Source organism: Trachypithecus francoisi, unplaced genomic scaffold (assembly GCF_009764315.1).
Source record: "Trachypithecus francoisi isolate TF-2019V2 unplaced genomic scaffold, Tfra_2.0 Lachesis_group6, whole genome shotgun sequence".
Taxonomy (NCBI): Eukaryota; Metazoa; Chordata; class Mammalia; order Primates; family Cercopithecidae; genus Trachypithecus; species Trachypithecus francoisi.
The window spans coordinates 121,984,887-122,049,409 of NW_022681471.1; the positions used below are offsets into that span (position 1 = coordinate 121,984,887).

At 41.1% G+C, this 64,523-nt stretch overlaps 1 long non-coding RNA gene across 1 annotated transcript; it reads left to right on the plus strand.

The window, feature by feature from the left end:
• Positions 1-8,523: 8,523 nt before the first annotated feature.
• LOC117077993 lies at positions 8,524-54,040 on the plus strand. Its single transcript, XR_004434888.1, has 3 exons — positions 8,524-8,624; positions 15,365-15,501; positions 53,705-54,040. It is a non-coding gene; the product is annotated as an uncharacterized LOC117077993 (long non-coding RNA).
• Positions 54,041-64,523: the final 10,483 nt, after the last annotated feature.

Below are 64,523 nucleotides of genomic sequence, written 5' to 3' on the forward strand. Positions count from 1 at the left end.
TTAATAGCCAATTATGCTTATTTAGGAGTTAGTTTAAATTGTGCTGTCTCTGGAATGAAATCTTAGGGTCAGGCTTTAAAGTAACACTTGTTTTTTTAGTTCACACTTAGAATAGATTGCCAAGTGCTATATAATGTCAAGTGTAGTTTTCAAAAAAGTTAAAAACATGGTCTCATATGGATATTTAATAATATGTGTCAAAGATGTATTTAATTCACTAGTGAGGGAACCAACAGGTTCAAGGGTTCAAGGACAAAAGGAAATGGTAAGTGAATAAATGAATGACTACATATCTTCATCTAAAACAGAACACTGGAATAAGATTGCAAATTAAGATACAAAATTGATTAATTAACCAATTCCTACAGGGGAATAAAACTGAAACCTTGGGGTTATCATTTCTACCCAATAGAAATCATATTTGCTTTTTGTCCATCTTCTAAAAATTAATATCTAACTTTACAAAATCTTTGGACCGGTTAAGGGGTAATTTTTTGAAGGTAAAACCATAAGTTTTGAACAAATACAAAATAAACTCATTAATTAGTGAGGGAATAAGTTAGATGTCATAAGAATTTCAAAGGAGAATTTAAAGAACACAAAGATATATTGGCAACCAGGAATACTGAGATGAATATATAAACAGATGCAAAACAGATCAATATCCATAAGGCAATGATCGGTTAAATTGCCTGGACAATTTTATTTGCATTTCCATGAACAAGCATAATTTGGATTATTATCAGTTTTCTGCAATGCACAGAGTTGTAAAATAGTTCAAAGACAATGAAAGGCACATATAGCCTGGAAGAATAAGCTAGTACATCCAGAAACCTTTCTTTGTCCGTTTCAAAGTCTTTCACCATTTTTCCTGACAGATTCTAATTAATAGTAAGTAGTATGTCAACCAAAAAGCTACCTCTCCCTAGAGCATCAGCTGATCCTAAGGGGGAACTTATCAGACAATGCTCTAGTATGACTTTGTAAAGGCATGCAATAGACAATCTGCTTTTTTCCCATTTGGGATAATTCTTCTTAGCAATAGTTTGTACCATAAATCTTTTCCTTTTAAGACAGCAGGTCACTACACCTTGCAAGGCTGGCAAATATCCATAGTGTAGGAGGAAGGCCGCTGATAAGAAATTGGAGAGTGTAGTTGCTCTTCCAGTGTCACTGCCAGAAAGGGGTGCCTATTTCCCAGGGTACTGACTATAGAGGGGACCAGTCAGAGGGGACAGATTGCCTTTCTCCTGGTGGCAACCTGTTACTCTGTTGTACCTTTCACAGGACTACAGATTCCCATTTGTTTTTTTCTTTTTAAAGAAAGCATGCTTTGATTTGCCTTTTATTTTATTTTTTATTTGTATACATGTCTGGGACACAAGGGGCAAATTTGTTACATGCATAGATTGCACAGTGGCTACGTCAGGTGGATGTTAGGGTATCTATCACCGGAATAATGTAGATTGTACCAATTAAGTAATTTCTCATCATCTACCAACTCCCATCCCCTCACCCTTCTGAGTCTCCAAAGTCTACGATTCCACTCTCTATGTTCATGTGTACACATTTTTAAACTCCCACTTATGAGTGAGAATATGCAATATTTTTCTGTGTCTGACTTGTTTCACTTAAGATAATGGCCTCCAATTCCATTTATGTTGCTGCAAAAGACATGATTTTACTCCTTTTTAAATGGCTGAATAGTATACCATTGTGTATATATATCACATTTTCTTTATCCAATCATCTGTTAATGGACACAGGCTGGTTCTGTACCTTTTGTATTGTGAATGACACGTGTTTTTTCTGACATGGAAATCTGGTTACGCACCTTAGAATATCCACGTTTTCCCTGGCACCTGAAGCAGCACCTAGGAGGCTCTGTAACTCTTTCCTCTTCATCAGGTCACTATTTCATACGTGGTAGAACCATCAAAGATGCCACTGGTGATCAGAAAGAGTTAATGTTTATAAACACCTGATTTACCCCCTGGGAGAAGCTTAGTTAGATCCAGGCCCCACAAGGTAGCATCTGCTTTACAGGAGGCCTCACAAGGTTATTTGGTTTCTTGAATGTCTAATTCTCTGCTATGGTAACGTATGTAGTAAAAATGGTGTGTGTATTTGTATATGCATGATAGAGATGCAACACACAAAGACAGAACTAAGGAAATCTAGGAAGACAAATAATGAGTCTTTGCTTTGCTTAAGAACAATTGTGCACTTACACACTGTCCTTCAGAGTTTTGGCTGATGAAGACTAACATAACTGCATATTACTGCCTCATAGACATCGTGTCTTTGAACTACTCCTCCCCCTGCCCTATTTTAACCACAAAGCATCCCTAACAACCTGGGGAAAGATCAAGGGCAGATTTGGGCCCTCCAGTTTTGTGTTTGTGGGGGTAGATGTTGGGTTTGGGGGGGTTTTGATTTTTGAAGGTTCACAGATTGCTGCAAGGCACCTCCCTCCAGCACAGCACAAAGAAGGAAGGGAGGACACCCAAGTTGAGGGCACACACAGTGTCCCACAGAGGACAGCTCGCCTTCACAAATTCCTTCTGAACAAGTCATGGTGCACTTTCCCTGTGGTGGGAGACAAATGGAGCCTCAGCTCTCAACACCATAATCAGGGGCTGCTGCCGCCTCTCTTCTGTACCTCTATTTACAAACTTGGGAAGAAGCTGGACTTTCTTTTCCAGATTCCAACCATCTCTTCTGAACATCTACTCTAGAGTCCTGAGGCGAGTTGTCTGCACCATGCTCTCTGCCTCCTTTGTTCCTGCTGCCATAGTTCACAATATTGTCATTTTTTTACATTTCTTCCTCATGTTCTCCATTCATGAACTTTTTAAGGATTGGAAACAGTGTTATTAGCAACTAGCTTTAATAGCAAATGCTCATTTAGTATTTCCTAAGTGACAGCACTGTTTGGTTATGCACCTTAGAATATACACGTTTTCCCTGGCACGGGGATCAAGTATATATATTTATATATATGGTTGCCAAGGCCTCTGTTGGAAACTTTCAGGGCTGCATGCACTCAGACAGCAGGATTTAGGGGATTTTTGAACGATAATATGGTGCCTATGCCTATTACCAAACACCACTGGCAGGATCAGGTGCAACACCATAGAGTCCAACACATTAATATTTCTCTAGTTTCATGCATGAATTTTCACACTAAGTAAGAAAAATAAAAATAGTAAATAGCCTCCCATCAGTTCACATCAGGTGTTGTCACCAAAGGAGTGATGAGAAAGCTTTTGGCTTCTATAACCTTTTGATTTCAGAAGGGCAGATAGAAGCAGTGAACCCATAACGGTAATTCCGAATCATGGCTGCATTAGAGTGGTCCCTAAGTCCTGAGAAACTTCATTGGAACAACAGCCAGTAAATACAGAAAGTCTTGAGAATAAAAAAAAACCACATGATGTGACTTATTCCTTTACCTTTTCTCAGTTAGAGTGTTAAGATGCGTTTTTGTTCTTGTTCTATTGCAGGGTGCAAATTCAAGTGTCTCCATGGCAAGAAAGTGGCATAAATGAGTGAAGCTCTACCTATTGTTGCTTTGATGGAGCGTCTGCCTATTGTGACAGCTTCTGATTACTCAAAAGAATCCAGAAATCTGTATTTTTATTGAAAGACTTCTAATTTTTCAATGTTAGCTCTTTTTAAAATAATTACATTGTAATAAAACACAACATTTAGCCATACTTTAATGGTCTACAGTTTGAGACCTAAGGGACTGAGATCTGTTAGACTTGGGGACTGATGTCTTACAGTTTGGGACTTCTGGTTCTTGGTTCTGTTTTCAGCACCATCTGATGTTCAGGCTGTCTCATATGTGAACGTGAGGAAAATTAACCAAAGTTTAGAGTTAGAACCATCTGGTAAACATTTTACTGAGTTAATTGATGTGTGGGGAGGGAAGGGATGAGTTAAAAGAAAGCGACCTCCCCCCCATGCCAAACCACTCATTTAGAATAGTTTGTCTTAGAGCAGCTCTTTTCAAGTGACTGCTATTGGCAAACGTCAGTTAGCAAGCACAATCTGAAATTCATATGTGATTATCTAATCTAGCTCTCTTGTTGGAGAATAATAAAGTAATTGGAAAAAAATGGCTTGATTTGATATGAGACAATCACAGATGATTGAAGTGATTTTATCTGAGGTATATATAGATGTTTTTCACATCCAGTATCCCCTTTCCTCTCCAGTTTCAATAATTTCCCCTTCATCAGTGAATTTAGTGCTTGATTGTTTTTCCATAAAAGAAAATGAAGTATATTATTCCACCTTTCCTTGAATGAAGGCATTATTTGGTTTCTTGAATTTCTAGCAGTCTGCTATAGTAACTTACGTAGTAAAAATCGTGTGTGGTGTGTGTATTTGTGTATGTATGATGCACACACACAAAGAGAAAAAGGGATAGAGAGAGACACAGAAAGAACTGAAAGACAGAAGCATACAATTGTGTTGGAGCAGTGAAGGTGATTTCCATTTCTTCTGTAGGAGGGCTGGCTGCTGCTGGCTTAGGTTTAAGTGGCTTAGGCCTTGCCTTGTCAGGTTACAGAAGTAGCATCATCATTTTTTTGCAATATACAAACTGAAGATACCATGGATCTTTTCATTTAAAAAAAATCTGTTGGCCGGGCACGGTGGCTCACACCTGTAATCCCAGCACTTTGGGTGGCCAAGGTGGGCGGATCACGAGGTCAGGAATTCTAGACCAGCCTGGCCAACACGGTGAAACCGCATCTCTACTAAACCAAAATACGAAAATTAGCTGGGCATGGTGGTGGGCACCTGTAATCCCAGCTACTCAGGAGGCTGAGGCAGGAGAATCACTTGAAATCAGAAGGCAGAGGTTGCAGTGAGCCAAGACTGCACCATTGCACTCCAGCCTGGGCAACAAGAGTGAAACTCCATCTCAAAAAAAAAAAAAAAATCTATCTGTAGAATTCAGTTCTTGAACTCAGAGAACTTGTGTTTCTGCTCCTGTTTTGTAACATGCATCTGCTACGTTTTGAATGTGTCCCTCAAAGTTCGTGTATTGGAAACTTAATCCTCAATGCAAGTGTTGTGAGGTGGGGCCTAATAAGATGTGATTAGGTCATGAGGGCTCTGCCCTTGTGAATGAATTAATGTCATCATCATGGGAGTGGTTTAGTTATCTTGAGAGTTGGTTTGTTATTAAAGTGAGTTTGGCCCCCTCTTGCTCTGTGGCTCTTGTTCTCCCTTGCTCTTCCGCCTTCTCCCATGGGATGATGCAGCACAAAGTCCCTTGCCAAATGCTGATGCCATGCTCTTGGACTTCCCAGCTTCCTGAACCAAACCATGAGCCAAATAAATTTCTATTCATTATAAATTACCCTGTCTATGGTATTCTGTTATAGCAACACAAAACAGACTAAGAAAATGTCTTTTAATCCTCAAGTTTTCTCATTCTTGGAGGTATCTAGTGGTGTGCCATTAAATGTTTAGGAACTGGTACTCAAGAAATAAACAACACAAACAACAAAGTAAATAAATGAACTATGTAGACTTTGCCAATTCTCATGGTATAAATGCTCACACCATGGATGATTTCAAACTACTAACGTAATGTGACTGCTGAGCTGTGCAGAGACGCACAATTGGCTCTCATGAGTGGGTAGGATCTGGCTCCATCACACTGGGTGTAGCCAAAAGAACACTAAACAGAATTAAGAAGACCTGGGACAGTGTCTCATCTGTAAAATGTGCATAAAATAACAGCTCAGATTACCTCATGGGTATATGTAGTCATTTTCAAGTGGAAATACTAAAGAAAAACTGTAAAGAACTTTGAAAATATTTATACAAATATAAATATCATCATTACCATCCTTGGAGAGCCCCAAATTGCTCAATACCCAAAAGTTTTTTAAAAAAGAAATGACTTGGACTGCATTAGTTACTGCTTTTAAAAATGTGTTTTGTATCTTCTGGTCATAAAAGATTCAAACTATGTGAAAAGAGCCAACAGCCCATTTGAATTTAAGTTAAGAACAATGAACTCATCAGAGTTATTTTTACATGTACTGTAGTTTGGCCTAGAGCCACTGGTCACAAGAAAGCATGAGTGTGTTCTGGGCAGCATTTCTGCCTTAAGCACCTTCAAGGCAACACCTCCAAGACAAGGAGGTTCGCTTTGCAAATCTTTTCCCGGTTGACAGAATTTTAACTAATTCATGTTTACCTTGGTTTTGTAAACAATATTACACAAAGAGAAACCCTCTCAATAGGGACATCCTCTCTAGAAGTGTCTTTTTAGAAGAGTGCTGTCCAATGAAATATACTGTGAGCCCTGCGTGTAATTTTTCTTTTAAGACAATCTGACTCTGTTGCCCAGGCTGGAGTGCAGTGGCACAATCTCGGCTCACTGCAGCCTCTGCCCCCTGGGTTCAAGTGCTTATCCTGCCTCAGCCTCCCAAGTAGCTGGGATTACAGGTGTGCACCACCACGCCTGGCTAATTTTTGTATTTTTGGTAGAGACAGGGTTTCACTGCGTTGACCAGGCTGGTCTCAAACTCCTCACCTCAGGCAATCTACCCACCTTGGCCTCCCAAAGTACTAGGATTACAGGCGTGAGTCACAGCACCTAGCCATGCATGTAATTTTATTTGTTTAATAGCCACATTAAAAAAAGTAAAAGACATGGGTAAAATTAATGTTAATAATATCTTTCATTTAACCCAATATATCTAGATATTTCATTTAGCCCAATATATCTGGAATATTATTTCAACATGTAATCAGCAGCAGACATCCCTTACCTGGCCACCCCCACCCTTTCCCTCAAACTGCCTTTGAAAAATCTCTACTAAAAATACAAAAAATTAGCCGGATGTGGTGGTGGGCGCCTGTAGTCTCAGCTACTTGGGAGGCTGAGGCAGGAGAATGGCATGAACCCAGGAGGCAGAGCTTGCAGTGAACCGAGATCACACCACTGCACTCCAGCCTGGGCGACAGAGCAAGACTCTGACTCAAAAAAAAAGGAAGAAAGAAAGAAAGAAGAAAGAAAGAAGAAAGAAAGAAGGAAGGAAGGAAGGAAGGAAGGAGAGAAGGAGAGAAGGAGAGAAGGAGAGAAGGAGAGAAGGAGAGAAGGAGAGAAGGAAAGAAGGAAAGAAGGAAAGAAGGAAGATCCCTAACCTACAAGCTTTGGAAAAGAGTGATTTGAGTACTAACTCTGTATCCCACGTGGTGTGCCCAGCTTTGTGTCTATTAAACTCTCTACTACACGCCATGGTCTTTCTTATTGCAGTGGGTAAGAAGAACCCCTTGGGTAGTTACAATAATCTCTTGATTCCAAGAAAACCCATTGTTTAAGGAAACTCTCTTATTCTGACTACAGGAGCTTTTATTGTGGGAATTGACTATGCAGGGAAAACTCTCTCTAACTTTTCCTTTTCCATTATCCATTAATTGGGTTGTCAGGGCAATCTAGATTGAGTGTACCTATAGTTTGTAGGATGACCAGCCATATGGATTTGCTCAGGACTGAGGGTTGTCCCTGTACATGGACTTTGGTGCTAAAACTGGGAGAGTCCCAAGCAAACTGGGACGAACTCATCACCGTAAATTTAGAGAAAATGTTTTAAGCACTGCTGGGAGAGCCTACGTGGTGTGTCCTTACAGCAAATATTTGGGTAACAATCTCAAGATTGCTTAAACTCTCCATGCCTCAGTTTCCTTCCTGGCCTCAGTTCCATATTGGTAAATAAGGATCATAAATATAACCTATCTCATAGGGTTACTGTGAAGATTTGAAGTATATTTAAGGTGTCTAGAGAAATGTAAGTTGCTTTAAACAGACTTGGCAGATAGTCAGTGCTCAGTTCATGTTTATTATTAGATTTTTAATTTCTTTCTTGAGGTCAGGATGCACATCTAATATCTCGGCATCACCCCTTCCCCAAAACGCTTAATACGCTGCCGTAAGTAGAATAAACACTCATCAAATATTCATTGATGGCTGAGCCCAGCAATCCCAGTTGTCCTGGCTCTGATCTGGATGTGGAAGCCAGTCTCTGAGGCCTCCCAAATATGATCAATGTGGTGCCTCCCGGTTCAGAACAGGCACTGACTGCTTCAGGTCCTGGTTTCTGGCCTGTCTGTCATCCTGCTGTGAAATATGACATCATTAGATGGTGTCATTTCTGGCCAGAACCTGAGTACTATCTCAAATTGTTTTCCCATGATTATCTTTGCAAAGCCATTGGGTTCTGGCTTTTCCAAACAGCACAGCCAAAAAGAAGGCTTCAACATGGGATTTAAGCTATATAGCATCAAGACTGGTTGCCTTCCCACTGCCAGCATCCTTCTGCTCTTTTGTTTCCAGCAGAACCTGCCTCCCATGCTGGAGACAGATAATGCCAGAGACTCACTTTCCCAGCTTCCCCTGTGTCTAGAGCAGGTGACCCATTCCTGGCCAATGGGACCAAAGAGAATACCTGCTAAGGGATTCTGGGACAAAGTTCCTCCCTCCTTTTCTGATATTTGCTACTTGGAGCTGAGGGAGCCATTGCAAGACCATGACAGAGAATCAAGAGAACTACAAAGAAGATGGAATTGGATGGAACATAAAGAACGAATATGTGAGTCACTGCTGCTTTGAAGTCATTTAACTGCTGAATTAACCAAGTCTGGAACCTCCTGCCTCCAGACCTCTTATTATGTGAGATTTATCAGTAGACCCCTGTTATTTAAGTCATTTTTAGTTGGATATTTAGTTTCTGCCCTGGAAAATATTCTAACTGACACAAATGAGTTCTTTGATGGCCCTAGGAAGAATTAGTCCTTAATTAGGCATAATCCCATGTTCTTTCTTCAAGACCCCTGCTGCCAAAAGTCAAGGGTAATCTGTCACTTCTAGAACTTCTCTGGCCAGCCCCTGCAGACAGTATAGTTTGATGGTTATGAGCACAAATCCAGGAGTCAGATCTTGGCAAGTGTGAGCTTTGGCAAGTTACTTAAACTCTCAGTATCTTAATTTTCTTCATCTGTGACCTGGGACTGATGATAATAATGCATCTAACTCGTAGAGTTTTGTGTTAAACGAATAAACACACAAAAAGTACTTGCCTGGCTCATAATATGCACCATAGGTGAGAGCTGTTTCGCTTATTTACTATTCATTTTATGTAACCTTGTGCTGTTATAGATTTACACACACATACACAACACACACTTCTTCCATTGCTCTTTCATGTCTCAATGGTTATACTTACCATCCGTAAAGAGAAATTCCATTTTCTAAAACAGCACTTTTCTAGGAGCCAGGGAATATGCTTTTTCACTCACTAGCTGTGCCATGAGCACTTCACTTATTTTCTCAGTATCTAGGTTTCTTCATTTGAAAAAGAAAGCTGGCCAGGTACAGTGGCTCATGCCTGTAATCCCACCACTTTGGGAGGCCGAGGTGGGTGGATCGCTGGAGTCCAAGGTGGAAGGATTGCTTGAGGTCAGGAGTTCAAGATCAGCCTGGGCAACGTAGTGATACCTCATCTCTACTAAAAATCAGAAAAATGAGCCAGGCATGGTGACATGCACCTGTAGTCCCAGCCACTCGGGAGGCTGAGGCTGGAGAATCACTAGATTTAGGGAGGCCAAGTGTGCTGTGCAGTGAGCTATGATTGTATCACTGCACTCCAGCCTGGGTGACACCGTGAGACCCTATTTAAAAAAAAAAAAAGGAAGAAGAAAGAAAAAGGAAGGTATTGTCTTTATTTCAGTTTCCCCCAAAAAAGACCCTGATAAAGTGATAGTCATTTACTTGGGAGGTGATTCAAGGAAACTCCAGTAATGGAGTGAGAAGGTGAGCCTGGAAAGGAAGGAAAGGCAGGGAAGCCATTAAAAGGTACATTATCAAGCTACTTCCTGCTATGGACAAAGGACAACAGGGCTCATCCCACGAAGAGCTCTCAGCATAGACCACCCCATGCCTCAGAGGTACGCCCCCAAAAGAAGAGCCTGCTGGCTATTGAAGCACCATCTCCCTTCACGCATGGGTTGAGAGCTGCCGGGGATGGTGCTGCATTCAATCTCAGGCTCTCCTCCCTCTGTGGGTGGGCTGAGCAGGCCCAGCCTTGAGAGGAAATTGGCAGTCAGTTGAAAGTGGGGCAGCACATACCACAATGGGAAGGTCTGAGGGGGGGCCTCTCTAGGCTAAAGTGGTGATTGATTCAACTCAGTAAATATGTTTTTGCGGGGGAGAGAGGGAAGTGGCAGAAGCTATTCTGTCCAAAGAACTTTGCTAGCTAAGCAACAGGATATGAAGATGAGTAAGAAATGGTTCCAGACTTTAAGGGTGTCACAATTCAGTGGCAGAGACAGGCATGTTAACAAATATTATGTTAACAATCTTTACCGTGTGAGGAGTCCAAGACTAGAAGTTTGTTTATTTTTACCTAACAGATTGGTAAATAGTGAAGCTATGGGAAAACAGACACTCTCATGTATGGTTGCTAAGAGGAACGATTTGCCAATGTTTTTCAAAAATACAAATGTGTTTGTTTACCCTTTGACCCAGCAATCCATCTTCCGGGAATTTATCCTATAGATCTGCCTGTACATGAACAAAATGATGAATGTACAAGGTGATTCACTGCAGCATCACTGTAATAACAAAAGACTAGAAATAATCCAAGCGACCATCAGGAGGGACTGGTTAAATACAGTGGAGTAATTTGCAGCTGTATAAAAGAGTGAAGGAGTCTTCCCCAGAATATATTGTTAAGTTAAAAAAATCAAAATGGAAAGGCAGAGTATATATAGTGAGATAGAGGATTCAGAACTGATCAAGGGAAGGACATGACCACAAAATGGCAGTAGCACAAATGAACTTTGTTTGGGTGGTGCTTGGTTGGGATACATGAGTGAAGTTCTTCACAGAAGGAGAGCATGGAGCATGGAGTTCTTCCAGAAAGAGCAGCATGGAGCCACCACCCAGAAGAGGAAGAGAACAAGGGCATTCCAGGGGAGAGGGAAATTGGAGAAGTGGCTCCTGCAGGTAGATGATGTTACCCAGTAACAAGGTGGGGAGTCTTTGGGTCAAAAGCTTGAATGGGCAGCAGAGGCTTGGTGTCTTTCGTATCCCCAAGGTTCATCTTATCTATGGCTTGCAGATGTTGGGTACAGCTTCATGGGATGTGCAGGGCAGGCAGGCTTTAAATAGCTAAAAATATGGTTATTTGGGCTACATTTAAGGCAACCAGATGTATATGAATTTGAGTTTAGTGCCAGAGGGCTTTGAGCTAATTGTCCTAGCCTGCTGTGAAGAAGTAAACAACATGGGGACCAATATCCAGGGTCCCCCACTTTTAGCCCATTTATATAACAGCATGTAACATGTTAACTCTATGTAAGAATGAGGAGAAATCAGAACATATATGTGTTTGTACATAGTTCCATAAAGAAACATTGGAAGCATATGCAAGAAACTAATAAAAGGAATGAGGCAAAAGGATGGAGGACAGACCAGCTTATGGACGCCAGTAAGATTTCTAAATATATTTTTCTACCATTTGATTTTTGAACCACGTTTAGGTCTCACTTTAAAAAACAAGTAAAATTAAAGCAAACAAAGAAGAGAGTTGTCCAAAGCTCACAAGCATCATGGAGGCAGGTGGTAACACTGTTGGAAGGATGGGAGATTACGGTTTTAATGCAATCACATCATTCAGGTATTTATTTACTGTCCACCTTGTCCTAAAACTTTAGTTCTGGCACATAGTAGGCACATGGCAAATATCTTTTTGAATTAACAAGTAAGCAATGCAGAATTTGAGAAGCTAGTTTTCTTCATCTTTCTTTCTGTTTTTTCTTTTTTTTTTTGGAGAGACAAGTTTGCTATCTTGTCTAGGCTGGAGTGCAGTGGTGTGATTATAGCTCACTGCAACCTTGAACTCCTGGGCTCAAGTGATCCTCCCACTTCAGCCTTCCAAGTAGCTGAGACTGCAGGCATGCCACCATGCCCAGCCAATTTTTAAAAATTTTATAGAGAAAGGGTCTCGCTATGTTGCCCAGGCTGATTTTGAACTCCTGGCCTCAAGCAATCCTCCTGCCTCAGCCTCCCAAAGTGCTGGGACTATAGGCATGAACCACCACACCTGGCCAAGAAGCTAGTTTTCAAGTTCAAATGAAATTTCTAGGGGCATTTTATAAATTGTAAGTTGCTATTCAAAGAAAATAATTGTTTTTATGTTTCTTATATTCCCTACAGAGCTTAACAAAAGTATCCTACACTTCTTAGACCCTAAGATATTATTGAACAAATGATTTAATTAAGAAATAATTTCCAGATTTCTGCTGTGATGGTACTTTTCCACTTAGGAGGCTTAGTTTTAAGTAAATTTCAGTTTCAAAAAGCACTTTTTTTCATTATTAGTTTATTCAACAAATATGTGTTCAACACTTACTATGACCATGACTGAATAGCCACCAAATACATGATTAAATCTCAGTCTCTTATCACACATCAGATTTTCATATCATTTATGGCATATGTAGGTATGTCGGGCAGTAAAGAAAACCTGTAGAATTTATTTTATTTTATTTGAGATGGGGTCTGTTATGTTGCCCAGGCTAGAGTGCAGTGGTGCGATCTGGGCTCACTGCAAGCTCTACCTCCCGGGTTCACGCCATTCTCCTGCCTCAGCCTCCCGAGTAGCTGGGACTACAGGTGCCCGCCACCACCCCCGGCTAATTTTTTGTATTTTTAGTAGAGATGGGGTTTCACCATGTTAGCCAGGATGGTCTTGATCTCCTGACCTCATGATCTGCCTGCCTCGGCCTACCAAAGTGCTGGGATTACAGGCATGAGCCACCATGCCCGGCCAGAATTTATTCTATCCTTATGAACAGTGCTTGCTCAAACGTAGTCCTGAAGTTTTTTTGTTTTATTTTTGTTTTTTTTTCTTTACTGAGTACAAAAGAACATTCATTTCTGGAAGAAGATATTTGCAATACATATATCCAAAAAGGATTTATAACCAGAATATATACAAAATTTCTCCAGATCAATAAAAGAGGACAAAAAACAATTTAAAAATGGGCAAAAGATTTAAACAGGCACTTTATAAAATAGGATATCCAAATGGCCAATGAGCATGTAAATATAGTGTTCACCATAACTGTTAATAGAAAAATGTAAAGTAATACCACAGCAAGATATCACTACATACATGAGAACGGGTAAAATTTTAAAATCTGACAATGTCAAGTGTTGGTGAGGATATGGAGCAACTGGAATTCATATACTGCTGGTGGGAATTTAACATGGTACAGCTCCGTGGAAAAATGTTTGGCAGTTTCTAATAAAATTACCACTTGACCCAGCTATTTTAAATGAAAACATATCTGCAAAAAGATTCATATATGAAGGGCAACAAAGGCCTGGTCCAAATGTCCCTCCCTCCTCTGGGCTCTTTGTGGGCGTTTGTTTCATACCACTTTCACCAATACACTTGATTGGGTGTCTGTTTCTTAGCTGGATTATGAATTTTCATAGAGCATAAATGTGATGTGTGTTAGCTACTGCAGCTACCAGGCATTCTTTTTAAAAAGTCCCCAGAGTGTGGCCGGGTGCGGTGGCTCAAGCCTGTAATCCCAGCACTTTGGGAGGCCAAGACGGGTGGATCACGAGGTCAGGAGATCGAGACCATCCTGGCTAATACGGTGAAACCCTGTCTCTACTAAAAAAAAAAAAATACAAAAACCTACCCGGGCGAGGTGGTGGGCCCCTGTAGTCCCAGCTACTTGGGAGACTGAGGCAGGAGAATGGCGTAAACTCGGGAGGTGGAGCTTGCAGTGAGCTGAGATCCGGCCACCGCACTCCAGCCTGGGCGACAGTGAGACTCCATCTCAAGAAAAAAAAAAAAATCCCCAGAGTTTAACTTATGGCCTGCTGCCTAGTAGGCACTCAATAAACGTTGAATTAATGAATCACCTCCATTTCGAACTAGTCATTTAAAAAAAGAGCCAGTGCCATGTTTTTACCCTCTGCTAGCATTGCATGTAGTGCCCCTTTAGGCTAGTCTGTACAGGATGGGAGCATTTTCATTGAACTATATAGGTTTAAATAACCACATGCACGATGCAGAAATTAGAACTTGAAAGTGATAAACAGTGTTTGATTCAATACAGAGTAGCCTAAATGTAAGCCAGTCATGGTGAGTTATGCCCTGTCATATACATACGTAAATATACATATACATATGTATATAAAACGAAGCAGAATCAGTAGTTCTTATGGGCAACTAAATGTGCTTAGCAGCTGCCAAAAATTCACTGGAAACCCCTGAGCGGTCAGACTCGTGGTGCCTGGAAAGCAATCCGAAGTAAATTAACTAGTGATCATACAATATTCTTATTCTCCCGGATCATCTGTTTGCTGGCATGAAGAGTGGGTGGGAGGAATTGTAAAAGAGAGAAAAATAAAGCATCAGAAAAAGCTGTAGAATGCAGCAAGAATATCTTTCCCGGAAGGTCTCTGGGCCCCATATCCTAATTATTTTGTTCCATCCTCCCCACTGAATACAGAATTTCTGAAATAATGCGGGAGTTCAGTTGGTGCAGCTTAGTCCAGCCTGAATTGAGAATAACTCTTTGTTCTTAAAAGACTCTACAGTGTACCAAGAACAAGGAAACACTTTGGAAATAACAATTCTGTGATGCCTCCCAGGAATAGATGATAATCCTAAAAGCATATTTCCATTTCTAACTCCAAGGGCACTTTAATAATGGAAGTCATGTAAGTAGCTAACCTTGGAACATTTAAAATCTGAGTACAATGTCTATGGCATATTCATATTTTAACAATCATTTTTAAACACTCAAGATTCTACCAAGGTCTATTTTTCTTTCTCCACGATAGATAACATTGGATCGTCACATCACGCTTCATTTATTTCACATACGTGTGAGATAAAATTAAACTCAGAATGATTTTCTGCTATTTATTGTTTTGACATACTATTTTTACATTTAATACTGAATGTGAAAAAAAAAACTCTAATGCCATTTTCTTTAAGAAACATCACACAGTCTTGCTGAAATGTTCATTAATATTGGGTTAATGGAGCTTTGGATTAGGATCCTAAAAATTTCGCTGTTTTAAATTTTCAAAATGCAAACAAAGACCTTTCCCCTTTGAGTGTTTTCAAGAGATAGCTATGAATTAATTAGTCATTTTTATAAACATGAATGTTCTTCTCTAATTTGTAAGCCAAAGAAAAGTTACTTTTTTTTTTTTTTTTAACAAGTTCCAATCAACCACATGACTTCATACAGTTTTAAATTCGGGGCCCTAAATCTGATTCTCAAATTCTTGTTCCAGGGTATGTGACAGAGCTCCCTCCTGGTGATTTTTAAAGATACCGGAAAGAGTGGTGGAGACATGGAGGCCTTAGAAGAAACCCTTGCAGTGTTGTCTTGTGCTTTCCTGGGGACTGTTGGAATCCGCTGCAGGGATGAGTGATAATTAGACTGTGTCTCCTCTGAGCTGTTTGACTGAGCTGTCATACATTTTGCCTCGTTTCCAAATCCTCCTCTGTGTGGTGCATGATGTGTGCTTCCTGCTGCTTGGCCTGCCTGCCTGAAAACCACCACACCATCACAAACTACCAGTTTTAATAAAATTACAGAATTCAAGTGACAAGCACAACTGGCCTACACAGCCGTGGGAACAAGTACAACTGATTTGAAGTAAGCGTACAGCCCAACTGGTGAGAGAGAAATGCTCAGGGTTGACAGAGAGAGTGGCCTATTGGCTATAGGTGTTCAGTGTTCTCTACCAGTGTGCAGAAGAGGGAATGGAGGCTGGTGAATCCCTGGTTTTGGTTTGGCAAAGTATCATACCAGAGCTTCTGATGTACTTAAGGCAGGGCTGGTTTTGGAGAAAATTGTAAAGAAATGTGCTCACTAATGGCCGGGCGCGGTGGCTCAAGCCTGTAATCCCAGCACTTGGGAGGCCGAGACGGCGGATCACGAGGTCAGGAGATCGAGACCATCCTGGCTAACACGGTGAAACCCCGTCTCTACTAAAAATACAAAAAACTAGCCGGGCGAGGTGGCGGGCGCCTGTAGTCCCAGCTACTCAGGAGGCTGAGGCAGGAGAATGGCGTGAAACCCGGGAGGCGGAGCTTGCAGTGAGCTGAGATCTGGCCACTGCACTCCAGCCCGGGCGACAGAGCAAGACTCCGTCTCAAAAAAAAAAAAAAAAAAAAAAAAAGAAATGTGCTCACTTGTTGTTTTGGGGAGTTTTATTGAGGTATAGTTCATAAATAGGGATTATATATATTTAAGATACACACATGATATTTTGATACATGTAGATACTGTGAAATGATCATTGCAATCAACCGAATTCACTTATCTATCACCTCACATAATTATTTTCTCTTCTTTCTTTCTTTTCTTTCTTTCTCTCTCTCTTTTCTTTCTTTTCCTTCCTTCCTTCCTTCCTTCCTTCCTTCCTTCCCTCCTTCCTTCCTTCCTCTCTCTTTCTCTTTCCCTCCCCTGCCCCTCTGCCCTCCTCCCCTCCCCTCCCCTCTTCTCTTTTTCCTTCCTTCCTTTCTTTCTTTCCTTCTTTCTTTTCTTTTCTTTTCTTTTCTTTTCCTTCTTTCTCTTCTTTCTTTCTTTCCTTCTTTCTTTTCTTTCACTGAGTACACTTGATATCTACCCTCTTAGCAAATTTCAAGTATATAACACAGTATTATGACAACACAGTAGTCACTCTACTGTATATTAGACTCTGAACACTTATTCAACTTGTATAACTGAAATTTTATCACCTTTGACCAATATCTCCCCACTTTTCCCCCACCTTAGCAACCACCATTCTACTCTCTACTTCTAAGAGTTTGACTATCTTAGATTCTACAAGAAACATGCTCAGTTGGTTTTGATGCCCTGATCTTGCAGCACTCTCTGCCCACTGGCAGACACTCACAGTCCTTGAGTTTCCCTAGCTTCTCAGGGCCTCCTACCAAGTCTTTGCACCCAGGACAAGACACTGCCTCAATGCTTCTAGATCCCATTTCAGTGGATGGGATTTTAGGGCCTGAGAGTACAGAATTTTAAAAAATAAAGTAAGTGCAGAAGTATGAGTCTCTAGAATGCATTTCCTTGCAGTGTACTGGCTTTTGCTTGATCACCCTTCATTATTTGCTAGATACAGAGCTAAGTCCTCATACAAGGAAGAGTTACAGAAAGAGAAAATGAAAGCATCCTTGCCCTTTGGCAGCTTACATTCTAAGAAAATTTGAAATGCACGTATAATTTCTAATTAACCCTTAGGAATAAAAACAAATGCGGAAACGAAGTAGGAAACATACCAGAGAGAATGTGGCCGTTTTGAAATGCCCTTTTCTCTCAACAGTCCTTGTGATTTCTAGGATTATTGGGTTGTCTTCTTAGGCTATCCCATTAAACCATGCAAGGTAAGGTAATGGAGAACCAAAAATGTCCCAGTTTCTTCTTCAATAAGTGGGTCTTTGTAGGTTAAGTCCCAAGGACCATGCCAACAGCAAATTATCATATACTTGTTGATGTGTATTATGATTGTGTGTGCTTATTTATTTTAATCTTGTCTCCTCGACTAGACTACTATTTTTCTTTTCTTTCTTTTTTTTTTTTTTGAGATGGAGTCTCTGTCACCCAGGCTGGAGTACAGTGGCACAATCTTGGCTCACTGCAACCTCTGCCTCCTGGCTTCAAGCAATTTTCATGCCTCAGCCTCCCGAGTAGCTGGGATTACAGATGCCAACCACCAGGCCCAGCTAATTTTTTGTATTTTTTAGTAGAGACAGGGTTTCACTATGTTGGCCAGGCTGGTCTTGAACTCCTGACCTCAGGTGATCCACCCACCTGGGCCTCCCAAAGTGCTGGGATTACAGGCGTGAGGCACCGCGCCAGGCCCTAGACTATTATTTTTCAATCATAGTACCTTTTCCATTTAGAGTCCACACAACTTCAGATCTTTGTCCCTAATGGGTGTATTAATTAAATTAATTAAATGCTAATTTACATATGTTATGTATGTTATGGCAAACTGAGCAAGTATGGTCATTACAGGCAAATGCTTCACCTGTGGCTGTGATTTCCACATTGCTGTATACACAGCACATCTACTCCCAGGCTTGTTCCATTTTCAGACCTTGTGTGATGACCCTCAGCACAACAGAAAGTTCTCCAACTGGTAAACTTTCCCTATGTGACTCCTGACCCGTGGTACCTGCCAAGACTGGCCCAGAGACTATCGCCTGCCCTTTCTTTCTTTTAAGCCCTCCTAACAATGACTGTGCTATCTATCCTAGTATTCTGTGTGCTTCTAACATTCTGCTTTAGGAATACAGTACTGTCTTTCAAGAGGCTGATTAGAAGGAAACAGAAATTGGGCAGCTGAAGACGATTCCTAGTCATGTTCTAAAAATAACAGATTGTTGAGGCTGTGTTGAAAGTAGGCTTCTTGAAATGCACACACTGCCCTTGTCTGATCATTGTCTATTGTGTTGAGTAAGGTGCTTTATGCACAAGAACACACAGGCCCAGAGAGATCCATTGCCACCATTTTTAGTTAAAGGTCATAATAGCATAGCCCCAAGGGTTTCACTTTTGAGTCTGTCTCAGTGGTACTGATCTTGGAAATTGCTTCCTCCCACAGTCTTGTCATTATCCCAATTTCAATTCGCCCTGCACACTGGCAGATAGCATCTCTTTGGAAGATGGATGGGGGCTGCAAATGGGTAGGGACTGCGGGCTGGGGGTGAGCCCCTTCTCTGAGCTCCTCTTGTCTTCACCAGGCTTTTAAAGTGCACAATCATTTTTTCTTTTATTATATAAAGGTGGCAGGTTTATGTACAGTTAAGGAAGAATCCTCAGCAGGTGGCTAGATTTTTATTTCTGCTCGCTGCAGGTGGAATGGGGAGAACTAAAAGGATAACATAAATTAAAACCCAAGCAGGTGGTTTCATGCTCGGGGACCGAGTTGGAAACATTGTTACTTGGAGGTGATACAAAAATTAAAATGAGGAAACATGGACATGCTTCAATTACTGTGACAGATAATGTCAAGAACTTCTTTCCTGGCAGGGTAGATTCTGATGTGGACTAAAATTGATTTGTGTAGTTATTGCCTTATGGTCTGTGGAAAAGTAAACATCCAAACCAAATAATACCTTTGGATCCAGGAGTAGTGAAAGGAGACGCACCACCCCTGGCCTTTGGAATTGTGTGTCAGGTTGGAGCCACAGTCTTACTCTTGGGAGTGGGCAAACCCTATCATCAGGCCCTGTGTGGAGGGAGTCATCTCCTCCACAACCCAGGACTCTTTACACAGGGAAGAATACCACCTTTTGGCAGAGGCAAGAGCACTTCCTGTTAGTGACCCTTCATGTGATGGGGGATAAAGGGACAACACTCTTGTCTCCCGGCGTCCAGTAATTTTCATAATGTTAGAATAAAAGGAAGATGCCATGGAGACAAACGAGGAATTATTCTTAGTTTTGGCAAGCCCTAAAACAGTGATATGGGGGCTGAAAAGTTCACATGGAGTAGAAAGTTACTGCCAAAGTAATTAATCGCACAGGCCCATGATCCCACAGTGCATACATTGACTCTGTAATTCCGTCTCCATAGAAGTTGATTCAGCACCACTTTTGCACCGAGTGGGTGTGGCTGTCACAAAGAGAAAGCTAGTGGGAGCAGAGATAGTTGATTTATGTAACAACTTTCATGCCTCATAGAATGTTCCATTCTCTAGAAAAAATAATTACCTGCTTATGAGCAATTCTTTGGAGCAGAGCTCTGCTTCTTTTCTGCATTGTACAAACTTTATTTATTTCTAACTTTTGCCTCTGGGCCCTCAATTTGTGGCCCAAATATACTACAGAAACATGAGACCTTTAAGGCAGCCAGGCACAAAATGTCGAATTGAAGAAAAACAAAGCAAGTTTAAAAAAGAGAAATCATGAATTGTCTTCTTGAAAAAATGACATGCATAGCCCAATGATTCTTCAATTCCTCCATAGCAATTTGATCTGATACTCATTTTTAAAACAGCTCTCATTCTGGGTATCCTCTCAGCTTTCTAGAATAGGTTCCTGAAACAAAAGCCAAACATTCTAATGAAACATGGCCACAAACACTGGTGCAAGAAGTCTCCAAATCACTCAAAAAAATGCATATAGCATGATTCGTAGGGAGTACTTCCTAGACGAATGAGCCTTGGGCTTGTTTTTGTCACTGGAAGGAAATGATTGTCTGACATCTTTGGAGATGGAACGTGGCTCTGAGCAATTAAATTATTTTTGACAGAACTGCTTAAGGCAACTTCATATGGTTAGGGGGAAGCCCTTTGAATTATTGAATTGCCTATTTTCCTGCACACAGAATTTCTCACATGAACCAATTTACCATGGGGACAAATAAAGTACAAAACAGGGAAAAAAAAAAAAAAAAAAAGCAGAGGCAGTTTTTAAGAAGGAATATTTTCTAAGAACCTGGGTGCTGGAGTTTGGAGTTAATCAAGTTTACCAACTTCTCATCTCTGTTCCATGAGGGACTAAAAGCTGGCATTCATGAGATCACTGGAAATGATCCACACACAAAGGAATTTGATAAATGCTAGCTTGGTACCCACTATAATATGTGTTTTGGGTAAGAGAGGAGAAAACGGAGAGACAATGGCAAAATGTACAGAGTCAGCAGTTCTGACTAGGAAGAGGAAGCAATATTCATTCAGCTCATTTGCTGCTCAAAACAAACAGATCCACTTCACACTAACAAAGTTGTATGGGGGCCTCCTTATCTCTGTGTCTCAGGAGTTGGGGTCTGAGGCCTTGGGTCTTTTTATGCTCCAGCAGGAGATGCTCTACTTTGGTTTGCAGCAATAGCAGACAGATGGGGAATCTGGTGCTGTTTGGGGCTCTGCCTGTTTGGTGGTAACTTCTCAGATGAACAAGTGGGCTCCTCTCTGCCTACAGAGAGCTGTTATCATATATATGACTCTCCAAGAGAGCAGCCAGGATAGGCCTTAGGCATTGTTAAAAAAAGAAGTTGGGGCTGGAGGTGGCTCATGCCTGCATTCCCAGCATTTTGGGAAGCCGAAGTGGGAAGATTGCTTGAGGCCAGGGGTTTGAGACCAGTCTGGGCAATGTAGCAAGACCCCATATCTACAAAAAGAAGAACAAAAAATAAAAAAAAAAAAATTAGCCAGGCATGATGGCCTGCATCTGTGGTCCCAGCTACTCAGGAGGCTAGGCTGGGAGGATCACCTGAGCCCAGGAGGTTGAGGCTGCAGTGAGCTGTGATGGTGCCATAGCACTCCAGCCTGGGTGATGGAATGAAAACCTTTCTCCAAAAAAAAAAGAAAGAAAAAAGAAAAGAAAGAAAAGAAAGAAAGGAAGAAAGAGAGAGAAAAAAATAAAAGAAAAGAAAAGAAAGGAAAGAAAAGAAGTTAACTAAGTTGACTGTCACCCAGAGGCTTTCCCTTCTCTGTGGCCATTAGCTCTTTCTCCTAGCAGAGTCTATTAAGCTCATAGAGTCTGTATTAGTCTGTTTTGCATTGCTATAAAGGAATAACTGAGACTGGGTAATGTATATAAAAAAAGAAGTTTAATTGGCTCACAGTTCTTCAGGGTGTACACAAAGCATGACACCAGCATCTGCTTCCGGTAAGGACCTCAGGGAGCTTACAATCATGGCGGAACGTGAAGAAGGAACAAGCTAGCACGTGGTGAGAGGGAACAAGGGAGAGAGGGAGGTTGTAGTCTCTTTTTTTTTTTTTTTTTTTTTTTTGAGACGGAGTCTCGCTCTGTCGCCCAGGCTGGAGTGCAGTGGCCAGATCTCAGCTCACTGCAAGCTCCGCCTCCCGGGTTTACGCCATTCTCTCGCCTCAGCCTCCGGAGTAGCTGGGACTACAGGCGCCCGCCATCTCGCCGGCTAATTTTGTATTTTTTAGTAGAGATGGGGTTTCACCGTGTTAGCCAGGATGGTCTCGATCTCCTGACCTCGTGATCCGCCCGTCTCGACCTCCCAAAGTGCTGGGATTACAGGCTTGAGCCACCGCGCCCGGCCGTAGTCTCTTTTTAACAACCAGAGCCTGCTGAACTCATTACTTGGGGGAGGGCACCAAGCCATTCATGAGAGATCCACCCCCGTGAGCCCTACCTCCCACTAGACCCCACCTCCAACATTGAGGATCACATTTCAACGTGAGATTTGGAGAGAACCATATCCAAACAATATCAGAGTTTATTCTCATTCAATGGTTAAAGAAGGATTTCACAACTTTGGCACTACTGACATTTTGGGCAGAATCATTCTTTGATGTGAGGAATTTCTCTGTGCACTGTAGGATGTTTAGCAGCATACCTGGTCTCTGCTCACTAGATGCCAGTAAGAACTAATAATTTATAAATCTGTGTCTGTCTCATACAATATTTGGAACATAGATACACTAAATAATTAGTTGCTATTTATTTGAAATCTAAATTGAACTGAGTATCTGTATTTTATCCGGAAACACTTCTTGGGAATAAAAATTGCCTAGCTTGAGAACCACTGGGCTTAGGTATTTTCTCTTTGAGAGACCAAAGGAATCAATTTCTAACTGTAAAACTTCCACTTCCGCAAGATGGAGGGTGAAGATATAAAATGGCCAGTAAGTACACGAAAAGATGCTTAGCATCATTAATCATTAGGGAAATGCAAATAAAAACCATAGTGAGATAACACATCACACCCACTTGGATGGCTGTATTCAAATAGACAACAATAGCAAGTGTTGATGGGGAGGGGTAGCTGTTTGGAAAGCTGTCTCCAAACAAATTTTGCTCTTGGCCTCACAACACATACCTCTCTGGACTAATGACATGATGAGGGTTAACCTTCCCAAAATGGAAGAAAACATACCATGAGAACAAAACATGAACTAATACCTTCAGAAAAAATCTCTGCTACAAATCTAGCAGGTTCCCTTGCTTTCTCTGCTTCAAGTTTTCCTTGCTTCCACCCACCCTCCATATCGCTAAGACAGTGGTTTTTCTAAAACAGGAACCTGAGTGTATGGCCCTACTCCTTGAAAATATAATGGCTGCCAATGACAATGGCAGCGTCCAAGTGCCTTCCAATGGCAGTCAAGGTCTTCTGCAGTGTACCTCCAACTCATGCTCCCAGTCTGTTTGTTAATAACAGTCTCTTTCGCATATAATTCATGTAGCCTACAATTCACCCACTTGCAAGGTACAATTCCATGTACTTTTAGTGTGGTCAGACTTATGCAACTGTCATCCCAATCAATTTAGGACACTTTCATCAACTCCAAAAGAAACCCCATATCTACTAGCAGTCACTTCCCATTTTCCCCCAAAATCTTCCCCCCATCCCTTGGCAATCAATATGCTACCTTCTGTTTCTGGCTTCTTTTCATATATTTTTAATTAAGGTAAATGGAAATAGACTAACGCTTTTTGAGAGTTTTTTCTGTACCTTTGTTCAGCTCAGCGGATCCCATGGGAAGTCTGAGGGTAGGTTAGGAGGGACTGAAATAAAAAAGATATTGTTCGTATTAAAGGTCAGACCTGTGCCGGCCACACGTCTGAAACATTTCACCCCCTTATCTACTTTTATCTGAAATATATGTACTTCATGTATTTCCCACAGTTCTTATCAGTCCTGTACTAACTAGTTACCACTTGTAGGATTAATTATCTTGTCATAAAAGGCATTAGCTGAAGTAGAAGTGTGCATAATCAAAACTCTTACTTTACAGCCAATATGTAAAAATGCTAGCTTTAAGGCTAGCATGAATTGATGTGATTTAAAAAGCTTTATTCCACTGTCTAATTGTGAAATAATATCAGCAAGGCTTGTTAAAAGCAACAAAGCACAATTTGTAATCAAAAAAACCATTTGTAATCAAGATCTCATTTCTGTGTGTTTTTCCCAACATAGTACCACAAATAATAGTAGAGGCCTTCTCTGGAGGCTTTCATAAACTTTTCAGCCTAGACTGTGGGAGACTGAGGCCTGTACACCCGTCTCAAATCACAAAACCGTTCGATTGATTCTGGCTTAAATGGCTCTACAGCTGAACACAGAAGGAAACAAAGAGGAAAAAGGTTAGTAGTGACATCAAATGTGGAGTCACATGATTTTAAAGTTACTTATTCATTCAGTGTGAAATAATTACTTCATTAAAAGCAATCCTCCAAACATAATAGTATTAAATTACAGTGCTCAAGGCTCTACATGCTCCTGGGTCAATTGAAGAGCCTCTAGATTGAATTCATTTTTCATCCTCTACTTGGTTTGTATTGGCTTTTTCTAGCCAGAGGACTAAGAAGAACAGAAGATAATGAAGGAGACTGGGAAGTTTCCAACTATATAAATTCTAATGACTTGCAAAACTAGCTCTTTCAAAATTAAGACATGAAAGGTATTGAACAAATTTTGCTCTTCTGTTTGGATATTCCCCAAACAGAAATTATATAAGGAGCAGCAGTATTTGCAGTGATCGCATCAGTGGTCAGCAATTTAAGTTTAATTTTTGTTAATAATGGTCATGTCTGCCACTGACAGAAGAAAAGCATTAAGAGATCATCTTGTCTTGCCTTGAGGCAGGTAAATGTCTGAATCATCCAGAACAGATGGTCTTTCTTTCCTAAAGGTTCTAGGGGGTGAAGTGGGGGAGGGAAACTGCAGCTTAAGTTGATGAACAAGAGAGTTTAAACAGCAATTCAACTCAATTTTTACCCATCCTTCACTTTTGTCTGATTTCTCTAAGTGACCTCAATGCGCTAAATGATCTTGTCCACCCAGCTGAGAGAGAGAAAATAGGAACATGGAGTTATAGTGCACACTTTCTTGTGTTAAAAATGAAATTTCATTTTATTTAGGGTAGTTTTGCCTCAGGCAATTGCCAGTGTTTTTAATTACGTTTCCTAGATGATATGATCATGGTAATGTCAGAGGTGTTTAAATCAGAGCAACTCCATCTTGAATAGGGGCTGGGTAAAATAAAGCTAATAAGTTAAGACATTTTAAATTACAGGATGAGACTGGAGGTCAGCACAACATACAGGTCATAAGGACCTTACTGATAAAACAGGTTGCAGTAAAGAAGGTGGCCAAAACACACAAAAACCAAGATGGTGGTGAGAGTGATCCCTGGTTATCCTATACTCCCACCAGCGCCATGACAGTTTACAAATGCCATGGCAACATCAGAGCGTTATCCTATATGATCTAAAAAGGGGAGGCATGAATAATCCACCCCTTGTTTAGCATGTAATCAAAAAATAACCATAAAAATGGGCAAACAGCAGCCCTCGAGGCTGCTCTGCCTATGGAGTAGCCCTTCTTTTTATTCCTTTACTTTTTTAATAAACTTGCTTTTACTTTGCACTGTGAACTCACCCTGAATTCTTTCTTGTGTGAGATCCAAGAACCCTCTCTTGGGGTCTGGATTCAGATCCCCTTTCCGGTAGCAGTAATGTGGCTGATCACCTGTATGAGAATATCCAATGTATTAACTATGAAAATAAATGTTGTTTAATAATAATACTTTAAAACACTAATATTTAATTTTTAAAGTGCTTTCCAGAATACATGGAAATCCTCCATATTATATTCATTTAATGTTCAGCAACCATCTAAGGTATATCTGGCAATTCCAGTTGCATAGATAAAGAAACTGAAATCTCAGAAAAGTTAAATGACTTAGTAAAAATAACTCTGCTAGAAAATATCAGTACTCGGCCGGGTGCGGTGGCTCAAGCCTGTAATCCCAGCACTTTGGGAGGCCAAGACGTGCGGATCACGAGGTCAGGAGTGAAAGAACACATTCCTCCCTATATCACAGCCTTGAGCCCGACACATCACATCCCCCCATATGCCTCCACTTCCTGGGCCCGACACAAACACATTCCTCCATATATCTCAACTTTAGAAGAAAAACAACACCAGGAGAAGCTCCGATAAGGTTACAACCGTTTGTAAAAGCGCAGGAACCAATAAGAAGGCTGCTAAAAGTATAACTTAAAATGTAAACCAATTGTAATGCTGTAACCTAGAGAAATGCCTTGTTCCTCTGTAACCTGACAAGTCCTGTTTACCTCGAGCTATAAAAAGCAAGCGCATGCATTGTTCGGGGCCCTCTTGTATGTTGTAGAAGGGAGGGACCAAGTTCGAACTTGCATTAAAGATCCTTGCCGCTTGGCTTTGACTCTGGACTCTGGTGGTCTTCTTCGGGGAATAAACGGTCTGGGCATAACAGGAGATCGAGACGATCCTGGCTAACATGGTGAAACCGCGTATCTACTAAAAATACAAAAAAAATCTAGCCGGGCGACGTGGCGGGCGCCTGTAGTCCCAGCTACTCGGAAGGCTGAGGCAGGAGAATGGCGTGAACCCAGGAGGCGGAGCTTGCAGTGAGCTGAGATCCGGCCACTGCACTCCAGCCTGGGTGGCAGAGCGAGACTCCGTCTCAAAAAAAAAAAAAAAGAAAATATCAGTACTCTAATCCAGGGATTAGCAAATTACTCAATTCTTTGGCCAAATCCAGCCTGTCACTTCTTTATGTATTGCCCTCAAGCTAAGAATCATTTTAACTTTATTAAATTATTTTTTAAAATTCTATGACATTAGACTATATGAAATTTAATTTCAGTGTCCATAAACAAAGTTTTATTGGAACCCACATGCCCATTTGTTTATATATTTTCTATGGTGCTTTTTCATGCCACAATGGCAGAGTTGAATAGTTGTGACAGGGACCAAATGGCCCACAAATCCTAAAATATTAACTGTCTGACCCTTACAGAAAAAGTTTACCAACTCCTGCTATAATTCAACCTTAAATTGTACCCTTGGATGACTTTTACTAGATGGACATATGGAAAACAATAATAAAAGAAAGACGGTTCTTTGGAATTGGCATTGACCTTGCCACTTTGTCAAACACGCAATCAAACCCATGAAATGATTTCAATAGTATTCATTGATCTTTTGCAAGATCACAAGACCATAAACAATTGTTATTTTCACTCTGTGTTCCCAGCTGCTCTAAAAACATTTGAATTATTTGGAGTCTTTTAAAAAAGAATATATCAATACAAAATCATCAATATTTCAGGAATCATTATGGAATTTTTAATATGCAAATCTGTCCATAGCATCTGTTGAGACTTCTTTGAGAGTGGTTTATTATTATTATTATTTTTGAGATGGAGTCTCACTCTGTCACCCAGGCTGGAGTGCAGCGGCGCAATCTCGGCTCACTGCAACCTCCGCCTCCTGGGTTCAAGCAATTCTCTGCCTCAGCCTCCTGAGTAGCTGGAATTACAGGTGCCCACCACCACTCCAGGCTATTTTTTTTGTATTTTTAGTAGAGATGGGGTTTCACCATCTTGGCCAGGGTGGTCTTGAACTCCTGACCTCATGATACACCCACCTGGGACTCCCAAACTGCTGGGATTACAGGCATGAGCCACCGTGCCCGGTGCTATTTTTTTTTTTTTTGAGACGGAGTCTGGCTCTGTCGCCCAGGCTGGAGTGCGGTGGCCGGATCTCAGCTCACTGCAAGCTCCGCCTCCCGGGTTTATGCCATTCTCCTGCCTCCGCCTCCCAAGTAGCTGGGACTACAGGTGCCCGTCACCTCGTCGCCCGGCTAGTTTTTTGTATTCTTTAGTAGAGACGGGGTTTCACCGTATTAGCCAGGGTGGTCTCGATCTCCTGACCTTGTGATCCGCCCGTCTCGGCCTCCCAAAGTGCTGGGATTACAGGCTTGAGCCACCGCGCCCGGCCGCCCGGTGCTATTTTTAAGGGGGAAATTAAGTATGCATGGTTTAGCAATTTAGCTTAACCCTCACTCTGCCTCTTGAAGTATTCAGTTGGCTACTTCTAAACAGCCCACAGGCCTTTCATTTTGTTCTTAGAAATACTTTATTCACCCCATTTGCCAAACCAATGGTACACATAGCTGGTTTAGAAAATGTGACATGAAAATGATTTTGTAAAATTGAAGGAAAATAATGCTTGCTTTTCATTACCACACGAGGGAAACCCCCCTCCCCAACACCCTCCCTCCCACTCCCCCGACCCACTGCTGCCCCAGTTGAATAGTCCTCCACTCCATCAACACCTCAAAAGGAAAACCTCCAGGCCATTAGCATCATTCATCTCTGGGAGATAACTCTCATTCATCCTTACCGAGATAACTCAGTTTTGCTTGAGTAGAGTACTTGAGTTGCTAAAGAAATCATTTTACTGAGAAGTAATTTACTTACAATGAAATATACTGATTTTAATGTTTACTTTCATAAGTTTTACAAATGCACACATGCATGTAACCTGCCTCATCAAGATATAGAACATTTCTAATCACTCCAGAAAGCATCTCCCCTGCCACTTCGGGTTAGTAACAGCCACATCTCCCTACCCCCAACCCCAAGCAACCACTTATCTGATTCTATTACCACAGATTAGCTTTATCTGCTTTAGAGCTTCACAAAAATCCAGCGGGTTCATTTTGCCCACTGCCCAGATAGAGCCGATTTATCAAGACAAGGGAATTACAATAGAGTTTAATACACGCAGAGCCGGCTGAACGGGAGACCAGAGTTTTATTATTACTCAATCAGTCTTCCTGAAAATTTGGAGACTGGGGTTTTTTGAGGATAATTTGGTGGGTAGGGGGCCAGGGAGGAGGGAGTGCTGATTGGTCAGGTTGGAGATTAAATCATAGGGGGTCGAAGCTGTCCTCTTGCACTAAGTTGGTACCTGGATGGGAGCCACAAGACCAGATGAGCCAGTTTCTTGATCTGGGTGGTGCCAGCTGATCCGTCGAGTGCAGGGTCTGAAAAATATCTCAAGTATCAATCTTAGGTTTTACAGTAGTGATGTTATCCCTAGGAGCAACTGGGGAGGTTTAGAATCTTGTGGCCTCTGGCTGCATCACTCCTAAACCATATTTTCTAATCTTGTGGCTAATCTGTTACTCCTGCAAAGGCAATCTGGTTCCCAGGCAAGGATAGGGTTGTTATCATCTTTATTTCAAAGTTAAACTATAAACTAAGCTCCTCCCAAAGTTAGTTCAGCCTATGTCCAGGAATGAACAAGAATAGCTTGGAGGTTAGAAGCAAGAGGGAGTTGGTTAGGTCAGATCTTTTTCAGTCATGATTTTCTCACTGTTACAATTTTTATAAAGGTAGTTTCAGAATCATAGATTATAAATTCTTTTGTACTTGTCTTTTTCTTTTTTTCTTTTTTCTTTTGCTGAGCAGGTTTTCAAATTTGTCCATGTTGTTATATGTATCCATAATTTGTTCGTTTTTTAATTGCTTAATAGTAAGCCATTGTAAGAATATACCACAGTTTATCCATTCTCTTGATGGACATTGGAGCTATTTCTTATTTTTAGCTATTATAAATAAAGCTGCTACAAATATTTTTCTACAAGACTTGTTGTGCACATATATTCTCATTTATCTTGGATAAATACTTATAGATGGAATTACCGGGTCATAGGGTAGGTATATGTTTAACCGTTTAAGAAACTGCCAAAGGGTTCAACAAAATGGTTGTATCACTTTAAACTCCTTCCAGCAATTTGAGAGTTCCGTTTGTTCCACATCCTTGCTAACAGTTGATAATGTTTGACTCTTTAATTTTAGTCATCTTAGTGGGTGTGTAGTGCCATCTCATTGTGGTTTTAACTTGCATTTTCCCTGATGCTTAAAACTGTTGAGCATCTTTTTAAAAGATATGTTTATTAGTCACGGTTCTTTCATGAATGTCTGTCCAAGTTGCCCCCATTTTTTATTAAGCTACTTTTTATTGTTAAATTATATGAATACTTTATATGTATATATTTTTTTGAGGCGGAGTTTTGCTCTCGTTGCCCAGGCTAGAGTGCAATGGCACAATCTCGGCTCACTGCAACCTCTGCCTCCCAGGTTTAAGCGATTCTCCTGTCTCAGCCTCCCAAGTACCTGGGATTACAGGCACCCGCCACCATGCTCGGCTAATTTTTGTAGTTTTAGTAGAGATGGGGTTTCACCATGTTGACCAGGTTGGTCTCGAACTCCTGACCTCGTGATCTGCCCGCCTGCCTCGGCCTCCCAAAGTGCTGGGATTACAGGCGTGAGCCACCACACCCGGCCGAATTCTTTATATTTTTAACATGTAAGTCCTTTTCCAGTTTTATATGTTGCAAATATTTCACCCAGTATGTGGCTTGTCTTTTCATTGTCTTAGTAGGGTCTGTTGAAAAGCAGTTTTTAACTTTAATAAAGTCTAATTTATCAATTTTTCCTCTCATGGCTAAAGCTTTCTGTGCCCTCTCTAAGAGATCTTTCCTTTCTGCATGGTTACAAAGATATTCTCCTGCCTTTATTTTAGAAGCTTTATAATTTTAGCATTTATATTTAGGTCTATGATTCATCTTGAATTAACTTTTTGCATGTGATGTGAGGTAAGAGTCAAAGTTCTTATTTTTAAAAATACGTACATCCACTTTGTGTAGTGCCATTTGCTGAAGATGTATTAGTATTTTTATTTGCATTATTTAGATGAAGAAATTGAGACTTGAAAAAGGCAAGCATTTTGCCAAGTCACATGGCTGTCCATGTGACTCCAAAATCTATATTCTTTCTCCCATCACAGCACTTTCTATGTCAGTTATCAATATGACAGGACGTCATCAATCCCTCTCATTCTGTCCCTTTCCTCCTGAGCAGATGAGAACAATATACCCTTCACTGTTTCACTAGTCCTTCTTTTGTGGCATCCCCAACCCCTATGACCAATTCTTTAAGCCTGGCCATGATGATCTTTCAAAATTTATTACATACTAAATGTAGTACAGTGAATGAAAGGAAAAACCCACTGAAGACACTGTGTCTGTCAGTCAAGAAAATGAACATCTTTATATGAGAGATTAGGTTGATAGGCATTAATTAGACGTTCAAAGTTTTCTGCAGAGATCCCATAAACTAGTACAAAACACTCAAGGACTGAGAGGACGAATGAGGAAGAGTGGAATTTTGAGGACTTGTAGATTCCAGTGTTATGTCTGCAGATGTTTGTGCTAACCCAAGTTTGAGAAATCGTGTGTTAAAAGTCAAACATGTCACACAGGCAGATCACTTGGCACCAATGCAGTGATTAAGAGAAATGCAAATGTGCACCTTGAATTTGAATAGCAGTATGTGGTGTATGATGGTTGACCAGGTAATCTAGAATATGCTATGTTATTATACATTTTTCAACATTTTAAAAAGAATTTTTAGTTAAGCATTATAAATTAATAGAAAATACGAAAAAAAAATGTACTATCCTAGATGCATTTTTTTTTTTTTTTTTTTTGCAATTCTTCTTTTTTTTTTTTACTTTAAGTTCTGGGATACATGTGCAGAACGTACAGGCTTGTTACACAGGTATACATGTCCCATGGTGGTTTGCTGCACCTATCAACCTGTCATCTAGGTTTTAAGCCCCAAATGCATTAGTTATTTGTCCTAATGCTCTTCCTCCCCTTGCGCCCCACCCCCCAACAGGTCCCAGTATGTGATGATCCCCTCCCTGTGTCCATGTGTTCTTATTGTTTAACTCCTACTTATGAGTGAGAACATGCAGTGTTTGGTTTTCTGTTCTTGTGGTAGTTTGCTGAGAATGATGGCTTCCAGCTTCATCCATGGCCCTGCAAAGGACATTAACTCATCCTTTTTTATGGCTGCATAGTATTCCATGGTGTATATGTGCCACATTTTCTTTGTCCAGTCTATCATTGATGGGCATTTGAGTTGGTTCCAAGTCTTTGCTATTCTAAATAGTACTGAAATAAGCATACGTGTGCATGAGTCTTTATAGTAGAATGATTTATGATCCTTTGGGTATATACCCAGTAAAGGGATTGCTAGGTCAAATGGTATTTCTGGTTCTAGATCCTTGAGGAATCCCCACACTGTCTTCCACAATGGTTGAACTAATTTACACTCTCACCAACAGTGTAGAAGCATTCCTATTTCTCCACAGCCTCTCCAGCATCTGTTGTTTCCTGACTTTTTAATAATCGCCATTTTAACTGGCATAAGATGGCATCTAATTGTGGTTTTGATTTACATTTCTCTAGTGACCAGTGATGATGAGTTTTCTTTTTCATATGTTTGTTGGCCACATAAATGTCTTCTTTTGAGAAGTGCCTGTTCATATCCTTCACCCCCTTTTTGATGGGGTTGTTTGTTTTTTTCCTATAAATTTGTTTAAGTTCCTTGTATCAGCTTAAGGAGTTTTGGGGCTGAGACGATGGGGTTTTCTAAATATACAATCATATGGTCTGCAAACAGAGACAATTTGACTTCCTCACTTCCAGTATGAACACTTTTATTTCTTTCTCTTACCTGATTGCCCTGGCCAGAACTTCCAATACTATGTTGAATAGGAGTGGTGAGAGAGAGCATCCTTGTCTTGTGCTGGTTTTCAAAGAAAATGCTTCCAGCTTTTGCCGATTCAGTATAATATTGACTATGGGTTTGTCATAAATAGCTCTTATTATTTTGAGATATGTTCCATCAATACCCAGTTTATTGAGAGTTTTTAGTATAAAGGGATGCTGAATTTTATTGAAGGCCTTTTCTGCATCTATTGAGATGATCATGTGGTTTTTGTCATTGGTTCTGTTTATGTGATGGATTGCGTTTATTGATTTGCATATATTGAACCAGCCAGGGATGAAGCCAACTTGATCATGGTGGATAAGCTTTTTGATGTGCTGCTGGATTCAGATTGCCAGTATTTTATTGAAGAGTTTCACATCAATGTTCATCAGGGATACTGGCCTGAAATTTTCTTTTTTTGCTGTGTCTCTGCCAGGTTTTGTATCAGGATGATGCTGGCCTCATAAAAGGAGTTAGGGAGGATTCCCTCTTTTTCTATTGCTTGGAATAGTTTCAGAAGGAATGGTACCAGCTCCGCCTTGTACCTCTGGTAGAATTTGGCCATGAATCCATCTGGTCCTGGGCTTTTTTTGGTTATTAGGCTATTAATTACTGCCTCAATCTCAGAACTTGTTATTGGTCTATTCAGGGATTTGACTTCTTCCTGGTTTAGTCTTGGGAGGGTGTATGTGTCCAGGAATTTATCCATTTCTTCTAGATTTTCTAGTTTATTTGCATAGAGGTGTTTATAGTATTCTTTGATGGTGGTTTGTATTTCTGTGGTATCAGTGGTAATATCCCCTTTATCATTTTTTATTGTGTCTATTTGATTCTTTTCTTTTCTTCTTTACTGGGCTAGCTAGTGGTCCATCTATTTTGTTAATCTTTTCAAAAAACCAGCTCCTGGATTCATTGATTTCTTGAACAGTTCTTTGTGTCTCTATCTTGTTCAGTTCTGCTCTGATCTTAGTTATTTCTTGTCTTCTGCTACCTTTTGAATTTGTTTGCTGTTGCTTCTCTAGTTCTTTAAACTGTGATGTTAGGGTATTGATTTTAGATCTTTCTAGCTTTCTGTTGTGGGCATTTAGTGCTATAAATTTCCCTCTTAACACTGCTTTAGATGTGTCCCAGAGATTCTGGTACATTGTCTCTTGGTTCTCATTGGTTTCAAAGAACTTGTTTATTTCTGCCTGAATTTCGTTATTTACCCAGTAGTCAGTCAGTAGCAGGTTGTTCAGTTTCCATGTAGTTCTGCAGTTTTGAGTGAGTTTCTCAATCCTGAGTTCTAATTTGATTGCACTGTGGTCTGAGAGACTTTGTTATAATTTCCATTCTTTTGCATTTGCTGAGGAGTGTGTTACTTCCAATTATGTGACCAATTTTAGAATATGTGATATGTGGCACTGAGAAGAATGTATATTCTGTTGATTTGGGGTGGAGAATTCTGTAGATGTCTGTTAGGTTCGCTTGGTCCAGAGCTGAGTTCAAGTCCTGTATATCCTTGTTAATTTTCTGCCCTGTTAATCTGTCTAATATTGACAGTGGGGTGTTAAAGTCTCCTACTATTTTTGTGTGGGAGTCTAAATCTTTTTGTAGGTCTCTACAAAGTTGTTTTATGAATCTGGGTGCTCCTGTGTTGGGTGTATATATATTTAGGATACTTAGCTCTTCTTGTTGCATTGATCCCTTTACCATTATGTAGTGCCCTTCTTTGTCTCTTTTGACCTTTGTTGGTTTAAAGTCTGTTTTTATCAGAGACTAGGTTTGCAACCCCTGGCTTTTTTTTTTTTTTTTTTTTTTTTTTGCTTTCCATTTGCTTGGTAAATATTCCTCCATCCTTTATTTTGAGCCTATGTATGTCTTTGCATGTTAGATGGGCCTCCTGAATACAGCACACCAGTGGGTCTTGACTTTATCCAATTTGCCATCTATGTCTTTTAACTGGGGCTTTTGGACCATTTACATTTAAGGTTAATATTCTTATATGTGAATTTGATCCTGTCATCATGATGCTAGCTGGTTATTTTACACATGAGTTGATGCAGTTTATTCATAGTGTCATTGGTCTTTATATTTTGTTGTGTTTTTGCAGTGGCTGGTACCAGTTTTTCCTCTCCATATTTAGTGCTTTCTTCAGAAGCTCTTGTAAGGCAGGCCTGGTGGTGACAAAATCCCTCAACATTTGCTTGTCTGGAAAAGATTTTATTTCTCCTTCACTTATGAAGCTTAGTTTGGCTGGATATGAAACTGGGTTGAAAATTCTTTTCTTTAAGAATGCTGAATATTGGCCCCCACTCTCTTTTGGCTTGCAGGGTTTCTGCAGAGTGATCTGCTGTTGTTCTGATAGGCTTCCCTTTGTGGGTAACCTGACCTTTCTCTCTGGCTGCCCTTAACATTTTTTCCTTTGTTTTAACCTTGGAGAATCTGATGATTATGTGTCTTGTGGTTGCACTTCTTGAGGAGTATCTTGGTGTTCTCTGTATTTCTGAATTTGAATGTTGGCCTGTCTTGCTAGGTAGGGGAAATTCTCCTGGATAATATCCTGAAGAGTGTTTTCCAACTTGGTTCCATTCTCCTCGTCACTTTCAGGGACACCAATCAATCATAGGTTTGATCTTTTCACATAGTCCCATATTTCTTGGAGGCTTTGTTCATTTCTTTTCATTATTTTTTCTCTAATCTTGTCTTCATACCTTATTTCAGTAAATTGATCTTCAATCTCTCATACCCTTTCTTTGGCTTGATTGATTCAGCTATTGATACTTGTGTATGCTTCATGAAGTTCTCGTGCTGTGTTTTTTAGCTCCATCAGGTCATTTATGTTCCTCTCTAAACTGGCTATTCTAGTTAGCAGTTCCTGTAGCCTTTTATGAAGGTTCATAGCTTCCTTGCGTTGGGTTAGAACATGCTCCTTTAGCTCATAGGAGTTTGTTATTACCCACCTTCTGAAGCCTGCTTCTGTCAATTCTTCAGTCTCATTCTCTGTCCAGTTTTGTGCCCTTGCTAGAGAGGAATTGCGAACATTTGGAGGAGAAGAAGCATTCTGGTTTTTGAAATTTTCAACATTTTTACACTTGTTTTTCATCATCTTTGTGGATTTATCTACCTTTGATCTTTGAGGCTGATGAACTTTAGATGGGATTTTGTGTGGGGGTCCTTTATGTTGATGTTGTTGCTTCCTGTTTGTTAGTTTTTCTCCTAACAGGTCCCTCTTCTGCAGGTCTGCTGCAGTTTGCTGGAGGTCCACTCCAGACCCTGTTCACCTGGGTATCACCAGTGGAGGCTGCAGAACAGTAAAGATTGCTGCCTGCTCCTTCCTCTGGAAGCTTCGTCCCAGAGCGGCACTGGCCTGATGCCAGCCAGAGCTCTCCTGTATGAGATATCTGTTGACTCCTGTTGGGAGGTTTCTCCCAGTCAGGAGGCCAGGGGGCCAGGGACCCACTTAAGGAGGAAGTCAGTCCCTTAGCAGAGTTGGTGCACTGTGCTGGCAGAATTCCTCTTGTCCGGATCAACTGCTCTCTTCAGAGCCAGCAGGCAGGAATGATTAAATCTGCTGAAGCTGCACCCACAGCTGCCCCTTCCCCCAAGTGCTCTGTCCGAGGGTGATGGGGGTTTTGTCTGTAAGCCACTGACTGGGGCTGTTACTTTCCCCTCAGAGATGCCCTGCCCAGTGAGGAGGAATCTAGAGAAGCAGTCTGACCACAGCCACTTTGCCATGTCCATCCCAGACCTCGCAACCTCCTTAGCACTGTCAGGGGAAAGCCTCCTACTGAAGCCTCAGTAATGGAGGATGCCCCTTCCCCCACCAAGCTCAATCATCCCAGGCCAACTTCAGACTGCTGTGCTGGCAGCTAGAATTTCAAGCCGGTGGTTCTTAGCTTGCTGGCCTCCATGGGAGTGGGACCTGCTGAGTGAGATCACTTGGCTCCCTGGCTTCAGCCCACTTTCCAGGAGAGTGAACGGTTCTGTCTTGCTGGGGTTCCGGGTGCCACTGGGGTATGAAAAAATACTTCTGCAGCTATCTCAGTGTCTACCCAAACAGCTGCCCAGTTTTGTGCTTGAAACCCAGAGCCCTGGTAGTGTTGGTACACAAGGGAACCTCCTGACTTGCAGACTGCAAAAACTGTGGGAAAAATGTAGTAACCCAACTGGGTAGTACAGTCCCTCATGGCTTTCCTTGGCTTGGGTAGGGAGGTCCCTGGCTCCTTGCACTTCCTGGGTGAAGCAACTCCCCACCCTGCTTCTACTCACCCTCCGTGGGTTGGATCCACTGCCTAACCAGTCCCAATGAGATGAACTGGGTATCTCAGTTGGAAATTCAGAAATCACCTGCCTTCTGTGTTTGTCTTGCTGGGAGCTGCAGACTGGAACTGTTCCTATTCAGTCATCTTGGCTGCTCCCTCCTGTTATTATATTTTTATGATGAATTTAGGATGAACAAAATTTAATAATTCCCATAGGGAACTTTGGGACACCTGAGCATATGTTCTTGGATGTCATCTGACAGAAACAGATTTAAGAGGAACAGGGGACAGAGTAATCCAAGAAGGGGAAACAAAAGACAAGAAGGCCCTGGGAGTGGTGGTAAATCAATGTCTGATTGGCTCGTTCTGTTGTAGGAAAATCTGGGTTCTTGTCACAGACCAGGAAAGATTAGGCTCGCAGACACATAGAAGGGTGAAAAAAAAATGGAATTTATTGGGCAGAAAGGAAAAAAAAGGGAAACAGTGACTCTCAGCAAAGTGAGAATCCTGCTAGCAAGTTTCCTGCTTCACTGCTTGAATCCCAAGTTACCACCCAGGAACAGGAGAAGCCAGGCTCTTCCCCCCTGCAAATGGCTTGAACTTTCCAAGGCTCCACCCTAGTGCACACCTCTCCTAATGCAAAGGCTGGCTGGGGATTCTCCGGGGAGCCCTTTTTACTTGGCTGTCTCAATTCCTTTAAAGTGAGTGGCGTGAGCCTGGGTTATTGTGGCTCTCTAATGAAAGAAGGTGGCACCCAAAGACACAAGGATCTAAAGGAGAGAAGCAAGATGTGTGGAAAGGCAGTTCCCTTGAGTCGACCTGTACCCATTTCCCCTTGCCAGCTCATCCCTCATCCTACATGCCTCAAGAGGCAAAGAGATTTTTCTTTGATTCTACAGAGTTGATTCCTGTGTGTTTGGGTCAAACCTGAAGGCATTCATCTCATATATCAGAGGGCCTCCCTGCCTCTTACAGTGGACTCACTTAGTTCTGCCTTCCTTTTGAGCACTTGCAAAAACCTAACACCTGCCTCAAATTTGTCCACTAAAGGTAGATGTGCAAATGTGAGCCATGTGTGTCATTTTATTTTATTTTATTTTATTTTATTTTTTGAGACGGAGTCTGGCTCTGTCTCCCAGGCTGGAGTGCAGTGGCCGGATCTCAGCTCACTGCAAGCTCCGCCTCCCGGGTTTACGCCATTCTCCTGACTCAGCCTCCGGAGTAGCTGGGACTACAGGCGCCTGCCACTTCGCCCGGCTAGTTTTTTGTATCTTTTTTAGTAGAGACGGGGTTTCACCGTGTTAGCCAGGATGGTCTCGATCTCCTGACCTTGTGATCCGCCCGTCTCGGCCTCCCAAAGTGCTGGGATTACAGGCTTGAACCACCGCGCCTGGCCATGTGTGCCATTTTAAATTTCCTAGGACCCACATTAAAAAGGTAAAAAGAAATAGGTGAAATTGATTTTATTTTATGTTTTTATTTTATTTTAATAATATATTTTATTTAATCTAATATATCCATAATGTTATCCGTTCAACATATAATCAATGTAACAATTACTAAGGAGATATTTGCTATTCTTTTTTCTCATACAAAGTGCTCAAAAAGCCACTGTGGAGTTTATACTAACAATACATTTCAATTCAGACTGGCCACATTTTGAGTGCTCAGCGGCCACATGGAGCTAGTGGCTTTGTCACAGACAAACTTCTCCTATGGATGAAAGGCTGCTCCCTTCTTCTCTCACATGGTCCTTTCTTCCTCTCTGAGCTGAGGAAGAGAAAAGGAAAAAGGGAATATTTAATATTTACTGGGCACCAGCTACTCTTTGTAGGTATCATAACAGGGGACTTCTCATGTTATCTCTTAGAAACCTCTTACCTTCTTATTTATTTATTTGAGATGAAGTCTCAATAAATGACATCTTTATTGAGATGAAGTCTCGCTCTGTCACCCAGGCTGGAGTGCAGTGGTGCAATCTCAGCTCACTGCAACCTCTGCCTCCCAGGTTCAAGTGATTCTCCTGCCTCTGCCTCCCAAGTAGCAGGGATTACAGGCACGTACCACCACACCTGGCTAATTTTTGTATTTTTAGTAGAGACGGGGTTTCATCATGTTGACCAGGCTGGTCTCAAACTCCTGACCTCAAGTGATCCACCCTTATAAGCCCCCAAAGTGCTGGGATTACAGGCATGAGCCACAGCATCCGGCTTATCTTCCCGTTTAGACCAATAGGTTAGCCATGATTCCAAATTCCATATGTTTGGCTACATCAGTGGTAAATCCCAATAAACATTGGATCCCAGAGATCAAGGTCTTTGGGGCCTCAGTGAGGTAGAAGCAATGGAGGGCAGCCTGTTTTAGCCTTAGATTAGCAAAACTATGGTTTGGTTCCAGTAGTGTCTTGTCAGTCTCTTATGTCTGTATAAAATCACAAAGACCCAGGAAAGGCCAAAAGCCATAGCCTTTGACAGTTCAATGTAATTGTCCTGGTGAGGATTGTGTGGCTATGAATTGTTTCCCACAGGTAGCTCTTGCATCCTGTCATGCATCTGGCTATGTTTGGTTAAAATGTAAGACACTACATATTTTATGTATAATATTAACTTTGCTTGGTGGTCATTATCTGTAGTTTCTTATGCTCTTAGCTATAAAGTCTATTCATTATTGTTATGACCAAGTGATTCATTTATTTTTTCATGCTAGTGAGTCTTCAACAAGCCTTCCACATTTTAGCTGTGTTCCATAATGGACTTCTCATTTTTCATGCAGTGATAGCCACCCTAGTTCAGAATCCTAGGGCTCTGGTGAAAATGCTCCAGGGATGGAGACATAGATAGTCAGGTGTCATTTCAGGAAGGCAAAAGCCATTTCATTGGTTAAGAGCTTTCCATTTTCCCCTTAGTTTCCTTGGTTACGCTCAATATTTTGGGTTAATGGATGCTCCTGCTAATATGCTGACCTTTTCAATCAATACATTTAGCTTCAGGCATTGTTGAAGTCAGTTCTCTATGCTGACTCTTCAGCAGCCTCTGCATTAGATTAGAACCTTCCTTCCCTCATCAATATACCAATTTTAGATGCCGACTTGCAAAGGCAGTTTTATAAAACAATTACTTTAACCTTGATGGCTTGAAATTTCACCAGACATTCCAAAATCTTCTAAAATTTAAAATGTCTCTATTCTTATAAAGCTACCTACAGGAAGATAACTTTTAAGGAAAACCTGGTCTGGGCTACATACCTATTCTTAAGACAAGCAAGATTTTTCATTATAGTCAAGATTGATTGACCTGTCTATCGAACAGACTACTGTAGGATAAAGCCTTATAAATAAATGACTAGCATGGATTTTTATCTCACCACCACCTTTTATTTTAGTGTTTGAAATCATGAGTGCTAATAGTATGGTTTATCATGATAGAAGCATATTTTAGACTTCTAAGTTTTAAACCTTAAATTTTCTCAGTGCATCATAAAATAGAGCAGCGTGGTTTGCATTGACTTAAGTAGAAATTGGGCATTTTTATTCTGGTAAAAAAGTGCCTGGGCTTGGAAACGGATGGTGGATATAGATCTTAGCACTACTGCTTATAGCGTGGAAAGTCTTGGATGAGCTACTTAAATTCAGAAACAATTCACTTAATCACTGAAACTAAAATTTTCACATCTCTAAAATGTTAACTTATTCTTAGCACTACATGAGAGGCCTGAAGAGTGTATCTTACAGAATATTAAAGAATTTAAATACGAAATGCCTTTTAAAATATGCAGATTGAAACTTATTAGAGCACCAGGTGGGTGGCCAGGCTTGGTGGCTCACACCTGTAATCCCAGCACTTTGGGAGGCTGAGGCAGGAGGGTTGCTTGAGGCCAGGAGTTCAAGACCAACCTGGCCAACATAGTGAGACCTCGTCTCTAAAATAGATAAATAAATAAATAAATAAATAAATAGACACCAGGTGGAAATAATGGTGGTGAATAAAGCACACTAGTTGTCATTACCACATTTCTAAGTAGGGACCAATGCAATCGCCCCTACATAGTAATACACATTACATTGCACATGTCTACTAAGTTTTTGTGTCCAGTTTCCTAGGAAATGCAACAAAATACAGGTGAAATGAGAAAGTAATGATCCTATGAAGACTTGTGAGTTTTTAAAAAACACTGAAAGGATTTGTAAAAAAATGAGAGATCCTCAAGTTTTAAAGGTTGATGGCAATATAGAGTGGGAAGAGCAAGTCTGGGCCCAGTCATGGAGACACTAGAGAACTAGGAAGACAATGAAGAAAGAGAGCTATTTCTTCAAATTATTTGTAAGGAAGGAAAAGAGAAGATGTCCAGGTAGTAGGACTGGGATGAGGTAGTGAAGCAAAACTGAGTCTCTGAACTCTATCTGACTAGGGACTTGATTTTTCCAGAAAGTAGGGAAATGCTGAATGTGCACTTGGATACCTATCATTCTAAGCTAGGTTTTGGGGGCTGTTATCAGCTAATGTTTGTGTAGGGTTTTTCACCTCACAATCATGTCAAGTAGGCATTGCCTATCCATTTTATAAATTTTACATCCATTTTATAAATGAATGGACAATAGACTCAAAGATGTTAGTGACTTTAATGTCACTCTGACTGAGACTGCTTGTTGCCTATGTAATATTCACTTTTCCTTACATCTTTAGTCAATGAGTCCTGATATTTTTCAGGGTGGCAGCCTAACTAAAAGAGTGTATTTCCCAGCTAAGCATGGCATTATAACTGAATTCTGTCCAATCTGAAAGCTATTGGATGTCACTTTCGGAAAGCCTCCTTAAAAATGAATAGGACATGCCTCTTTTTGCCTTACCCCTTTTACCTTCCTGTCCCCTGGAATGTCAGCCAGAGTAGCCATACTGTGACAATGAGGATGCAAACCATGTATGTATGAGAATGGTGAAGCAGATAGAAGGACTCTGACTACCCAGTGACTTTGTTAAGGTACTACATCAGCCTGAACTGACCACCTCTGAACTTTTTTTTTTTGGAGACTGAGTCTCGCTGTGTCACCCAGGAGGCTGGAGTGCAGTGGCATGATCTTGGCTCACCACAACCTCTGCCTCCAAGATTCAAGCAATTCCCCTGCCTCAGCCTCCCGAGTAGCTGGGATTACAAGTGTGTGCCACCATGCCTGGATAATTTTTTTTTTTTTTTTGTATTTTTAGTAGAGACGGGGTTTCACCATGTTGGCCAGGCTGGTCTCGAACTCTGGCCTCAAGTAATCCGCCTGCCTCAGCCTTCCAAAGTCTTGGGATTACAGGCGTGAGCCACCATGCCTAGCTTCACCTCTGGACTTTTTAATAATCCCTGGAGGCTATCAGAGTTTATTAACAGACCCAGAGGTTATGATTAGACCAAATTCAGTTGGTCTAATCATAACCAACATAGTCACATAGCTAGGACTTGTAGAGCTTGGACTTTAAGACATCTAACTTTTGCTATTTCCACTCTGGACACGCACCTAAGCAGGTCATTTAAAGACGATACTTAAGTGGAAGAATAATCAAGATGTAAAACCACTCAAATAGTTCCATAAATACTTTTTGGGGAACATAGAAGTTACTGGTATTATAGAAGTCCTGTGGTAGAAAATTGTTTTATTCAGTTTTCACTTTAGAAGTTTAAAACACATTTAGGTTTTCTCTTCTCTGGTTCATTTCAATAACTTTCCCTCCTTATCTGACTCTTAGTCTTGTTGGAATCTGGTCATGTGGTTGCTGTGTCTGGATTGTGAGAAATATAAGAATGCACGAAGCCAGTGTGGTCTTCTCACCCAGCCGACTAACACATGACTCATGCATTCCAGTAAAGTGGAGCGGGTCTGGCCACCAAAACCTGACCCCTGAGTCATTTCAATCAACTGCGAATGCCCAAGGCAGCTGCATGAATTTGCTCAAACATTCTTTGGAAGGTATATACTAATCCTTTCTTCTTAGATATAAATATTAACTCATCCATGCCTGTAGTACTTGTGGTCTCTGAACCCTACTTTTGGAATGCAGTTGGGGATATCAAGTTTGCAGGCTTGAGACACTGCCAGGTGACAGTTTGCTTCATTTTTCCACGGCCTTATTTAATCCTTTATTACTTATTTTATTTTGGTAGCACATGGCATTCATTTATGCACTCCTGGGTGAGCAAAGTTCTTAGGCAGTTAACCTGAGTGACAAGGCACAAATCAATGGTCACTTCTTCCCTTCACAATGGGAAATTATTGACATAACCCTACTAGTTTCTGGTTCAGCAGGGATGCAAGAGGTTACTGAGAACAGTGTCGATAACCTTGCATGATGCGCTATTTCTTTTTCTCTTTTTATTAGGCTGTTTGCCCCCCTCATCATGCCCTTACAAAATTATCCTCGTAGTTGTGTCATTAACCCGTTAACCGATTTCAACACACTTCCAGGAAGATTCAGTGGGTGTTTCAATCTACCATTTTGCAAGAGTGTCTCTTCTTACCTATTCATAAACATAACTAATCTTTCTTTCATATCAATCTGTATTAATAGTACATTTGTAGCTCATGGAATCGAATAAGGATTATGTAAATTTCTGCCTATTGATTTTTATAAATTCTCCAAACTAGATAAAAGGAAAGGCTTTTACTTTCTGATGTCCCATTTAATAATTCAGTCTTCTTTTTCTGCAACTTAAACTCCATATCTACTATAATCTCTGCTTCATAGAATAGCTATTCTCGTAGATACTTCAAAATTTTTTTCAGAAGGTCAAACAAGAGCTTCCTGCAAGATATAAAGGTGAGAGAACGTTTAAACAGCATCTCCAGTCATTGATATGTTACTTGCTTCTTGAAAATTCCAATTATCTTGTGTACATGTTTTAATTGCAGACATTGCATTGGATAGAGATATCAGATTCACTGGGAAAGAGAGAGAGGGGCTAAATTTATTTAGCTGAGATTTCTGCCACAGGCTCTTAAAATTGAGCACCTTCTCTCACTGGGTAGAGAGGCTAATTTAGCTTCATAAATGATGATTTTCACAACATAGATGCAATGTACCATGAATTTCACTAGTTTAGAAAGCTAGTTATTATGTACCTTGTGTTTTAAGAGTTCCAAGAAAAGGAACCATTAACCATCTTTTATCAATCAAAATAATTGGATTGAAAATAAAATGAAATTTTCTGAGTAAATCATTATAATAATTGCTCTGTGATTTATGAAATATGAGTGGGCTGTTGAGAAATACACTCTCTGGTTGATGGACCATATATTATGCTAGCTGTTCCTTAAGGCTGCTCTTCTGAAGGCAAATCTATTTGCTGAAAGAAGTGGACTGAAATGGGAAACAAATTGTGCATTAGAAGGCGCTAGAATTATGAATGTCAGTCTGGAATGGAAAACATATAATTCAGAAACATGCTTATTGGGAGGATAGACAAAGCATGAGGTCATAGGAAGGAAGGGCAGAGATGGGGAATAAATGATTAACAAAAAGCTTCTGAATGCTCTGTGGAACAGCCCCAAGTCCTTTCATAGATCAGTTTTACATTGCCTTAACTTTCCAATGGGGGCGTGGAGAGGCCCATGGGCATTTTAGAAAATTATAAAGTTTGCATTCATTTTTTTCATGATTAGTATTTTCCCTTATTCTTCATTGCCTCTTCCTGAACATTCTCTGTGGTATTATTAGAACTCTTATTACAAACAAAAAAACCTCTTTCCAGCTCATGCCATTTCACCCCTGTACCGCCTTCTGTCTCTCCTACTGACCTCCTGGTAACTCTCCATCATTGATGGAAGACTTTTGCACCTTACCCACAGTCTTCCTTCCCACCCCAAAACATGTTGTCATCCTGGGTAGCTTCAACATAGTAATTAGCTATACTATTTTGGAGACTACCACTGAGGCAGGAGAATAGGGCCTGAAGGCAGGGAACCTAAGGACTTCCTAGAACTTAATCAAATGGAAACACTTCAGCTATGACAGGAAATATCCTCTTCATTTACATAGGGCATACAATAAGTAAATGACTGATATGGTTTGGCTGTGCCCCCACCCAAATCTCAACTTGAGCTGTATCTTCCAGAATTCCCATGTGTTGTGAGAGGGACCCAGGGAGAGGTAATTGAATCATGGAGGCTCGTCTTTCCCATGCTGTTCTTGGGATAGTGAATAAGTTTCAGGAGATCTGATGGGTTATTAGGGATTTCTGCTTTGCTTCTTCCTCATTTTTCTCTTGCCACTGCTATGTAAGAAGGGCCTTTCACCTTCCGTCGTGATTCTGAGGCCTCCCAGCCATGTGGAACTGTAAGTCCAATTAAACCTCTTTTTGTTCCCAGTTTTAGGTATGTCTTTATCAGCAGCCTGAAAATGAACTAATACAATGACTCTGTAACTTTACTTCATCCTCTTCTTTACATACAATGTACTCCAAGTAAATAACTTTGTAACTTCACGTTAGTCTCTTCATTTACATAGGGCGTACACCAAATAACCAATGGAAATCTCTAGAGGGTATTTAAACCCCAGAAAATCTGTAACTGGGCTCTTGAACTGGTTGCTCAGGCTGCTCCCACCTTGTGGAGTGTGGTTTGCTTTTCAATAAATCTCTGCTTTTATTGCTTCATTCTTTCCTTGCTTTGTGTGTTTTGTCCAATTCTTTGTTCAAAACGCCAAGAACCTGGACATGCTCCACCAGTAACACCATCTGATATTCACCCTCCTTCTAACTTCCTTCTGAAAAACTACCTCTTCCCCCGACTCTTATTTCCTTACTGTAACTTGCAGCATTTATCACTCTTGCAGTCTCACATCTATTTCATGTTACTCGATTTTCTGGCTTCCCCGTTAGCGTGTCAAGTAAACTTTATAGAGGAGGAGACCATATTTGTTTTTTCACCATTTTATCCCCAACCGTGATTACAGTGCCTGGCACATAGTGAGTGCTCAATAAATACTTATGGATTGAATGAGTGCATCCTTCATCACAAAGCATGATGCTTATATAGAGAAGTCTTGACAATCCAGACTGATTGGGGAAAAGGCCTGTCTAATGATATAGAACAGATTGGAATTTAATTTTTTTTTTTTTTTTTTTTTTTTTTTTTTTTTTTTTTTGAGACGGAGTCTCGCTCTGTCGCCCAGGCTGGAGTGCTGTGGCCGGATCTCGGCTCACTGCAAGCTCCGCCTCCCGGGTTCACGCCATTCCTGCCTCAGCCTCCCGAGCAGCTGGACTACAGGCGCCCACCACCTCGCCCGGCTAGTTTTTTGTATTTTTAGTAGAGACGGGGTTTCACCGTGTTAGCCAGGATGGTCTCGATCTCCTGACCTCGTGATCCACCCGACTCGGCCTCCCAAAGTGCTGGATTACAGGCTTGAGCCACCGCGGCGGAATTTTAATTTTAAGATAAGCAATTTATGATTATAAACATTCAAGTACCTTCTGTGTATGACAGGTCAAATCTTGGGCAAAATGGTGAAGCAGACATCAATCTCCTTTTTTTGTTTTCTTCACACTTTTCCTCCTCTTCAAGGACTTGGAGTCTTGTCATTTTTCTAGTCTATCAAAACCCGCAGGGTGTGACAAGAGTTGCTGAAACCTCAGTATGCACTTCACTCAAGGTCTTCCATCTTGCTTGACCATTTCCATTTATGTATTTCTTGTTCAGAAAGGGAAAATTTTAAGACCTGTGGAGAAGTTCATGTGGAGAAGAACTGAGGCCTCAGGCCACCAGACATGTGTAAGTCATTTTGGAAGAGCAAAGGTAGCTATCTACTCTGGGTTTGTGTGTTAGTCCCGTGTTTCTGATGCTTTCACGTTTTCAAGCCTTGCTGACCTGGAGGGACAGCCCCTCCCAGGGCTAGTCAATTCCTAGAGATAGTGAAGGGCTCACCTGCAAGTGTGTCTTTCAGATGCAAACCAACCAATCCAAAGCCCTACCCTCAACCACTTCCTTTATTGAACTCTTACACTCCACATGGTCTGAATGGCATGGCGTCTCCATCTTCTTCGGAAGTGTAAACAACCATCTTTTCAATGGCAATCAGATCTGTTGGCCTCACCATATCTGAATAATAATAAACCTACATTTGAAAACAGCATGCCACCTAGAATGTTTAGGTAAGCATGACTTAGTTGAGGGTGAACTAATGAAGTTCCTTAGGAACACAAAGAAGAGCCATGTACATTTGTCTTTGAGTGGGGCGGCTTATGGCAAAACTACAGGATAATTGAGGAGCCTGTGGAAATCACCACATCATCCCCACAATCATCTTGAATCCCTTAGGTTTGAGATGAAGATGTGAGTAGGATTTCATGGAGAAGAAGTGAAGTATCTGAGGGATTCCCAGAGAACAACCAGGGGCAAGGCCAAGGGTGGATTTGTGAGAAAAAGATCCTCAGACACTCCTTCAATTTCTACTAACACCTCTCAAGCCACCCACTTATCTAACACTCTTCAATATGCACAATTGGCATTATCTTTTTAAAAAATAAATAATTTATTTCATTTTGAAACAAACACAAACTTACAGAAGAGCTGAAAGAAGAATACAGAACTGTTTTTCCCTGAACCATTTGCCTGAACCAGTTCCCAATCTGATGCTCCAACCCTCCCGAATCCTATAAAAAAGAACATTTTCCTACACAACCACAATACAGCCATCCAAGTCAGGAAATTAGCACTGATACATTAAGACCCTGCAATCTGCAGACATCAACAAAGTTTTGACAACTATCCCAGTAACGCCATTTATCACAAAAGGATCAGTGCAGAGTCATATGCGGAACTTGGTTGTCATATCTTTTCCATTTCCCTCAGCTGAAACAGTTCCTCAGTCATACTCTGAATTCCATGACTTGGACACTTTTGAAGATTATAGGGCAGTTATTTTATTGAATGCCTCTTGATTCGGGTTTGTCTGAGTTTTCTCAGCATTAGATTCAGGTGGGCATTTTCTTAGTCATAGGGAATGTGAGCATAAGGACACCTCCAGCACCTTTGCTATTTTTAATGACCTGTAGCAAACAAGTGTGTGTTTGTTGGGCAAAATGAGTCCCTGGGAGGTGATTGTTTTCAGAATGAGGTGAAGTGTATATGTGTTTACATGTGTATACACTGGATAAGTGTACATCAGTGAGTGTGCATGTATCCACTCCAGCAATAGTCGATGAAGGAGCCTATTCAGGACTCAATACCGCTGGAGTTATTTAGAGCTTGAAGAATCCTCACTAAACCTATATCTAGTAGTCTGCTAGTTGACATGCATGAGTGAGAATATTTTATTGGCAAAATGAGTGGTGGTCATGAAAAGCCGTTGGTTGGGGATAATGTTCAAAATGCACCACTCTTTATGTCTAACAGTTTATTTATTTTAAGTTTTTGTTTTTGAGACGGAGTCTTGCTCTGTTGCCCAGGCTGGAGTGCAGTGATGTGATCTTGGCTCACTGCAACCTCCGCCTCCCAGGTTCAAGCAATTCTCATGCCTCAGTCTCCCGAGTAGCTGGGATTGCAGGCACGCACCACTACTGCCCAGCTAATTTTTGTATTTTTAGTAGAGATGGAGTTTCGCCACATTGGCCAGGCTGGTCTCAAACTCCTGATCTCAGGTGATCTGCCTGCCTTGACCTCCCAAAGTTCTGGGATTACAGAGCCACCGCACCCAAACCCAACAATTTATTTTTATTTTTTTAATTTTTAATTTAGTTTTTTTTTTTGAGATGGAATCTCTCCCTGTTGCCCAGGCTGGAGTACAGTGGCATGATCTCCTCTTACTGCAATCTCCGCCTCCTGGTTCACGTGATTCTCCCACCTCAGCCTCCTGAGTAGCTGGGACTACAAGTGCCCACCACCATGCTCGGCTTTTTAAAAAATTTTTTGGTATTTTTAGTAGAAATGGGGTTTCACCATGTTGGCCAGGCTCATCTCCAACTCCTGACGTGAAGTGATCTGCCTGTTTCAGCCTTCCAAAGTGCTGGGATTACACAGGGTGACCACTGCACTCAGCCAAACAGTTTAAAACAATATGTGTAGTTCTTGAGGTTTTGAGATACAATGTCCCAAGGCTCTCCTCTTCTCAACACCCCCTGACTATCGCTTGAGTCTATCCAGTCCTGTTGGCCAAATATCTTTGTATTCACTTCAGAGTAAGCCTCTCATATAAGGTGCTAGTCGGTGTGTTCTGGGGGAGAGTGGGCAAACCCTGTACTATGGAACAGTGTGATGGTTTTGCATGCCTTCTTGCTCATAAGTATTTACGGGTTTGGCAGACCTTGGTCTGCCATGGTAAGATGACTCTTCAGTAGTGACGGTGGAGTGAAAAACATAGCTCACACTACCAGGCGTAAGTTAAATGACACCACAAGGAAACATGCAGATAAATTCATTATGTAGAACAAGGCAGTTCAAATGGACTCTTTTGATAGTTGATGTCATGAAAGGAAAAGTGGGGAGGAGTGCTATGGATTGAAACTAAAGGAACATACTGTCTAAATGTTTCTATGAACCATGATTAGATTCTAGTTGAAAAAATAGCTATGAAATCCAAAATATTAGGTAATTAGAAAAAATACGGCCTGGCATGGTGGCTCACGCCTGTAATCCCAGCACTTTGGGAGGCCGAGGCAGGTGGATCATTTGAGGTCAGGAGTTCGAGACCAGCCTGGCCAACATGGTGAAACCCCGTCTCTACTAAAAATACAAAAATTAGCTGGGTGGTAGTGGCACAGACCTGTAATCCCAGCTACTCGGGAGGCTAAGGCAGGAGAATCGCTTGAGCCTGGGAGGCAGAGGTTGCTGTGAGCTGTGTTCATACCACTGCACTCCAGTCTGGGCAACAGAGTGAGACCCTGTCTCAAAAACGCAAAACAAAAAAACCCCAACAGCTTTTATTTTGATATAATTTTACTTACAGAAAAGTTGCAAGAATAATACAAAGAATGACCATATAAACTCCACTCATAATTTCCAAGTGTTAACATTTTACCATATTTACTCTTTCCTTCTCTCTCTCACACACATAAGTACATGCACACACACACACACACAAAATATGTACATTTATATATTTAATTTTTTCCTGAACCATTTTGAAGTCCACTGCAGGCATGATGCTTCTTTCCTTCAGTGATAATTTCTAAGAAATAAGGATATTCTCTTACATATCCACACTAATAATATTTAAAATCAGGCAATTTCCATGGACACTATACTGTTATCTAATCTATAGACCTTTTTCAAATTTTGCTAATTGTCCCAATAATGTCCTTTACAGCAAAAGAAAATTTCAGATCTTATAAAGCATTCAGTTGTCCTGTGTCTATAATCTCATTGAATCCTAAATACTTTCTTAGTCCTTCTCAGCCTTTCACAACAATGACATTTGTGAATACAGATTAGTTACTCTGTATAATGTTCTTTAGTTTGAGTTTGTCTATTTTCCCATGATTAGACTCAGGTTATGCGTTTTTTGGCAGGAATAGCACAGAAATCATGTGTTCTCAGTGCATCATATTGTGGGTCACATTTATGTCAGTTTGTCCCACTTCTGATGATGCTGAATTCGATCACTTGATTAAGATCTTGTATGACAAATTTCTCTACTATAAAGCTACTTACTATTTTCTCCTTTGTAATTAATGAACATCTTGTGAGGAAAAACTTTGAGACTCTGTAAATATCCTTTTACTCCTGGTGCTAGGCAGAATGGCCTCCCAAAGATGGCCATGTCCTAATCCTGGAACCTGTGAATATGTTACACGGCAAAGGGGAATAAAAGTTACAGATGTTAATTAAGGTTGCTAATCAGCTGAGAGGAAGATTATGCTGGTGGCCCAAGGTAATCGCAAGGGTCCTTAAAAGTTCAAGAGGCAGACAAATGAATCAGAGTCAGAGAAGAAGTTATAATGACAGAAGCAGAAGCAAAATCAGAATTATGCAAAGTGAGAAGGACTTGACCCATCATTGCTGGCTGTGAAGAGCGAAGGGATCATAAGGCAAGAAACATGGGTGGCCCTTTGTTTTAAAATGTGGATCTTATTATTATTCAGATACAGTGAGGCCAATAGACCAGGAGATTATTTCCATTGAAAAAATACTTTGTTATACTCGCAGATCCCAAGTGCAGACATGCCAAATGATGGGGGCTACATGAGGAAGCACTGGGCTTGGTGTTTTAGTTCGTCCTCACACTGCTATAAAGAACTACCTCAGGGGCTGGGCGTGGTGGCTCAAGCCTGTAATCCCAGCACTTTGGGAGGCTGAGGCAGGTGGATCACAAGGTCAGGAGTTCGAGATGAGCCTGGCCAACATGGTGAAACCCCGTCTCTACTAAAATACAAAAATTAGCCGAGTGGTAGTGGCATGGACCTGTAATCCCAGCTACTCCAGAGGCTGAGGCTGGAGAATCGCTTGAAACTGGAAGACAGAGGTTGCGATGAGCCGAGATCATGCCACTGCACTCCAGCCTGGGTGAAAGAGCGAAACTCCATCTCAAAAAAAAAAAAAGAGAAATACCTCAGGCTGGGTAATTTGTAAAGGAAAGAGTTAATTAGTTCACAGTTTTGCAGGCTATTATAGGAAGCGTAATGCTATATCTGCTCAGCTTCTGGGGAGACCTCAGGAAACTTACAATCATGATGGAAAGGGGGAGCAGGCATGTCACATGGCCAGAGCATGAGCAAGAGAGTGAGGGAGGAGGTGCTACAGACTTTTAAACAACCAGACCTAACAAGAACTCACTATCATGAAGACAATACCAAGGGAGATGGCACGCTAAACCATTAATGGTTTAACTGCCCCCATGATCCAGTCACCTCCCACCAGGCCCCAACTCCAACCTTGGGGATTACATTTCAACATGAGATTTGGGCAGGGACACACATCCAAACTTTATCAGTTGGTCAGGAGGCAGAGAGTGCAAGGTGAAAACGTGGGCAAGAGCCTTTATTGTGGTTTCCATTGGAAGAAATGGGTGAGGCAGGGTAAGCAGGTTTAGATCAACTAGTTTGAATAATTTCAGTGGACTCTGAGGTGTAAGGGCTCTCTCTAGTGTCTGGTACCTGGACTGGGTGATTAAGGCAGGGTAGTGGTGGCCCAGAGTGTCAGAGCTCAACAGAGGAGGTGGTTGTGGGTGTGGGCTTTGGATTAGTTGGTTTGCATTAGACAGGCACACTTGCAGTCAAATCCTCTACTATCTCTAGGGATTAGCTAGTCCTTGGAAGAGCTCCAGGGTCAGCAAGGCCCCAAGATATCAAAGCATTAAAAATAGAGAAAATAAAAATACGCTATTAATACACCTCTAGAAGTTGGAAATGGCAAGGAAAGGGCTTCTTCCCCAGAGTCTTCAGAAAGGAATGCAGCCCTGCTAACATGGTGGCGTTAGCCTGGGGAGACTTGCATTGGACTTCTAACCTACAGAATTGTGAAATAATAAATCTGCATTGTTTTAAGCCACAAAATTTGTGGTAAGTTGTCACAGCAGTAGTTGGAAACTAATACAATATACTCCTCAAGCTTCCACCCACTAATTTTAGTATCCATTGATGATTCTTGCCTAAATCAATTATTATTATGACGGTAATTTTTCTTATCCCATTGTTCCTTCTACTTCATAGGTGGTTTTCTATTACAAAGACAATGTTTTTTCCCCTTGCCTCCCCACCATTTATTTATATAAATATGGACACACAGGTCCTTCTTTTGTTTAATGGACTATACTCCTTTATTGTCACTATTCATTTTGATGCTCAAATTTTTCCTAATTTCATCAGTAGGAACACCCTTAAGCTGACTTCTGTGTCTTTTTGACTTGTCAGTTGGAAAATTGGCATGTGAAGGCCATGTAATGGGATTATTATTAATCTTCTTAAGTATGACAACGGTATAAGGTTATATAGGAGAATGTCCCCTTTCCTTGGGAGATATAGTTAGGGGTGAAGAGTGATGGTATTATTTGCAACTTACTTTCAAATGGGTCAGCACCTCCAAAAAGGCAATGTTTTTATATGCTTTGTGCATCTGTGTCTCTCTGTGTGTGTGTGTCTGTGCAGGGAGAGAGAGAGAATTAGCAAATTTGGCAAAATGTCAAAATGATCAAATCTAGGTGGAGGATAACCAAGTGTTTATTGTGTTATTCTTTCAATTTTTCTGCAGGCTTAAATTTTTTTACAATAGAATTTAGGGAAAAATGCAAACAAAGAAAAATAGCCTTAAGGAACAGCTGATTCATTGTTCTCAGAACATAGTTGTGCATATAGCATACACTTCATGATCTTTCCCTTAGGTCCAGGGTACAAAAAGAATAATTTTTTTAATGAACATTTTAAAGTGTCAGCTTAAATCTGGCCTCTGTGATTAATTAAATGGAAAGTTTGCCCATAAAGTGCCTGAAAGCAATGACCTCATTAAGTATGTAAACGCTGTTCCTCAGATCTCATTTACACTTTTTTATTTGTTCTTATGGACAAAGTTATTTTATAATCCAATCCCTGTCTAAATCACCATAAGTTTTAGATTAGCAATGACCCATAAAGGGAGTTTTAATATGTAGTTTATAGAAATCCACATTCCAATGAAATCCAACCAAAGGGGAATGAAAATGCAATACAAAGCTTATTAAACTATTTGAAGTTTCTTCTACCCAATTTTTCAGAGCTTTTTTATGCATGACTAGACTCATACATTTATAATCATTGAGGTTTGGCAGGTACAGAGAGCTGATATGAATTTGGCAGGTACAGAGAGCTGATATGAAGTGTTGCAAGAAAACTGATGAAGGAACCACCCAGACAGTTGCCCTGTGGTAGCTTTAAAACAGGTCAACAATTCTTTGAAACTTTTCCCCTTCAAGAGTGGAGACCCATTCTCTTCCACTTGAGCATGGGCTAGACTAGTGACTCACTTCTAACTAATAGAATATGGCAGCAGTGGTGGTGTGTGGCTTCTGAGACTAGATAGTGTCAGCATGGCAACTTCCTCTTTGCTGTCTCTCTTAGATCATAGCTGCCATGCCATGAAGACACTCAAGCAGCCCTATGAAAAGGTCCCCTTGGGGGGGAACTGAGACTTCTTGCCAACAACCATGTGAGTAACCCATCTTGGAAGAAGATCCACCAACTCCAGTCGAGCCATCAGATGGCTGTCGCTCTAGCCAACATCTTGACTGCAACCTCATGAGAGACCTTGTGCCAGAACCACCCAGCTAAGCTGCTCCTGAATTCCTGACCCCAAGAAACTGAGATAATAAATGTTTATTATTTTGAGCCATGATATTTTTGGGCAATTTGTTGCAAGGCAATAGATAACTAATACAGGTTCTCATAATGTCATTATTTGGGTCCAGTCAGCATGCTTTAGTATCTGGGAGTTTTTTTTTCCCTCTCATTCATATCTAACAGCAATATAAGAAATACAAGAAAAAGACACTAAAGAGACTTTCCTGGATTCTCCTGGTATTGGTGGATGTAACATTTGACTCTTTACTTCTTCCCTGCTGAGTCTGAAGGGCTTTTGCTTGAAGTAATTTGCCATTTTGGAGGAGGAGCACTATTTGGCTAGTGTGTGTTTTAGTGGCAGAAAGTCCCTTAGGAAATGAATAAACCCAGAGTCTCCAACTCACTTAATAAAGGATTGCATTTAATCCTGCAACCGTCCTGTGATGTAGGCACTACTTGCCTGATTTTAAGACTGAGGGAATTGAAGTATTATGTGTCAGGGATATACACAAATTTGGAGAATATGAAAGGTCTTGGAGGCTGTCTTCATAAATATCCAGTTACTTCTGCGTCATGGAAGAGAGGAAAAAAGAAAGGCATTAAGAAGGGAACAGATATAATGTACTGAGTATGGGGAGAAAGGTACCCTCTTTTCTCCCAAATGATAGAATTATTTCCTGAAAGGCTAGGTGAAGGTCTAATCAAGTTGACATGGTCTTCAATCCCCAATTCCCTTGAGGCCTTGGAAACCCAGCCAGCCGAGGCCTGAACAATGAGCCTCCACATGGCTACTTTCCTTTGATCTTCTGCTTCCTTTGAACAAAGTAGCAGAAGGTCTTGAAGGGCAAAAGTGGCCAATTTCTAGGTTTTCAAAGACTCTGGGAGCTGGTGAATGAAAAGGGATGTTTGTAGCTTTATGTTGTGTCAGGAATTTGATAACCACTATCTGGGGATGTTATATGACATGGTTGAACCTGAACAGACACTGCAGACATGGTGGTCTGTTGTCAGTCCTACAGCAAAACGACATTCACTATTCTGGTCAGGTTTTGAAAAGGAAAGTACCAGCGATTTGAAGTCAAACAGATTCTCGTCACTCCCTTAGTCCTGGTTCTGCTACTAACCAGCTGTGTCCCTTCACTGTGAATATTGGGTCTCTTCATCCACAAATGTAGATAAAGTATTTTCTCAGATTTTTTTTAGGTCTGACATTTTAGGATGACATGATTCCTCCAGGAAGCTCCAAAAGGCCCTAGTTCCATAAAGTAAATGAATCCTACTTGTTTTATTTGTACCTTGTCAGAGGTGTTTGAACCAGAGTGACCCATCTTGAATAGGGGCTAGGTAAAATAAGGCTAAGACCTGTTGAGCTGCGTTCCCAGCAGGTTAGGCATTCTAAGTCACAGGATGAGATAGGAGGTCAGCACAAGATACAGGTCATAAAGACCCTGCTGATAAAACAGGATGTGGTAAAGAAGCTGGCCAAAACCCACCAAAACCAAGATGGCAATGAAAGTGACTTCTGGTCATCCTCACTGCTCATTATATGCTAATTATAATGTATTAGTATGCTAAAAGACACTCCCACCAGTGCCATGACAGTTTACAAATGCCATGGCAATGTCAGGAAGTTACCCTATATATAATATATAGTTACCCTACATGTGTAATAACTGTATTATCAAAATAATTCCCCTCTGATTAATGTTATGGTAGATTTCATAGTCTTTAAAAAATATGGTGAAGTCCACATTTAAGCGAAACCGAGTAACTCTGAGTAGGGCATTTTGGAATAATTTGTCTTTGAAAGCAGATTGGGCAGCCTGAGCACCAACAAAGAGTGTTGGAAAAAGGAGTATCTTTTTTGTGACTTAGTTATTAACTTAATGAGAAGTCAAAACAGATATAGGGAATATTTACTTTTAACTTCCACAAAGTGACAAAAAATAAACCACCATTTAAGGTGAAAAAACATTAGTGGCTTTTCCCTAGACAGTCCTAATGTATGTCTTCATTTTAGTTTATGTGTTCCTAGTAAAAATGACAGAAACACTGAGCTAGGCTTCTGTGGTTATTTAAAATTCAGCATGCTATGAGCTTTCTATGATGACAGACGTGTTCTGTATCTGTGCCATCCAGTATAGTAGTCCCTAGCCACATTTGGTTAGTACTTGAAGTGTGGCTAGTGTGATTCAAAAACTGATTTTTAATTTTATTAATATTAATATATATTGAAATTCAAACAGCCACATTGTTTAGTGGCTACTATATTGGATAATACTAGCTTAAAGCCTTGATATGCTGAAAATGTCTTTGCAAAAATTATAACTGAGGAAATTATGATAGTGAAAGAGATTAGACCTAACCAACTCCATCTTGCTTCTAACCTTAAGCTGTCCTCGTTCATTCCTGGGCGTAGGCCAACTAACCTTGGAAAGGAATTTAATTTATGGTTTAACTCTGCAACAAAACTGATAATAGCCTTTGCCCATTTGAAGCCAAGGCTGGCTCCTCAGTCCCTGCTCCCAGGGTCTCTGACCTTGTTCCTGCTGTATGTGCTCAGCTTGGGTTAGGATAACAAGGTATTACAAAGATGAATAAGACTCGCACTATTGTGAGTTCCTCACATACAGTATCTCATTTAATCCTCGAAAGATCCCTGAGATGTAGCATCGTTTTCACTCTCAGTTTGCTGCTAAGGAATATGAAGTTCAGTGAGGATAAATTGCTAAGGCCACACTGTTACTAACAAGTAGAGCTGGAATCAAGCCAGGATCTTTTTAATTTTACTTTAGTTGTTCTGAGATGGAGTCTTGCTCTGTCACCCAGGCTGGAGTACAGTGGCACGATGCCAGCTCACTGCAACCTCTGCCTCCCGGGTTCAAATGATTCTCCCGCCTCAGCCTCCCAAGTAGCTGGGATTACAGGCATGCACCACCAAGCCCCGCTAATTTTTGTATTTTTAGTAGACACAGGGTTTCACTGTGCTGGCCAGGCTGGTCTTGAGCTCCTGACCTCAAGTGATCCGCCTGCCTTGGCCTCCCAAAGTGCTGGGGTTACAGGCAAGAGCCATCGTGCCTGTCTCTGACCCACCATATGACACACCCCAGATTCTGATTTGCACTTTTGGCCAGTACCTTGGGGGAATCCTAAATTTTTGATCTGATTTGCAAATTGTGCTTTGAGAAACATGACCCAAATTCTCCTCATTCTGAAAAGAATTCCAAAGTAGAGTTGCCTTAAACCAGAGGTTCTCAACTAGGGGTGATTTTGCCTCCCAGGGGACATTTGGCAATGTCTGGAGACATTTCTGGTGTTAAAATTCAGTTTGGCCTAAATCTGCCTCCTTATATATTTCAAGTTTGGCCTAAAGGTTTCTCCGTACATACTGAACTGTAACCTAACTTGATATGTAAATAGACTAACTACCCTTGTACCAATCACAGAGTTTCAGCCAATCACGGGCAGCCAACTGTTCAAACCCTGTTCAAATAAGGCAAACACGGTGCTATAAAACCAATCCAGCAGTTTCTGTACCTCACTTACGTTTTCTGTGTGTCACTTTCCTTTTTCTGTCCATAAATGTTATCCAACCATGTGGCAGACCTTCAGGTCTGAACCTATTGTGGTTCTGTGGGCTGCCTGATTTTAGAATTGTTCTTTACTCAGTTAAACTCTATTAAATTTAATTCGTATAACGTTTAACATTGGTTGTCACAACTTGTGGGGAGGTTGCTGCTCGAATCTAGTGGGTAGAGACCACAGATATACCCCATGTTGGGGTGGGGGCTGGTACTGTCCTGTGCACTGTACGCGGTTTAGCAATATCCACTGTGTATTTTCCCCAAATGTTAATTAGTTCTGAGGTTGTGAAGCCTTGTCTTGAAGCAAAGCCAGGACCTCTGGTGTCCCTGGGAAAGGCGACAACAACTTGAATGTAAAGTGAAAAAAATCACAAATTTCAGGCCGGACGCGGTGGCTCAAGCCTGTAATCCCAGCACTTCGGGAGGCCGAGACGGGCGGATCACGAGGTCAGGAGATCGAGACCATCCTGGCTAACACGGTGAAACCCCGTCTCTACTACAAAATACAAAAACTAGCCGGGCGTAGTGGCCGGCGCCTGTAGTCCCAGCTACTTGGGAGGCTGAGGCAGGAGAATGGCGTGAACCCGGGAGGCGGAGCTTGCAGTGAGCTGAGATCCGGCCACTGTACTCCAGCCTGGGTGACAGCGAGACTCCGTCTCAAAAAAAAAAAAATTACAAATTTCATTGTTGACTTAAAGAAAACCAAAATGTTTCACCCCAAAATATATTTCTTTGACATATTTTGAAATGGCTGTTCAGAGCGCCTGCAAACAGAAGCAGCCCTGCAAAGCTGTCGTTTGCGGAGAGAGATTTGCATCTGTAGAGAAAATCTGCACTGATGCAGCCAGGCTTTCTCTTAGCTCTGCCTTGTCTGGATCTAGGAAAGATGAACTGACAGTCTGACACATTTAAAGATCTGAAAGAAACATTTACCATCTATCCTCTCTGAGAGCTGCTACCTGTGAGGTCTTATCTATGTAACGAGACCAACTTTGCCAGCCAGGCCTCCTCTTCTCCTTCTCTTATAACTTGTTTTGCCAACATAGTGTGCTTTACAGTCTCCCAAGTCCCCATTCATTCTGTAACCTCAAGATGGTATAAAAGCATAAATTAATTATCTGGCCATTTCTTTGAGATCTCATATTTTGTAGGACTCTCATGCATGTTAATAAATTTGTATGCCTTTTGTCCTATTTTTTGTCAGTTGATTTTTCAGCAAACCTTCAGTGGGCAAAGGGGGAAGCTTTCCCTTGGTCCCTACACATTGGTTTCAAGCAGCATAGATTCCAGTGATTTACAGAAATTCAAGGCAGTGATTTGCAGCCTTATCAGAACAGTGCTCCCCTTTAATAATAAATAGTTGTAGGAAAACTAAGAATGAAATAATTACAAATGCCAGTAGATTCAGGTGTGTTATATTGAGAACTGGTGGTGTCAGGATTTTCCAGAACAATGAACGACTTGTGCTAAAAGTTCCATACAGAGCAAAACACAAACTTTTGATTCATACAGTAGTTGATTTCCAGAAAAATTCAGGGTTTATTAAAATTGCTAAAAATACTTTTGTGTTTATTTGTAAAATGCTGTGAGCATCTATCCTCAGATAATCTTGAGAAGGTTTTTACACACAATGCAGGTCTAGCAGGGCATCCAGAAGCCCTGAAGGATGGGAGAGGCTCCTTTTCTCTGGACTTTATGACCAATGAGGGTTGCTTAAAATCCCCAGCTGTGGGCCGGGCGCGATGGCTCACGCCTGTAATCCCAGCACTTTGGGAGGCCGAGGCGGGCGGATCACAAGGTCAGGAGATCGAGACCACAGTGAAACCCTGTCTCTACTAAAAATACAAAAAATTAGCCGGGCGCAGTGGTGGGCGCCTGTAGTCCCAGCTACTCGGGAGGCTGAGGCAGGAGAATGGCGTGAACCCAGGAGACGGAGCTTGCAGTGAGCCGAGATTGCGCCACTCCACTCCAGCCTGGGCAACAGAGCGAGACTCCGTCTCAAAAAAAAAAAAAAAAAAAATCCCCAGCTGTGGCTCATGAATATCTAAGGCACCCCCTCCCTTGGGTATGCTAACCAAAAGCACACAGTAAAATATTCTAAATTCCCTCTAGCACTTGAGGCCAGGAGTTTGAGCCCAGCCTGGCCAACAAGGTGAAACCCCGTCTCTACTAATAACACAAAAACTAGCCAGGCTTGGTGGGCCTGCAGTCCCAGCTACTCACGAGGCTCAAGCAGGAGAATCGCTTGAACCTGGGAGGCAGAGGTTGCAGTGAGCCAAGATCATGCCACTGCACTCCAGTCTGGGCAACAGAGTGAGACTCCATCTGAAAAAAAAAAAAAAAAAAAAAATCAAACTTCAAACTGTACCCTCAATGCTGATCACCTCTACCACGAAAGATCTGGATGGTGAATGTTTTCAACATCCCACTCTGTTGGGTGTGTGGTCCCTGGAAGTATTCCTTTTTTCTTCATATACTAAATTGAATGATTTTGGCACAGAATAATAACATGACGCTTAATGGACAGAAAACCATGATGGAAAATGTTATGCTGGTAGCTACTATGTAGAATTGACGGGCCCTGACCCCGATGCCAAATTTTAAGTATTTTGATTGTTTCTCAATATCCTCATCATGGCTAAAATTATAAGGAGATTCCTGTTTGGCTTCCACGGTCTCTTCCCGCATCCGTCAAAGTTTTCAGAATCTGAAATGATAGGCTCCACACCCTGCCTTCCTAGGGGCCCAGAGCAGCACAGGGATCTCTGCCATATGCCTGTGACCTGGGTTGCCCAGTGACTCTGAAACACTCATAAGCAGATCTGTAGCCTTTACAGAGAAAGAGGGGAGCTTGTTTTCACAGTGGCTGTCTTATCTTCTCCCTCGCACTTTTGGCAACCTATATGTATTGACACCTTTTCATATTCAGGCAGAGAAAGTCACATCTGGCTGCCTTAGTATGCTGATAAATGTTTATAGCACTTACCACTTGCCAGGGTGTAAACACTCCCACATTGTCTGACGTGAAACCACCAACTAGCTATCACTGAATGTGGAGTTGGGGAAAGAGGTATTAGCACACCGTTAGATGATATTCCCATTATTCAGATAAAATAGACATAAATAGCCTCAAGAGTATAGTTAATAGTAACATTTTGAAATTATTTTAGATTTACAGAAAAGTTGCAAAGGTAGTACAGAGGGTTCCCGTATGCCTTTTACCCAGCATCTCCTAATATTAACATCTTATATAACCATGATACTGTAAACCAAAAATAAAATTCTAAAGCCCCTCAACCATCTAAATGAACCCCTCCTTTTGGCCAAGGGCATTCCAGAGTTAACCTGAAAAACTAGTTCAGGCCATGATGGATAAGCCTCATTATACCCCTCCAGCATTAACATCAACACAGACCTTAAGTCTGATAAAAACACATTATAGTCTATTTTTTTCTGAAGCCTGCTACCTGGAGGCTTCATCTGCATGATAAAACCTTGGCCTCCATAACCACTTATCATAACCCAAACAATCCTTTCTACTGATAATAACTTTTTCAACCAATTGCCAATCAGAAAATGTTTAAATCTACCTATGACCTGAAAGCCTGACCCCTGCTTCGAGGTGCCCCACCCTTCCAGATCGAAACAATGTAAACCTTACATGTATTGACTGATGTATTATGTCTTCCTAAAATGTATAAAGGCAAGCTGTACCCCGACCACCTTGTGCACGTAATCTGGACCTCTTGAGGCTGTGTCATGGGCATGCCCTTAACCTTCACAAAATAAACTTTCTAAATTGACTGAGAGCTGTCTCAGATACTTTTGAGTTCACAAAACATTGATCAAAACTAATGAGTTTACACTGGTAACAACATATATCCCTTTGTGAGAGAGAGGTGATGTGTCATACTTAGCAAAAAGAAAACTCGCACATTTCTTAGTCTATGAAATTTACACCATAGCTTGGAATGAGGCATCTTGACTCACTGTGATGAACTTTATTTCTCAGAAAAAAAAAAATTAGTTTCATGAAAATCTGACTACATATATAGAATTGTGTTGCTCTGATGAATTTCATCTATATTCTGTCAAGACAAAAAGTATGTCTAAAAACCTTTGAGAATGGGCAGCCATACAAGAGTGGTAAGCAGGAAAATAATATGAACAGATTTCAGTTTTAAGAAGGCTATTCTGGAGGCTATTGTGGGGACTCAGAAAACAATACCCCAAAATAAGGCTCCAGAAGCAGCCTTAGAAGCAGATGTTGTTCTCTGACCTTCCCCTGCCCTCCTGTCTTTCAGTCCCATTCTCCCCAGAGGAGCAATAGAAGCTAGAATCCTTCCCCAAGGCAGGTTCTGGAAACCAGAAACCCTGTTCCCCAAAGCCAGCCATAAAACCTAAAAACATTACTCTAACTTTCCCTCCCACCTTTCTGTGTAAAAACTGGCCGTACAGAAATGATCTGACCTGACTAGTTTGGCTGTAGGTCCTAAAACCCCCATTCCAGAGAGGGTCCTGCCCCATACGCAGAAGGAAGGAATGCTGCTCAGAGAGGTCAAGAAGAATCTAGACAGACAGGCCTTGTTGGGTTTCCCTACTCACTCTATTAGCTTTAGATCACAACATTTTTGTCCAATCACATTTCTGCACAGCTGTCCACACTTTGTTGCACCTAAGCATAAAAATGGCCAGTTTGCTTTGTATCTTTGGGTGTTCATTCTAAAGGTTCCCATGTCACATAAAACTATGATCTTAAATAAATTTGTATGCCTTTTCTCCTATTAATCTACTCTGTCTCTTGTTAGTGATTTTCAGAGAACCTTCAGAGGGGAAAGAGGAAGTTTTCCCATTGCTCCGACCCTGTGAAAAGAATGCACTGGAGCAAAGAAACCGGAAGATAGCTTAGAAGAAACTATTGTAACAGTCAAGGCAGGACTTACTGAAGGTCAGAATTGAGGCAACAACAATGAGAATAGAGAAGCCAAGATGGTTTCAAGCAATGCTAAGGAGATGGAATCTACAAGACTCCACTGATTTCATAAGGCCCCAGTGACTGATTGACAGTAGAGTTGGGTACTCAAAGTTAGGTTTCTGACTTGAAGGGAACATTGGAGAGGAGACAGGTGTTGAGTTGAAACGTTGCTGAAATGCTTGTGGGATTACCTGTGCTTCTGAAATGTTGTTTAAAGTGTTTGTGGGATTACTAAGAAGCATCAGTAGATCAAGTTAATCTTCAGAAACTTTTTATCATATGTTGGGCTATGGGATCAATTTACTGGACTGAACTTCCTACATTAAAGTTCCTTATCATTCCCTCTATCATGTAATTTAGAGAGCAAGCAGAGAACAAAGACACAGGTCAACAAGCTTCTTTAAAATCTCACTCTCCTTCTCTATTTCCATTTACCCTGAGAATAAAGAAGAATAAAGGGGTGGGAAAGGCCTATCCTCATTCCTCTTGCTCTTTCCACAGAGGACAATGAGGCAGGACTGAGCAGTGTCTTCATCCCTCGTGGAATTCCAAGGTGGACACCATCTGTGAAGCGACTTCATATTGGCCTGAACTTGCTAGGAGCTTTTAGCCACTCACTTGGGTGTAATCCAACACATGACGTAATAGTCGGCCGTCTGGATTAATCAGTCCCAGCTGTTGGACGCTCTGCTCTGTGTGGGGGTTCAAGCCTCTCCATCTGTTCCTGGGGCCTCTCCACTTATCCCTTCTCTGCTTGAGCCTCTAGCCATAACAGATGGCTCTTTCTCAGTATTACAGATAATTTTTCTCTGATCAGTGTCTCAGCTCCAATTTGTGCTTAACATTTTTAACTGCCCCTAATCACTGCCATCACCTTAGGCATTTATGGAGATTAATTTATACTACGTATGCATATGAATGTGTCTGCATGCATATAATGACCAACACACACATACATAATTTCATTCTGTTTACCATTCGCACACAACAACTAGCATTGTGGTCATGCTGGATGCCCCTCCCTCACTGGGTTATTTCTTTTGGAGAATCTATCTAGATGATCTTACTCACTGGAAAGGCATGATAGAAGGCAACTCAGCTGGGTGAAAACGTGGTTGGAGCATAAGAGTCCCAGCATCAAACATTAATAGAAACAGCAGTAGCAGCAGTGTATTTCTACAGCACTCTTAAACTCGGCCTGGATTCTCTACAATGGCTGTGGGTAGAAAAAATAGCAGAGCCTCTGACGAGTTGTGGATCATCTCCAAAACCCCTCTCCACCACATTTATGAGTACTTAAAACCACAAAAGTTATAATCTACCAGTCCCAAGAGCCTATTCTATATCCTGCTGCTCCAGCCAGGCAGCTTCATTTTTGGCTTTGAGAACCACATCTCTGTAATTACAAAACTCGAGTTCAAACAATGTGGGGATTTTCGGGAGTGGTTGAGAAAGACTGTCAATAAAGAGACTGCACATGGCAGCTGTAGCCCAAGCCAGAGAATATTCTCATCAGCAAACCACAGAACAGGCTTTGGAACAATGTCTTTTAGCACACCTGCTATCCCAGTCATCTTCACACGTGAAAGGATAAAATTTACACAGATGTTTAATTTCCTCCAGGGAATATTTCAAAGCAATGATAGTTTTCATTTATTACTTTATGTCTAATTATTAGCACTGTTCTTTTTTTGGCCAGTGATGATAGTAGTGGTTTCCTTTAAGACTGGATATCTAATCTACTTTATATCCCTTAGCAATCTTTATGTTTCATATATTTGATAAAAAATAATACCATTGCAGTGGTGGTCAACCAGGGTTGATTTTGCCCTCCAGGGGACATCTGGCAATATCTGGAGACATTCTGGTTGACATAACTTCTATGGGGGTGGAGGTGCTCCTGGTATCTAGCAGGTGGAGGCCAGGGATGCTGAAAACATCCTACTGTGCACAGGATGGCCACAGCAAGGTATTGGCTGGCCCCAAATGTCAATAGTGCCAAGGTCAAAAGCTCAACTCTACTGGATTATATGTTAATTAT